Consider the following 72,089-nt stretch of genomic DNA (forward strand, 5'->3'; position numbering starts at 1 on the left):
ATTCAAAAGGAGAAATGCCCTTTTTTATTTTGTTTTATTTCAGTTAATGACCTACAAAACACTTCTTCCCTGACTAACAACCAGTAAGCACTTAAAAATATCCAGCCAGGAAAAGAAATGAGTCAACTCATTTGGATGAAGTAGGAACCCACCTGAATTGTCGGTATTTGTGTGTGGTCCCAGGGACTCCGATTCTGAGCTAATTCTTTGAGCTATCTTGGCAAAAGTCTGAAATTATTTTTTGCCAATATTCTTTATCCTGGAAAAGCTAGAGTAATGTTTTATGGATAGGTATCAAGGAATTTAATTTTAATTTCAGAAATCTGTCTTGCAGATGTGTATAGTACTTTAAAGGTTTTATTGAAAATAATCAGTATCATGTAGCATGAATAACATTAGAAGGATGCCTTCTTTCACAAACCCATACAAATTGCTTTTTGAATGCCCACACTGAGCAGCTGTATTTTTGCTTTCTGTGTATCTACATCTTGGCTGGGTGAAGACAGGTTCTGAAACAGTGATTCTCGCTGTTCTTTCTGGAAATATTCACCCTTGTCAATTGGTTTACAGGTTTAAGCCATGTCCTTATGGTCAGGGCTGATGGAGGAGCAGCAGGCAGAGGAGCAGAGTAAGTTACATTTAGAAGCATGCCCAGGAAATGTCATGCAAGAGGAGATGAACTCAAAGGTAGTCTTTGCATAAACAGAAGAGGTGGGTGATTCCATGTGGGGCAGAATCTGTTATCTGAAAATTCTGATGAGAGAAGAAAAAAGAGGATAATCAAAAAGAATTACAGTTTTCATCTACTGATTTTACAGGAGGAAGAATCAGCTAAAGAAAAGGAAGTCATCTTGGCTAAGTCTCATAAATCCAGGTGCAAATAATGCGGACTAGAGTAATTTCAATAAGGACAGGAAGAAAAGTCACGAATAATAATGCAGAAATCAATGGGGTTTGACTTTAGGACATATTTGGGGACTACTCAATTTGAAATGAGAAGGCACTTGACTTTTTTTTCCTTTACTCTCTTTTTTTTTGGGGGGTGGGGTGGGGGGGTCATCTTTTTAGTTAGACATGCAGTAGAACCCACTTTACATAATAATAAAAGCATGGAATAGACCTTGTTCTAATTCAGTCCCTAATATCTCTCCTTCTCTTTCCTGTTCCCTTCCCTCTATTGATCTTTCTGCTATTTACCTATAGTTATTTTATTTTTCATAGTTAGTTTTTAAATTAATTTCTTGCAAATGTACACAATGGTGAGATTCACTGTGGTATTAAAGAAAAGATTCAACCAACCAATGAGTTGATTCAAAAAAAACTTGAAAAGTTTTCTTCTTCTACTCACACTTAATCTAACCCCCTCTAATTTCTTATTCCATGATGCAATGACATTATTTTACTTATTTATATATTTATTTTGAGACCCAAAGCAAAAGGTGGAGCAGTTTTATTTCTACTTGTTGCAAAGGTGAACTGGGTAACGAGCAGAACTACTGTGGAAGGGAACCTTTAGGTTGTCCTCATGTAGACTGAGCATGATGGTGCATACCTGTTGTCCTCATGTAGACTGAGCATGATGGTGCATACCTGTAATCCTAGGAAGCTGAGGCAGGAGGATCCTGAGTTTAAGGCCAAATTGGGCGACTTAGAGAGTCCTTGCCTCAAGATGAAAAAAAAAAAAAAAAACTTTTAAAAGTGCTGGGGATGCAGTTCCGTGGTAGAGGACTTACCAAGCCATGTGTGAGGCCCTGGCTTCTATTCCCACTACATTAAAAAAAAAAAAAAATGGCCCCATGTGAGTGAATTTTCAGAGCTCCTAGTTCCTCTTTCTCATCCTTTTCCCCATTTCCACTGTTTCATAGTCGATGATGACAATATCTCATTCCTCAATCTTATGAGGTCTTCTCCCATTTATGAAAACTACTTTCAGGGAAATTTTTAAACCGTGTCCCCCAAAGTCTGACTGGATCCCTACCCTAGATCACAGGTTTGAGCTGAAGGAAGGAAGGGAACCTAGGAAATTTCAGACATGCATGAGTCAGAAACTCGTGAAACCATATCAACAGCTCTCACTTTGTTGACCATCTAGCATGTGGCAGGCGCTGCCCTTTTGTTTCTGAAGAGAGATTAGTGAGACAAGTAAGGTTCACCCCTCTGAAAGAGGTGCTGCCTCATCCTATATAAACCATACTATTCTAGAGACTAAGGATTTTTCTAGCAGATTGGAGTATCTAGTAGAAAAATCTCAAGAGTGAGAAGTATAAGGGTGCCAAATATTTTAGAATAAAGGGCAGAAACATTGGGAAAAATGGAACCAAGTCATAAATATAAGTAAGACAAATACTGGCAGTGCAGCCTAGTGTAAAGAACATGGACAGCAGACATGGACTGCGGGGTCAAATCCTGGACCATTGCTGCAGTTGTGCAGTCTTAACTGTGGTTCTTTAAATACCTCGTACCTCAGTTTGATCATGTCTACTTTCTAAGTTTATTAAAAGCATTAAGTGCTCAAAACATGGCTCCAAAATAGTTTGTTAAATGAAAATCTTAAGAAATGATTCACTCCTATCTAAACTTTCACCTCTTAATCACTGGAAATGATCAATCCCCAGAATCTGAGTGGGTCTCCACAAAGACAAAAATTCACATTTCTTTTGCTCAGAACTATGCCTAGATCCATACTCGGTGATAGGTCATGCTCTTTGAATATTGTTGAATGAATAAATAAACCTATTTTGGTAGTTATACGTAAATGTTTTGCATGAGTATAAATTGCAACAAAGTGACCGTCAAGAAACTTTCCACTTTAAGGATCTGTGATTTTTTTTAAGGAACTAATGAATTGGAATGGGATGACACCAAAAACATGCATTTATGATTTGAAAAAAAAATCTCTCTCTCTCTCTCTCAATCTCTGTCTCCCCACCCTCCCTCCCTCTCTCTGTAAAGCAGAATGTGTCTACTAAGTGAATACCTTTTTCTAGTTAAAAGTTAAACAGGAATGTGAAGCACAAGAGTCTCCAGTCACCTCCACAGTGTCAAATCATTATCTTCTTTTACAATTTCCTATCTCCAGGCCTTTCAGTTGGGTCAGGTTGGCATTTCACTGCCCTTTGTGTGTGACAGGTAAAAAAAAAAAAAAAAAAAACTGGGAAAGAAAGAAACACAAGTGAAGAAACCCAGAACCACACAGCAATATGAGGATGGTGGTTAATGGCGCCCACTCTGCTGCCTTGTCAGGATGCTAGCATCCTGCCTCTGGCTCACCTTGCACCCCTGTGTCAGTTCCATACTTCTTTTCCCAGAGCATAGTTTCCCACTCTTCTGCATGCCACCCCACACTTAGCCAGACAAGCAAACAGGACCCGCAAAGCTGATCTGCTTCCCCAGGGGCTCCAGGGAGCATTGATGGCATGCCTTGTACCCCAAGGATAGAAGTCTCAGGCTGGGTTGTGGCTCAGTGGTAGCATGCTTGCCTTGCATGTGTGGGGCACAGGGTTCAATCCTCAGCACCACTTCAATAAATAAAATATAGGTATTATGTCCATCTACAACTAAACAAAAAATTTTTAAAAAAAGGATAGAAGTCTCCCAGAAACAATGTTGAAAAAGTGTGGATCCCCCAAATTCTCCCTCCTAAAACTCAGTTCTCCTAATTCCCTCAAGATACTAGAATGTGACTGCTTACTTCTACAAAGAACTGAAAATAGTCGATTCAGATACTTAGATCTGCTTAAAAAAAATCTCAACCCCCAAAATATTAGATAATTTTTGTTGGAACAATGAAATAACTAGCTTGCTAAAAGTTGGACATCCACAGATGTGGGGAAAATATTTTTAATCAGGTCAAATCACTCTACCTTTGGGATTATAAATTTATTCACATTCTCAAAGAAAAAATATTCAGTTATAGTGGAGAAGATAGAATTAGTCTTTTAGCTCAATAAGCAACCAGAAGTTCTTCCATTAAACCTTGACATTTAATCAATCTCAATTTGGTTTTGGAAAACTGTTTCCTAAGAGGTCCTCTCCACCTGTAGCATCTAGACATCATTTACTGCATTGGCCAGACTTTCACTGGTCAATTTCCACCTGGGTCTTAACTCCCAACAGAAACAGTTAATACTGCCTTCTCTTCATGTCCCCTAATGGTGACAAATATTTGTTAAAATTGAGCATTAAGCATATTTTATTTCATTTGCCCCTACATGGGCTGCTAAATTTTGATCTAATTCAAAAGATTGGTAAAACTCTTCAATATTAATAATATTTTGTTTTTGCATTATCTTAGAATTTATCCATTAAGACAGATATCTTAGTATGGTCCCCAATTTTTGAAAAACAAAGCTAAGATTCAGAAGTGTTAAGAGAGTCTTCTGAGATCACTCAGGTAACAGAGTTGGGTTTTGGTCCAGGTCTGTCTGTCTATATCTCTCAGGGACATACATACCTTTTTTTATAACATGTCATGAATTCATTAACAAGGCCATGTTCAGGGACACAAGTCAGAGGCCAGCAACCTTGTTTTTTTTTCTGAAAAGAACAAGTGGTAGTACCTTAGGCTTTGTGGACTATATGATCTCTGTCACAACTCTTCACCTCTGTCATGTAGCACAAAAGCAGCCGCATGAAAAATAAATGAACCAAAGTGGCTATGTTTAAGACACAAACAACACACACACACACACACACACACACACACACACACAAACAACCTTTATTGCAGAAAGTTGGCAGCAGGGTAGATGCAGCCCATGCACTATAGATTTCTTGACCCCTAAGTAAATCTGACATTTAGAGGCAAAATTTAGATTGTGTCCTGCTGAGTAGGAGTAAGACATTGCCTCAATGGAAGGTCAAGGCTAGAATAGGGAAGTGAAGAGGATGTCTAGAGCTAATGATAAGTGAAAAGCTAAAGTAGAAGATGCCAGTAATAAGAAGCAGAGAGGTACAACAGTTATGACCAGGCTAGGAATGTCTCCATTCCTGGCCTGGGCACCCTAGTTGTGTGGTTTTGGTCTTATTTTCTGTGTGTCTCCATTTTCTTACCTATAAAATAGGGATAATACAGACATTTTTCCTTGTAGAACTGTAAGCATTAATACATGCTAAGCATATACAATAAGGTCTAGCTTATATTAATTTGTCCATCATAAATGCCAACTATACTTGTTTGCTATACATTTTCATTCATTATCAACAAGTATTGATCTACAAATTGGCAACACAAGGATGGAGCATTACTTGATATGGACCAAGTTAAGAAAAGGAGGAAGCAGAAATTAATGTAAAGATTATTCCTGTTACTGTTGATCTGTAACTGCCTCAGAATAGTGACTTACAGGAAAACAATCATTCATTTTGCATTCAGCTCTGCAAATTGGACATAGCTTATCCGGGGAGGTTAGTCCTTGTTCCATGTGGTTTCACCTGGGGAAGCTACATGGAAGGTTGAGTGTTCACTTCCAAAATGTTCAGCTCCAATTTACAGGCCTGCAGGTGGTGCTAGCTGGGGTTGGGAGCTCAGCTGGGATGGAGAATGGGGGGCTTAACTTATTTCCATTTGGTACCAACCATGTGGCCTGGGCTTCCTCACATCAGGATGGCTGTATCACAAAGATGAGCATGCCAAAAGAGCCAGGATAAAAGTGCATTATCTTTTAAAACCTAGACTTGAGAATTAGAGTAGCACCACTTCCAGTCCTAATGTATGTTTTGAAAGTGAGTAACTAAGGTCAATTCACATTCAAAAGAATAGGAATCAAACTCCACTTCTGTGGAATAAGTGTTGACAATATTATGAACATGTTTTAAACTCCACAGTCTAAGTACTTACCCAAATTATTTACATGTCTTCGACATACAAAGTACACTCGTGCGTGCTATGCCTCTCACAAGACTCAGAGGCAGGTACAGATGAAACCCCTCAGATGGGTTTCTTGTGTACCAGTCCTCTCAAACTGAAACCGTAAACTAGGTGATAAGTTATTTGCAACCTACACTTGTAAAAATCAATGGTTACATATACTTAGGATGGGCACTATAGAAACAATTTAAAGCAGAAGAAAATACGAGCACATGAAAGTCATTGATTCATAGTAACTATGAAATCCAGCTAACAAACACTATCTGTTTTGTTTTGCTTTGCTTTGGTCCCAATCCCAATGCTTTGGAAGGATCCCCCACTACTCTTGAGTCTCCTAAAGTTCTTGGTTTTGGGACCTCTTTTCATTTAATTCTATTCCTGTCCTCTTTAGTCTAAGCTGACAAAATACGTGTTAGTGCAATTCTGTTAAAAATTCTTTAGACTTCCTATTATTCTTATTAGCATATATTCCATTAGACAAAAAAACCTACCTACGAATCTCTTTGATTCATTACCTAGGTCCCTGCAAAGTGCTACAGACCACAACCTTAAGATTATTAGAAGCCTTATTCTTTAACTGAAAGAATCTACTGTGTGTCCTTAGATCCCTAGAAGAACTTTTGATTATTTTAAAGCGTTTATGAGACACTACTCCATATCTTTCTAAAGTATTAACAAAGGATCTTTTTCTTTTATATTTGATCTTTGACCTTATTATTGCCTTATCTTAATTTGAGAATTCTACTGTACAAAGGAACTGAAAAAAGAGAAATAGTTTTATAAATGTATTTCACAAATCCCCAATCTTTTATACATATTATTTAAATTTTCTTGAAATGGTGTCTTTGTGAAAGTCATCTTTCTACATACTTATATCATGTGATGAAAGAAACCATTGACATTTTCAACATTCAGTGGGATTTTTTCTCAGCTAAATCTACCAACTTCTGAGGTACATTTGGTATTTCCCACATCATGGCAGATGACAGTTCTGCTAAGATTTCTGCCACAACACAACAAGAATCCCTTTATCCAGTTTTTAGTAACAATCTCCTCACTTTTCTTTAAGCCATTACTGATAGCCTCTCTCCAGGGCTTCTACTAAGAGTCGTTTTTAGCTCCTTTCAATTTCTGCCCATCAACTAGTTTCAGTGTCAATGCCCCATATTTTAGGTTTTCTCACAGTAGCAAATAACTTCCAGTTCTTAGAACCTATTCCGAACATCTTTTTCTGTGTACAAAATATTTCAAAACAGTAGTTTCGAGCATTAGCACTTATTTTGCTCACAAATATGGAGGTTGGCTGAGTTTCAGTTAGGGTAGTTCTCCATTAGAATCTTCATGAAGGTGTCCAGGCTGGAACTAGGAATATCACAAAGCCTTCTTCACTCCCACCTGATATCTAGGCTGGAAGGACTCAAAGACCAAGGGGCTGAATCAGTTGGAGCACTTTGCTCATCATTCTCTCCACTTGGTAACTCCACATGATCTTTCAATGTGGTGGGTACCTGGTAAATGGATTTCTGGAGAGGTGAAAGCTTCCAGAGTAGCTGTTTCAGGAGAAATTAGCAAAAGCTTCATAGACTTTCCCAACATAGAAGAAGTCACCAACATCTCAGTATTCTGTTTTTCAAGTCAGACCTGCCAGGTAAGCAGGTGGGACTTTGACTCTACCTCTTGATTCCTTCTCCTATCAAGACTCTAGGGACAAATTTTAACATCACATCAGAAATACTTGGAGACTGTTCATTTTAGTAAGAATGAAATCCAAATGTCTAATTATGGTCTGGTTTCTGCCAATGATGTCAGAAACATCCCATGGATGAGGCTGTTGATCTCTGTGGATGATCAGGAAAGCGATGGCTACCATTTTTTTTTAGAAGAAGATAATGGCATCAACTACTTGAGGATGTGGGTTGGTAGAGAAAATTAGAATTCCAAAGACGTGAAGACAATCACATTCTTCACATGTATATAGATCCATCGTGTTCAAGAAGTGAGAATATGTTTTTAAGAACAGGGAAAATTGAAAATGATACTCTTCCTTCAGATTTGGGGAAACTCCAGGGTATAACCCTATGTTCCAAGAATCTCAGGCTTATTGAATATGCTGTATTGGAGGCAGGCAGGAAATCCCCTGCTGCAGAGCAATCAGCATCTTCATACCCTGTCCTGTGAATGCAAACAGGAACTTGCTCTAAATTTTTATTGCCTTTCAGAAAGTTACGGGGTTTATGACTTTGTATTCTCTTTATTTCTGCCCTTTATAACAGCCAGCTCAGGATTCAGCTATTGTTATAATTCAATACTTTTTTCTCTTTTATCTGAGAATCTCATTCCCTTTGTATCAAGTTTGGGGTTACAATAAAGATTAGCGAAGTCACACAGAGTCAAAAATACCTGGATTTTGCTTCACTCCTCTTGGGCCACCTTAAGTGCTGTCTCTGAGCCATGTTTTCTTGTATATGTACAGAGGATAGTGGATATTGAATTGTAATGGAATTTGCTCCCATGTACAATTTTCTTGTTTGGGGATAAATAAGGAAGAAAAAACAGTGTTTTGAACTAATATCTCTTTAGATCCTCTCACAGTGTTATGATTGCAGAAACAGGTGGATTCTTTTATTTTCTTCTTTTTTGAGACATTGAGATTTTTGAAGTATCAAAACCATCTTTAGATCTAGATTAATTTCTGAAAAACAATGCTATACAGAACGTTTCACCTTTTAAAGAAGTCTCCATTTTCATGAGTTAAGAGTCTGCTCTATAACTCCTTGCTTGGCACCTAAAGCCTGTCTCTCCAGAACTTGAAGAAATGAATTGATTCCTTTCTCTCTTGTGTACATCAGAGACCTCTGATCCTTCCCTGTTGACTCATTTCTCCATCTTTTGATATTCAAGTAAGATGTTTGGGATTCTTCACTCTTCTTCTGGTCCAAGCTCCTGTAATCTTCCTTGAAATATATCATGACTCATCTCCATTCCCGAGTGTCATAGGTTTAGATTTCCTGAAGTGAACACACAAGTAGAATTTGCGGTACAAGATGTTTGATAGGAATTGACCCTGGTGAAAGGAAGGTGGAGGAAGTGGGATTGGGCTAAAGGAGAAGTCTGACTGTCACACAGTAAAACCCTCAGAAAACCCAGTGCAGAGCTTAGGAGTAAGTATCGCCTACTAGAGTTGACCCAGGACAGACCAAAATTTCTGGCTATTTCTAACTGTGTCCTATTCAATCGCGGGATGCAAGCTGTTCTGGGAAGGGTTTGACTGGGCAAGCTGGATGCCTGTAGCTGGGTGGCATGTTTTCTAAGAGGGATCTGTATGTTGCTTCTTTACATCTACCACACCAAACATGGCCTCTTAGACTACGTGCTTCCAAATGTAATATGCATGCACATGCATGAGGATTCTGGGAATAATGGGATAGAATGTGTGACATAAGGATTGGCCTAAGCCATCTGGCCTAGAGTTTACCCTAGTGGCTCTGAAAAATTCCCGAACAGTGGTCTGTCCTGGTTATAGAATGATCTTTAGGAAAGAGTGATAGCATGAGATTCAGAGGATTGGATTCTCCCTTCATTCTATTAGTCTGCTTTTTTCATTTTTTAAATCCAGACCGGTTCACATTGAGTGGGTCCACTTAAATGAGAAAGGTCCAATTGTGCTAACGTGCTGCCACCAACCCACACACCAAATCAAACCATTCATTGTTGCTCAGACACATCCATTGTCAGCTCTCTGTTCTTGCCCATGCCATGCCCCCTGAATCCAAGGGTTGTCCATTTTTGCTATAGTTTTTTATGTCACCCTTACTAAGAAGGCCTCCCTTTATGTCCATAGCACACAGAGTCAGTCTCTCTCTCTCTCTCTCTCTCTTGTCTCTCTCTCTCTCCCTCAACCTCTCCCATGGCTTTCTCCATTAGACTATGAGCCCAGGGCCTGGCACAGTTTGTGGCACATGGACAATGTTGTCAGTTGCTTCCAAGCTTTCTGCTGTCAGTGGTTGCTTTATACATTTACAGTTTTGTCCTTTCTCTACATTCAGTGTGGACTATTATGCATTACTGTTTGTTTTTTAGTGCTGTTGTCCTGCTCCTCTACCTGTATTGCATGCTCCAAATACCTGGTGTATTTGTGGATGCTCCACGTATACTTGAAAAATGAATAAGTTTGTTTTCTCATCACCTTCTAAAATGTCTACATGCATTAGGCCTCAGTTGGAAGTTGGAGATTATGACATTTCTAAATTCGGATGCACATGGAAGCTCTTATTTCTCCCATCTTGAGAAAGTCATGTGAACATTGGAGATCAGACAGGAATGGACTAGCTAATACTTCCAGACAGTCTGCTATTCAGCTTAGGCTTCTATAATAAAATATCATGGACTGCAGGCTTAAACAACATTTCTCATAGTTCTGGAGACTAGAAGTTCAAGATCAAGGTGCCAGCATTATTAAGCTCTGAAGAGAAGAAGGTCCTCTTGCTAGTATGCTGACAGCCACAGTTTTACTGTGCCCTCACATGGTAGAAAGAGAAAGATCTCTCGTCTTTCTTTTACTATAAGGATAACAATCCCATCAAGAGCTTCTCTATTCTAATGAATTCAACAAAATCTGATTATCTCCAAACTCCAAATGCCATCACATTGGGGGTTATGGCTTCAAAATATCAATTTTGGACACAAACTTTTGGTCCATCCTGTCTGTCCTCCAGAGAGCACGCTGGCTGCCTTTCATCCCACACAGCTGTAACATGAGTGGCCAGGTCATTTGCCAACTTTGATTCATTTCCTATCTCTTGACCTGGTCTTGCAAATCTACTGATATCATCAGGTCATTATATGTTTTAAACTCACTCAGTTCCCAGGAAAACATCTGCGGTCCTAATCAGCTCTCAGTAAGGAGTGGAAGCTGTGGTAAGGACAACAAACAGACTTGGACTGAGACAAGGCCTGTTTAAATGTTGTTCCCGTGAAACCCAAGGGCAGCATTTGCATACATTTCCTTAATGATGATGTGTTAGATTTGGCTTCTCCATGCCATAATCAACTGAAAACAATCCATTGTTGGCAATCTTTTATCTTCTAATCAGTTTAGCTTTGTAGATCTTATTATTTCTCATTATTTTTAAGACTATTAAACTAAACAATAAGTGATCTTTCAGGGAAATGCTGCGAGGGAAGTGGTTTCCGGAGAAGACCTCTTCATGGTCCTTTATGATATCTAATCAGTTCTGTTTCTTCTAAATAGTTTACTGAAAATATTCAATTGCTTAAATGACCTCATTTGAAAGAGGGACTTCCCCCCCGCCATTGCCTTCTTGTCTTTTTTTTTTTTTTTTTTTTTTGGTACCTGGAATTGAACCCAGGGGCACTTAACCATCGTCTTTAATTTCTGTTTTTAATGACCAAAAAGTATAGTGATTACAGAGCTCACCTTCCCTGTGACTGTGATTGCAGTTTTGGACATTCTACATTCAAAATGGTAATCCCCACAAGTTCTTCAAGTCGCCACACACAGCAGTGCTAACTAGAAAGAAAACAGGACCCCTGAACCCCATTCTGCCCTGTGGTGCAGATACATTGTCTAGTAATTTGCTTTAAATTCATATATACCCAGAGTCCCATCTTTCCAATACGTATCACTTGTCTACCTTAAATCCCTTCATAAATCTCAATGCCCATGACTACACAAGAGAGCAGTTACCATCTCATGGGACACCATCTGGGTAAATGAGATAATATTTATGGAGTATGTAATATAGACCCAGGAGCAAAACAGGGTCAATCAATGCTATCCATTATTACCACATCTCAAAGCATATCTGACTGCTGTGGTTCTGCTGGGGGAAAGATTTCAAACCCTTCTTGGCATAGGGGTATCAAATATTTCATTATTTATTTCCAAGTTCATTGGGGGGTCTCTCCCAGAAGTTTGCAAGAACACACCACTTGAACAGGCTTGCTTTGTTGGTGCAGGTTTCTTCACATCTAAAACATTTTTTTTCTTTACCTACTGTAGACACATTTAGGAATTCCTGAGAGTCTTCATGACAACACAACGAAATGAAATGATGCAGGCTTTGCCGCCAGAGACCTAGGAGACGTGGTTAATTCATTAACATCTCTGGGCCTCTACTTTCTCAGCTATGAATGAAGTATAAGACTTGCTCTGAAGGGTGGTGATAAATGTAACAGAAAAAAAAAATTATACACCTCTGAATGCATTAGTTTGGCACCAGATAATCTAGAGAGGAACAATATGGAAAATCATTTTATTGATTCATATTATTTATACATTTTTATTTATTCCTACTACTGTTTACTGAATATTTGTGTTCCCCCCAAATAATTTATGTGGTGAAACCCTAATTTACAACGTGATTGTATTTTCAGGTGGAGCCTTTGAGAAGTAATTAGATTCAGATGAGATCAAAGGGGTAGAGTCTCCATGATTAATGCCTTTATTTAAAGAGAGAAAGAAATATCCCCATCTCCTTCTCTTCTCTCTCTCTCACTCCCTGCTTCCCTACCCATTTCTCTCTCACTTTCCACCTGTGAAGGAAGTGAAGATATAACCAGAAAATGACCCTGACCAAGAATCTGACCATGCTTCATTCTGATCTTAGACTTTCTGCCTCCAAACCCTAAGACATATTTTCCATTTAAGCGACCCAGTCCACAGTATTTTGTCATAGCAGCCTCAACCAAGACACCTGCTAATAAATGTTCCTTTCCTTCTCCCCCATCCTCATGGCATATGTTACTGGTGTCTGGAACACCTCGATGCTAGTTGGTAGTTCTCTCATAGAAGAAGATGATAGAGTGATACTGAATTGGTCTCAGCCATGGGAAAGCTTTGGGCCAGAGGAAAAAAAGAATAAAGTCAGCTAGCAGGAAGCTTTTGCCAGGCTTCGGCAAAGAACTAATTCCCATGGGTAAAAGGAGTAATTGTTACAGGGAAACAGACCACGTGCATTTATATAGTGAGAAGTGTTTTATGGGATTAAGTGGGTGATGAAAAGTTATCATTATAATAATTTTATAACACAGACATAAAAGAGAGAGCTCAAAGAAAGACTAGTTCTCTTGTGAAATGGTTGCCGTTTAATATCTTTTTATCTTCGGGCAAGTCCACTTATTTTCTTATAAATCAGCAGGAGCTAGGCACGTATATTTAAGAGAAGAAATGGACCATGGGGGCACCATCTCCCTGTCATAGAGCAATAGGCAGGACCATCGGGGGCATGTGAACACGTCAAGGTCAGATGCTGCCAATTGTTCTCACTCCCCGTAGAGAGACCTTCTCATGATATACACTGCCTCTCTCTTGAGAATGAGGTAAGGTCTGCTCACTTCTAGAAATAAGGTCAGTTATAAATGCCTGTAGCAGCCACCTTCTATCTTATTATTTAGAAAATGCTCGTCCGGACTTGTTATCAGAAGACACAGCCTGAGAGAGAAGGGATATATTTTTTCACACGTCAGGAAGCCAGGGGCAATGTAACCTCCACATTGTAGAGAAAGGCCAGATAATAAATCTCCATGAAATGCAGGCTGCTCATAAGCTGCTTTTGAAGTCCTGGCTTCTTGTTAAAGAACCAAAGGCAACAGAGAGTAAACTCCTTACCTGTGTGCTTTCTGCAGAGGTGTGTGGAACTGAATGCACATGTGACATGTGATCATGGGGATAATTAAAGAAGGGTACGCTGTTTTCAGCAGAGGAGAGGAGGAAGGAAAACACCGTTTGCTGAGCTGTCTTTGGCCCTAGACATGTTTTTGCAAAAGGGAGAGTCAGGATTTGACCTAGAGCAAACTGAATTCAGAGCCCAGGTTATTTCTTAATAAGCCAAAGAAATTTCCCAACTTCAGCCTGTTCCTGGCATCTCTTACAGACAGGAATTGTGCGCAGTGTTGGGGAAGAGGCCAGTAGCCAACGTGCTCAGCATCAAGGCAGTGACAACATGAGCTATTCCAGGCGAACTGGTCATCACAGGTGATTAATAAGGGAAGATCTATTTCAGACTGCAGGCATCTCATCACACCCTAATGTCGACAGACTAAACTGATTGGGCAGACTAAAAATTAGATCAGACCTTGTTTTGGAAACTTAAGTGTTTATGGAGATAAGGAAGGGGATGAGCTTGCCTGAACACAGACTGTGAACAGTCCAAGATGGAGGTCCTGGCCGAGGGAATTCCCCTCAACATGGCAATCCAGTATTTCAAGATTGAAATTGCGATGAGACATTAAATGGGGACAGTCAAGTCCCCGATCATGAAAGTCATAGAGTATTAGCTCTTTGTGTATTTTTAACAGCAGCACAAGTTTTACACACAAACATTCTTCTGATGGACTCGCTGAATTTGAAACGGTCTTGTCCACTCTCCCTCCTGAGACAGAGCACCTATGCCTCCATTAAACATGTTTATTGGGTGTTCAGATGGGAGAGTGCTTTGTCCTCAGTCTCCAGGGCCACTTAATTGTCTAGGCTCAGACAAGCGAAGCTTTTAAAAAATAAAATACTTGCTGCAACCACCCACAAAGTTTCCTTCGCTTGATGTCTCCTGGTACACGGGCAGGACTCAAGGAGTGAAGCCCTCTTCTTGGCCAGAGATCCTGGAACTCCAGCCCACCCCTCTATCTCCTCTAAGACCTTTCTCCTTGCTAGATGGTCATCAGGTCAGGTTTGCTTACTGACCATTTTGAAGGTGACATTTACTATTAGTATTGAAGGTGGCACCAAATACTCAACTCCCTTGAACTTAGTCTTCTTATCTATGAAACTAGGGATAATAAAATCTATTTCATAAGTTTAATTATCCATATAAAGTGGAAGAACACGTATAAATCACTCAGCACATATGATGACCCTTTGAATGCACATTCATGGAGCAGACAGAGCACTTCTGTGTCCGAATTGCCCCGGCTGGACTTGTGTTCAGCTCATTCTCCCCCCAGGGACCTGGACATCTTAACTCTGAGTCTGAAGGGATTGTCAGTCTCTTCTGACCTGGCTTTAGGCACACTGTATAGGTAGAGGCTAATTGGCATTTTCAGCTGGTTGCACTCCTCTCCCAGTCTCCAGCCTCAGAATCTCTTGCATTAGTTTTTCTCCCAAAATTCCTGCTCTTAACTAATTCAAAATTTCCCAGGTCTTATTTCAGGCTATATTTTATTAGGTATCTCCAATACTTGTCTTAGACTACAACCTTTATCCCCGCACACCTGGGATCCACATGGATTATGATATTTTCCACAGTTTCTAACCCTGAACCACTATATGACTCTAAGGAAGTTTCTAAATAGAGGTGTGTGGAAGGTTGGGAAGTGCGGGTGCTATTCATTCATTCTATCTTTCTTTCGTCCTTTCTTCATAAACTACCTATTGAACTCCTCCTACTAGTTGGCATTTTTAAATTTCAGGGAATACATATATCCATGCAAAGTAATTCCAGCTCTCAAGAAACTTCAAGATAAGCACAAAACTTTTAATACATAATGTTGTAAAGTTTTCAATAAAGCAATGGATCTCAGTATTTGCTGAACCCTGGAATCATCTGGATCCATTAAATGTAGACACCTGGCCCACCCTATACCATCCAAAAGAATAAAAATTTCAGTGAATAGGGCTGGTGCCCTGATGTATATGATCTCTTTCCAGGTGCTTATGTTACATAACCATGTTTGAACATCCCCTGGGTAGGGGAAAATCATGGAATATTTTGGAATCACAAAGCAAAGGCCCTTACCCTGATGAATAAGCTACTCAAGACTACCAAGGAAAGATGGCACCTGAGCTGAATCTTGACCAGTGACTTGCCCATATGAACAGATGAGTTTATAGAAGTGCAAGTAATTCTGGGTAGTTGAAAGTGATAGAGCCTATGGACTTTATTTGGCCAGCAATGAGAGTCATTAAGGGATTGTTAGCAGGAAAATAATATGATCCATCTTGTGTATATCTGAAGTATCAGGACATCAACTAGGGAGCCAATTTTTCTTTCATCACAGTGTCCCCCAGCAAGAACTATTCCCCCCCCCCCCGCCTATAATAAAACCTTCAACACTGCTGGCACCTCCCTTGGTTTCAGACCTCACAAACAGGAAACACTACCCAGGAGCTAACCTTCACCCTATGCTTTTCTAAAACAAAGAACAGCTGTTCTCCGGCTTAGATATGCCTGGAGTCAACGGGGTCCCCCAGGTTTTCTTAGTTGAGAAATGACATACCTCCATACAGATTCGTCATGCAGAAGGTCGCAGAGTCAAGTGTACTGAGACATTGTAGTTTTAAAAAGTATTTTGTCGCTGATCCCATGCTGTCAGAAACCCAAGGATCATAGTTGCTACAGACAAAATGCAATTTATTCCCTGGAAGAGAGAGTAAACTCTAAAGAAATTAAACAGCAATGACACTCTAAATGTTCTTCCTCTAATTTTCAGTATTCAAGTTCATTCATACATCAATCAAGCCTATGGAGCAACTTAGGTTAGTGCTCGCTGGTGGTAGTGTTTATGTTTGTTTGCTTGCTTGCTTTGACTTTAATTCTACGATGTACAATCAATTTACTCACAGCTTTACAGGGGAAAATGAGGAGACAGAGAAAGAGAGAGAAGGAAAGAGAAAAAGATGATCAAATTTAATGTATGTTTTAATTGTGAACCAATCTGGTTATAAAACTGTTCAAATATATGTGTGGGGAGGGGATGAGAAAAGTGTGCCCTATACTAGAAAAAATTCCCAGGAGGGAAGTGAAAGATATTTAAAGGTACCAGGAATGTCATAGTCAATGGCAGCAAAAGCTTTATTTTTAGACTGAGAACTCTGAGGCCCAGGTAGATTGGGAAACTGGCTACAGGTTCTTAAGGGAATTACTTGATAGAGAAGCCAGAATCAGAAATCTCATCTCCGATCCTCAGGTTTGGTTTGCTTTTCATGACACTAAAATATTCCATGCAATGTCTGAGAAGAAAAAAAGCATCTCATCATTTTTACTCATATTCATGTGGGAAAAAAATACACATATCTTACAGCTAAGTCCATTTTAGCCAAAAAAAAAAAAAAAAAAGACCAGGTCTCAACACACATTTGCTAAATTTATTCAATGTTTGTTATCTTGAATAGGTGACACTCACTTATCAAATTATATGCCGGTATGTCGAACTGACAGGTTTTGCTTGCTCTATGGTTCCCAGGCTAATTATTATTTTAACACCTTCTGATATGCTAAGTGAGGCTAATAAGAGTAGGATTTCTCATATGTTTATTAGTCATCACCATCATCTCACATATGGATATATATTTTTACTCCTTTCAAAGTGTCAATAAATGATTGCATTTAAACCTCACAAGCAGGTCTTTTCGTAGTATTTTTTTTCCCCCTAAGAAATACTTAATGGGAAGAATGGTGTAAAAGATGTCGAACTGGAATGTGCAGTTTCAAATTTGTCCTGTCACAGCCAGTTCATGATCTTGAGTATGTCCCCTGATCTTCTTGTGCCTCAGTTGCCTTATCGGTAATGGGGAGCAACAGGATCAGGGGATTCACACATCTATTTTTAGAATGAAAAATAAGGTATAATTCATGCAAGGTTAAGTTTAGCAAGTCACCTGGCATAGTCTAACTATTCTATAGTGTTAGCTCGAATATTTATCCATTCATAAATGATGTATTCATTGCCTGTAACTAAACTTAATGAATGTTTATTACATACCAAGTATTTTTCTAAGCACTTCACAAGTAGTGCCTCATTTAAGTTTTATAATGACCCTTTGAAGTAAGAACAGTGATTATGATCTCTGTCTTACGGGTGAGCAAATTGAGACACAAAAGAAGTAAAGTCACTTGTCCAAAATCTCAAAGCTGGGAAGTTGCAAGACCAGGATTCAGAGTTGAAAAGTCTGGATTTAGGCTTTGCTCTGCTGCCCCCTGGGAGGGGCTCTGTGCTGGACAATGGGGTGACAGCAGTGAGAATCATACAGTCCTGAGCTCAAGGAGCTTACAGAGAATCAGCGCAGTGGGTTGACCCCTAAAAGTCAGTAAGCCCTCTGCAAAAGTGTGATACAGACGAGAGAATTCTGAACTCTCCCTAAGAGCTAAGGGGAAGCATCAGTTATTCCCAGCCCTCTGTGGAAATTCATTATACAAAATGGAGTCCTTCCTGCCACAGCCACTACTATGGTGTCCAGAGACCAAGAGAAAGAAAGGAAAACACTCAGGTTATGGATATCTGCCCCAGGAACTATTTCCTGAAACCAATCTAACAAAACAGCCTGCCCTTTTATTTTATTTATTTTTTTAAGACTAGTTTTTCTTAGCAACTGACCATGGAACTGCCAACCAGAGCCTTAAAACTATCTCTACGTAGTCACTGCCTCATCCACCAATCAGAGCTCACCAGCTCCTGTAAACACCAAAGATGCCAAAGAATTTACATGTGGAGGTTTCTCTGCCCTAATAAAGCCCCCAGTCTTCCCTTTGTTCTCTGGACATGGTAAAAGCTACCCGGCCTCTGTGTGTGCCAGATTGCAACCCTAATCTTTGTTTATTCCCAAATAAAAGTTCCTGTATTAGGGATCCATCCATGTTTCTCTGACTCCTATTGTTTAGCTCTGCTTACTGCATACTTATGCACATGCCTGAGGGTCACCCTCACTCTGGCTGCTTTTCATCACACTTGCTACCTTAAGCTGGACACCAGCACCCAGATTCCAGGTGTCAGACCATCTTTATATATAGGCCTGTCATTTTCATGTAACCCTCTCTCATGTTCTAAATTGCCTTTCTGTGGGTTGCCAGGAAAAAAAAAAAAATTGGCACTCCATGAGAACTCCTTGTTCAAAATGCCACACATTACCAAGCTGATGATTCAACATGCGTTTTCTGAGTGCATCCAACCTATAAGCTCCAGTGCGAGAAACAAGTTCACACTCCTTTTATGTTCTGGCACCATCTTTCCCAAGGGCGGGGCTCTTGTTTCTTCTGTGTCCAACTTCTCATACGTATATTATGATTTCTGCTTTTGCAAAACAGGACGTTGCTTAACCAAGTCCTTCTGGGAGGAAGCACAGCCCAGCAAGCAGAACAATGATTTGAAAGTCCTGGGTTCTATTTTCAGCTCCACTGTTGACTAGCTATGCATTCAGCTCTAGGAAGGTCAAAAGCAGAGGGTCCTTGCACTGACGACTTTGTCTGTGCAGCTCTAGAAGGAAAACATATCAGGCATCTGGCTCTCAGCCTAGGGAGCTACAGTCTTTAGAGAATAGATGTATAGTTGTGCTTTGTTTTCAGTTTTAAAGCAAAAGAACAGGACAAACTTCTGACGTGGGGAGAAAGGGCGGGTAGAGAATGAAAAGAGGAACCTGATAACCTTTTAAACAATCCAGGGGTGAAAGGATTGCTTGAGTCATTCAGATCAAAGAAACCTCTCTGGTTCAAGCTGAAGTCTCCTGTGTTTGAAAAGGAAGAGGCAAAGGGAGCTAAGCTTTGACACACTTCTCTAAACTTTGAGGATAGCAGGGGGTCCAGACTCTGCCTGTAGGGCCCAGGCTGGGAACCCAGGTTGGCAGGGCCTGTGGACAAACCAGAAAACCCAGGCTCCTTCTAAATTGGTCTGCAGCTACTAGTACCAACCTCACATCATAGGGAAAAGCAGGCTACTGTTGCCAGTATTGCTGAGTTTTTAAGGGAAACTCAACACTTAGATTTTTGTCATTAGAATTTCTGATTTTTTTTAAATGACTCTTAAAGAGATATTGGGCGGGCAAAGATAAACAGCCTAAGCTGTGCCCTTCCCATGTCAACTTCATATGTTGATGGGATGGGTTTCATAAAAGTTTAAATCATTGTTCTGCTATGAATGAACAGCAGTTATACTACATGCAAAGGCTGTTAGCAGTGACACTCCACGCCGACTACATCTTAGAATACCTGGGAGTTTTAAAAATACCCATCCTTAGGGACAAATGCAAGAATTCTGATCTAATTAGAGAGGGATGTAGCGTGAGCACTGGGAGTTTTAACTGCTCCTAGTTAGTCAAACAGTCTATGGTGATTGAGACACTGTGTTAGGGCATTGCAAGAAATTTTTAAAATTTCAGGAAGTTGTAAAAAAATGATAAAATGCACAGCCAATTCCTAATGTGGATGGGAGAATTGACACTCAATATGAACCATTTTTTCTTTTTTTATTAACTGGGATGCTTAACTCTCTAGTATCATGGTTGGTAGCCTTCATGTCTTTGGGCTCATTAGGATCTAGCTGACAACAGACACTCACTCGGCAAAACGGGTATTGTCATAAAGGTCAAACACAACAAAAGCCAAAGGACAAGTGCAAGTCTGAGCATAGACAAGTATTTAGAGGGGAAATTGATTTGTTGTCTGATGGTTATGAACTGGGCAGTAGAGCAAAGTAAGTCTTTTACAAGTGAAATTCATTCTCTGTCCACATTCTAATGGCTGTAAAACTCACCATATGAAGCTAATAAATGATGCATAAAACTAATACTTTTAGGTTTTTTTCTTCCTTATTTTGTAGTTTTATGCATTATAAATAACATGATCAAGTCTCAGTGGTTATATCTATGGCTAATTCTTTTCATCTTCAGTTCCTCTTGCTATTTGCTGTGTTTCTCATGAAAGATGCTCATATGGATTGAGTACATTAAATCATAGACAATGGGATATTAAGTGAGGGCACTTCCTTTTGTCTAGGTATAACAAAAGAGGCCCAACACAGTTGGTGCCAAAGAACTCCTTATTCTAAAGCAAAGTGGGAAAGAGCCAAATGAGAAACACTTCAATGGGACAACCTGGAAATCTTGATATGTGTTTTCTGGACTTTAAGTAACATCAATCCTGATGTCTGACTCATACCTGAACAGGAGACTGTGTCTAGAGCTGCCCTTCCTAATGTCTGGGACAGAGCAATGTTGTAAATAAGCAGCACTACTAAAATTTAGGGGGGCATATAAGGACTTTGCTCAAGAAGGGCAGACTGGGTCATCTTGGAAGAAAATTGCCTGGAAGGGTATCGTGACTCCATTAGGAGATGCACTATTAGAAGCCAGGAGAATGAAGTCATAAGTGGCTAGCCTGAGAACGAATAAGTGGAGTCCAGGGAACAGTTACTGAAAGATGCTTGTGATATAGGGGGAAAGAGACATCTTGTAAAAGAAATTTTAAAAAATCAACCAAATGTCCCATGAGATGAAAGTCCAAGAGGGTCCACTATACTCAGAGGGCCCCAATGACAAATTGCAATAGTACTGATCAAGCTAGAACTTCTTACTCCACCTTCCCACCTTCCCCTTGCTCCTCTGGCTTCCTCTTTCTTTGAAGAGGCCAGAAATTTTAGCTAGACAAGGGGAGGAGATGGAGAAGAAATTGGGGAAACCAGCCTGGCTGCTTCTTCTATTCCTGGATTTCCAACCTGAGATATAACAGAGCTGGGAGAGGAGAAGACACAGAGCTGAAATGTACATGTATTAGACTTTGGACTAGATTTTTTACTATCTTGGAAAAAATATTTTTTATTTCATTTGTTTTCTGTTGGTATTTACAAATGCCAACAAAGATCTACCCAGAGCTTTATTGGTTAGTGGAACCTGGGAATTAGGGGTAAATAGTCAAAATACCAGGTTTGAAGGGGCAGAAGCAAAATAAAAATTGCTTTTTACTGTTATCCACTAAGTCCAGCCCACATAGTAAAGCTATTAAAGTTAAATAGAGAAAAAGGTTTTGTAGCATGGATTCAGTTTTGTAAGTCTGCAATGTGATGTCATGGTCATCCATTAAATTCTGATCTTTAGAGTGAGCTTTGCTTCCTGCAAGATATATTGGGGTGAGGCAACATTTCTGCAGGATGCTAGTAAGCAGTCCCTAAAAAACAGCTTCATGGTCAAAGATATTGGTTAAAAACTTAATTACTCAAAAATAAATAAATAAATAGACTTATTTACTATAGGTCTCCCTGAGACCTTTAATAGGTTAATATGGGTTGTGAAATCTGTAAAAAGAGGCCGAATGTTCTCTGTGATCTGCAAATGCTAACACACAATAAGGGGGTAAGGAGGGAAGAATAGAAGTTCATTGGATTAGACAAAGGGGAATGAAGAGAAGGGGGCAATGGGAATAGGAAAGACAGCAAAATCAATCAATCAATCAGACTTTCCTATGTTCATACATGAACACACCACTAGTGTAACTCCACGTCATGTTCAAGAATGGGATTCTAATTAGAATAAGTTATACTCCGTGTATGTATAATATGTCAAAATACCCTCTACTGTCATATATATATATATATATATATATATATATATATATATATAAATAGAAGGGATAACTGAAGCAACGTTTTTACATTCTTTTGTCCAAGGAATATTATTATTCCCCAAACTTCAGGCTTTCATTGAATGAAAATTTAAAGTTCAGGGAATGGAGCTTGAAATCAAAACCATAGGTTCTAGAGATGTGACTTAGTGGTGGAATACCTGCCTGGCATGCATGAGTCCTGGGTTCAATCCCAAGAGCAAGAAAAACAACCACAGGAGGGAAAAAAAAAAAGATCCAAACAATAGCAAGTTGTTTTATAGCCTTGACCCAGTCAACATATTTCTTAAATACATCTCAACTTTCTTCTACCTTTTTTCATCATGCACATCACTATTAATGTCTAAACCATCATCATCTAGAAGCATAATTATAGGTATCAATGGGTGTTCCCACTTTTGCTTCTGTCCATTATAGTTGACTTTCCACATAGAATAAATGTCCTTAAAAATGAGTTATAGTATACAATTCTGGCCAAAATAAAGTAACAGGCTAACTTGAAAAAACTAGAAAAATGAAAAACACACATACACTTTCAAATGTTGGGCAAAAAAACCCCAACATTTAGGGCTGGGGTTGTGGCTCAGTGGTAAAGTGCTTGCCTAACATGTGTGAGGCACTAGGTTTGAGTCTCAGTACTGCATATAAATAAATGAATAAAATAAAGGTTCATCAACATTCAACATTTATATTTTTTAGATACTAGATCCAAGGTAGAACATTACTTTGATCCTTACAATAAGGGAAAGCAACAATGTGACATGGTGTCACCAACTATTCCTGTTGTCCCAGCTTGTCTGAAATGTAGAGAGGTTCCTAGAACTGAGCCTTTCAGGGCTAAGACTAGGAAAGTCCTGGAAAAGCAGAATGAGTTGTTCACATAAAAGTCCCTTGTGACTGGGTGATTGCTTGTGAGGAATTAATAAGGTACCAAATAATATTACCAGTCTTGATGAATCAAGGAGATAGAGGTAGAAGTTTAGACAGGCAGGGAGGCTAGAATTTGAGAGATGACTATCAGAAAGAAGGCTATATGGAGAGAGGACTCTGCAGATATACAGAAGGGTTCCCTCAAGTCATTGGCTGAGTTCTGATTTGTACATCCATAACAAGCAATTCCCTGAGACTGAGAAATGAAACACCAGAAAGGAATAGTTGGGAAACCCTTGTACCTCACACAGGACTGGGATTAGTTTCTGATTCCCCAAGCAAGAAGAAAAATGTCTCACAATTTAGCAAACATTGGGTAGAATTCTTAGAATGGCATTATCTTCATAGTGGGAATAAATAGTTCTAGATTAATGACCATTCTGGACACATCTTAACAAAGTTTATTTGATAGGATGTCTCTGTTTCCAAGAAACCTAACTTAGAAAATGAAATGACAAAAAACAAACAAACAAACAAAAACCTAACATTACTTAAGAAAATCCATAAATCCAGGAACAAGCTAGCAAATAAAAATAAATAAACAGAAATGACAATGATGCAGGAACCAGCAAATAAAGATTTTAAAATGTCTATTCCAATATCCCCCACATGTTCAATATGGTTAAGGAAAAATTAGAATGATAAAGAGAAGCCTGAAGATTAAAAACAATTCTCAAATGGAACTCCTATAGAATAAAAAAAATCTTATATAAAAAATGCTCTAAAAGGATTTATGGAAGATTAGACACTGTAAAAGAAAATATTGGTGAACTTGAACATAGAACAAAAGAAAGTGATTCAAAATAAGCACAGAAAGAGAAAAAAGACACAATATCATTGATACAGTTTACATGATTACATGTAACATGTGGGGCTAAAAGATCCAAGAATTTCAATGAATCTCAAACAGAAGACACCTTTCAAAAATAAAAAAAAAAATTAAAAAAAGGAAACCCCCAAAAATCATGACATTGGGGTGGGAGAGGATGATAGAGGCAAACCCTTAAAGAAACCAGAGAAAAAATATTCTACAGATAGGAACAAAAATGAAAATGAAGCCATCTCCTCAAAAATTATTCAAGTCAAATACTAGTAGAAAAGAATCTTTAAGTTATTGAAAAGTAGAAACCATCAGCCAAGAATGTTTTACATAGTGAAAATGGATTTCAAAAAAAATAGTTAAGACTTAATTTTCCAAAAATAATGAAGATTTTTATATAAGCAAGAGGAGATATTATTCATTACCAGCAAAACATTAAAGAAAGCTTTCTCAGCAAATAAAAAACAGCAGGTAGAAATGTGTGTCTAATAAAAGGAATGAAGAACATCAAAAATGTAAAATTCATGGGTAACCGTAAACAGACTTTGGTGGTAGTTGTTGTTATTTTTACAACCTTTTTAAAATATGGGTGATTCTTTAAACTTTATTTTAAAAAAAAAGCAGTGAATTCTGGGCTTTATGTTACATAGAGAAGTAAATGGCACAACACAAAAGATGGAAGGGAAAACAGATGTGTGTGTGCTGGTGTAACGTTCTTATGTCATTTGTGAAGGAGTATAATTACTTGAAAGCTTGAACGTAAGCATGTGTTTAGAAATGCATACTGTAACTCCCAGAGAAACCACTAAAAAGTAAATGAGAAAGTCAATAGTAAAAATAAAAATGTAATAATAAAAATACTTTCTAATTTCAATAAACAGGGAGAGAAGAACGAAGAAACCAAAAGAAGATAGATGATAGAAAATAAACAGCAACATGGAAGATTTGAAACAACAATATCAATGACTATGATAAATGCTACCGGTCTTGCCACCTGGATTAAATAGCAGGTATTATTGGATTGGATAAAAAAACAATAGCCAACTATGTGCTGCCTGAAAGCCAAAGATATATACCATGGAAACACTAACAAAATAAAACTGACTGAATTAATATATGAAATTTATAGCTATTACATTTATAGTTGGAAATTTGGGCACCTCACTGATAGTAATTCATAGCAAAAGTAGACAGAAAATCAATGAGGATATAGAAGATTTGAACAATACTACCAACCAACTTGACCTAATTGAAATTTATACAACACTTCATCCAACAACAGATTGCACTTTAAAAGTGCACATAGCACATTCAATAATAAAGATAATATTCTAGGTCATAAAACAAATCTCATAAACTTTAAGAGAATTAATATTACACAAAGTGTTTTCTCTGAATAGAAGATAACTAATCTAGAATTCAGCCATAGAAATACAGTCCAGACATTTGGAAATTGACCCATAGGTCAAAAGGGCAATCACAAAGGACATCAGAAAATGTTTTGATCTGAAAGGAAATAAAATCACAACATATCAAAATCTGTTAAATGCAATAAAAGCAGCACTTAGAGAGTTTGTAGCATTAAATACAGGTTTACATTAGAAAAATCAAGTCAATGATCTGTGTTTCCTTAGAAAACCAGAAAAGCAAAGGGTATTAAAGCCAAAGTAAGCAAAAGAAACTCATAATGAAGATAAAAGCTACCTTTATTGAACATTTACTGTGACCCAGGCATTGTCTTAAGCATTTAAGGTCCAGTATATTTTCTAATCTGGCCACAACCTCTTGGGTTAGTCATGATTACTATTCTTTATTTCAGATAAAGACATCAAATCTTGCTGAAATTCAGTAATTTCTCCAAGTTCACGTAATTACCTAAGAGCCAGACTTGTGATTTGAACTCAGATCTCTATGCTATAGTCCTTTAATATCCTATAGATTTTATTGTACACATTTACACTATTAGGCATATCTTATTATCCACATGTTTGATATTTATCTGTTGTGTGTGCCTATATTATATTGAATACAACATACATACAATGCAGGTATGCATATATCTGTACACACACATGAATTCTTTGTTAACCTAAAACTAACAGGCCATTCTTCTAACATGATGGAAAGTAGTTTAGAGACCAATCCTTCTTCCTATAATCATCTCCAAAAATTGTTCTACCAATGAAATGATCTACCATGAAGGACATTTATGAAAACTGTGTGACTAGAGCCCATGAAAAATTTCCACTTGTTCCTGCCAGTCTTTCAAACTACATGTCCTTAGGTCACAGAGACATGGATGAGCAGCTGGGTGTCACACTGTCTTGCAAGGCCACCATCGCTTATTCACATTCTAATGTCACTTCACAAGAAGAAATCCAGCCTCCCTAAGATATTAGTAAATAAAACCTGTATTGTCTTTGTGAGAGGCCAAATGTATCTCTCTCTTTGTACAAAGTAATAAAGGGCACCAGATACTCGATTCCTACTTCTGGGACAAGTCACTTCATTTTCTGTATTCTCAGTATTTTTAGTTGTCAAGTGGAAGCAAGAAAGCCTCCAATATTCTCTCCCTTTTAATATATTCTACCTCTTCTCTCCTATACAGTTTTGATTTTGTTTGCCTTATCAAATGACTCCCACACAATCTTACCGGTATTCATGAAGAGAAGAGTCAGATCATATTAGTTACCAGCTCCAAATCCTCCAATGGCTTCCTATTTCCCTAAAATAAAACCTAAGTCTTTACATTGGCCTCCCAACATAATTCTCCCCATCTCCCATGCCCAGTCCCCTATTATTTCTCTGATTGTATCTACTATTCTTTCCCTCTGTATTAATTTGCTAGGGATACCATGACAAAATATCACAGGCTTAAACAATAGGAATTCGTTTTCTCACAGTTCTGGAAGCTAGAATTCCAAGATCAAAGCCTCTTTAGGTTTAGTTTCTACTGAGTTCTCTCTTCTGTGCTTGCAGGTGACCACATCTTACTGGGTCCTCACATGGTTTTTCCTCTGTGCATACACACCCCTGGTGTCTCCTTTTGTGTTCAAATCTCCTCTCATAATGACATCAGTCTGATTGGATTAGGACCCACCATGACAAACTCACTTTAACTTAATTACCAATTTAAATATCCTTTCTCTAACTACAATGATATTCTGATGCACTGAAGCTTCTGAATTCAAAGTTAATTTGTATCTGATCTGTGCCAGGTGAACCATACAATTCATCCCATAATACCCTCACTTACTCTGCTCCAGCTTTCTGCATATTCTTCAAACACTCTTTTGCCTCAAGGAATTGTACCAGTTGTCCTTTTTCTCTGGAACACTGCAAAATACATTACTGTCTTCTAAAGTCTTTTAACTTTAAGTACATTCTCATAACCTAATGTGCATGTTAACCATTAGCCAGAATACTATGTTTTGAAGATGCATACCAAACTGTTTTGGCCTCCTTCCTGCTTTTTTGACTTATTTCCTTTTCCCTCCATAAGTCTTCACTCAAACAAACGACACCTTTATAGTGTGGCTTGCCTTATTTCATTCAACCCAGTTTCTGACTTTCATCTTCACTTCTAACATGGCTACTGTATTAGATTTTGCCAAGTCATCCATTCAATAAAATGTGTTGAATGATAGTTAATGTACTGTCGCCATTAGAATCTAAGCATACACAGGAAAAAATTAGGTTCTGGATCAATCAACATTAAAATCATAATAGTAGTTACACACAGTCTCAATCAGTCCAGAGAAGAAACATTTAAGTGACTAAGCATCCAGAAAATATCTGGGAAGAGTTGGCAATACACTTGAAGTCTGAAGAATGTTCAAAAACTAGCCAGTAATATAATGGGGGAAAGTATTTTCTAGACTGTGCTGACATCAAGTGTGAAAGTGTAGAAGCATGAAAATGTATGATGTAAACAGAGAAAGGGACATGCAGAGAATGTGAAATAAAGGGGATTGATTGACATAGGGCTAGAGAATAAAAATTATGTGTGCTGAAATACTAATGTATTATGAAAGCTCAAGGGAGCATTACAAAATTCTTAATAAGGGAATAATTTGGCCAATCTCTAATTAAGAAATTTAATCTGCCATCATTGAAGAGAGTGATTTGTAAGAGCTAGCTCCACACAAAGGAGATGAGTCAGGACTTTATAATAATTCTCCTGTGAAGAAATAAGGATCAGAATCAAAGCAAACGCAACACAAAGAGAATAAAATATATGACCGGATAATATATTAAGGAAATTGGATACACAGGACTGGTGTTGAGTTTAGATATGAAAGCTGAACAGGAAGAAAAATCTAATATAACCTAGGTTTCTAGGTTTGGTAATGAAAGAGATGATAGTGTCATTCATCACGAGAAGGAGAAATAAAAATGAAGTAGGAGAAACATTGAGTATCCAAAAGAGACACCCAGTAAGCAGCTGTATACATAACTTCTGCAACCAAAAAGTGAGAGTATACGGTTGAGGATAGGAAGTTTCAGTGGGCTGAGAGTTACTTAGTCATTTTGTTTCCTTGTCAGAGTTCTATAGAGCTGCTTTTACATGAGACCAAGTATTACCAAGAAGATACAGTATACCTCTGCAGCATAACCTAATGAGCAGACATGCCCTGGATCCCAAAAATTGCATGTGGGTGACTTAGTGTGACAGGGGAAAAACACCACACTACGGTGACCACACAGTATTCCTTTGACTCCCTAATGTAAAGCACACTACATTATTAATGCAAATGTATAATGCTTCACAGGTAACCAAATGTTTTCTTTGGACCTCAGAAACTTAGTAGACAAAAGACAAGATTATTTTGCCCACTTTTACTTTACTGATGAGTAAGCTGGTGATCTGAAGTTAAGCAACTTGTTCAAGGTCATACTTAGACTTTGATAAGCAAGACTAAGTTTTCTGTCTCTTAATATTGCTCCTTTCAAGAGATCACACAGGTTCTCCTAGACAGCATGCTTTAGAAGGACATATAATCTGTTCCCTATAATAGTTTTACAGTAACAGCAATTTAATCTTCTAAGTAATCAGCCTAGGCTTTTTCACTTGCCAGTGAAATTTCAGGTGGAAACTATAGAACTTGAAACTCTATCTTTCACATTTCTGTATTGATCTTCTTTGATGGTCAGTGATATTAAAAGAATAAATGCCAATCATCTAATGTTACAAAACCCAGACTTTCAAAGTAGATGAACACGACACAAAAGGTGGCCTTTTACCTTCTTGACTCTGAAGGTCATTAAATGTGGACCTTTTTAATTTTTTCTTCTTCTTGGCTTCTTCGGACAAACTAGCTTTCATGCTAATCATTATCATTATAATTAATATTTTATCAGTTCTATTAAGCGTTCACTAAATTTTAATCTGGCTTGGAATACCTGCTGAGATCATATTTTTATATGTACTAAGTGATAGTGTCGTAAATTACCATCTGCAAAACACTAATATTTCAGAAGCTGTAATTCTCTGTCAAATTCTTTATTGTGTTATCATACTTCGCTGTGCAGATTTTTAAAAAGTTAAATTTTACATATTCCTGCATTAATGACTTTCTTTTGATTCTTGTGGTGTCTCAGAATTGCTATATGGAGGGTTTTCAAAAATGTTTTTCTTTAGTGTGATAAATTAGGACATGAATCTTTTGCAAAAGAGAGAGAGGACAGTATTTAGAATCTCTGCAGAGACTGCAGTGTATTTGGGAAAAGCTTGAAATCTTTTCTCTTTCTCTACTAAAAGATCAAATTCTAGGTTGGACTGGGAATATGGCCCAATGATAGTACATGTGTCTAGCACGTGTGAGATCCTGAGTTTGATCCCTAGCATAGCTAAATAAATATTCTAGGTTTAAAACAGTCAATTGTCTCCTTTCTTTTAATGCCTTACTCCAGTAGCATTATAGTATAATTTTCACAGAAGTATGCATTGATGCTCAGTCACTCCCTTTCCCTTGGAAATTTCAAAGGTAGATAGACAAAAAGAGACATCAAAACGTTATTCAGAAATCAGGCATGGTGGCACATACCTGTAATCCCAGCATCTCTGAAGGCTGAGGCAGGAGGATCACAAGTTCAAAGCCAGCCTCAGCTACTTAGCAAGGCCCTAAGTAACTTAGTAAGACCCTGTCTCTAAATAAAATACAAAAAGGGCTGGGGATGTAACTCAGTGTAAGTGCCCCTGGGTTCAATCCTCAGTACCAAATATATATATATATATATATTCAAAAAACATCTTTGTATTGGTTTTGCTTTTAATAAGTGAAACTATGTTCTCACTTTGAAAATATGTAAAACCTTAAGTTGTTCTTCTTTCTCCACAAGGCCTAGGATGCTCTGCACTACCTGTTCTAGCTCACCTTCTTCCACTTTCTCCAAAGTCCCTGTCCTCTTTTCAATTCACTGAAGAGCCTGAGCTAAAGAACTAAGGGCCTTTACAGATGCCTCTTCCTTCCTACCCACCACTACCTCAAAGGTCTATTTGAGTTGGTTTCTCCCATTTTTTTTTTCCTCTTTGATTTTGCCCAACCTTTCCTTTACAGCACTTGTCAAAATTTACAAGGAAAAATAAGTATTCCTTCTTAACTTTCTTGTCCAACTCCTTTGGGGCTGTTATCATGTCTGCACGGGATGCCATATAACACCAGTGGCTAGTACCAGGCCTGATACATCATCATTGCTCAACATCTATTTGTCCAATGAATGAATGACAAGAATTTCTTCTCAAATTTTCAGTTGTTGCCTTATATTCTTATAATCTAATATTACCCTTATCATGTAAACTCGAACATATTTGTATAAATAGAGGAAATTTGCCCACAGAAACGGCTTACTATGAGGGTAAACAGGAAAAAGATAAATGAACTTTTCTGAAATTCAGAATCCATTCTGGTAATGTTCACTTTCTAATGATTTCCTGAGTCTAGTATATGTTCTCATATTATTGGGAAGCAAAGTACTGGCTATTAATGAATGTTCAAATATGTTGTCAAATTGGAGGATGAGGCCTGAAACTATCAATGGGATGTGAATCAGCAAAAGGAATTATGTAATTTGTAGATTCTTAGAAAGACCCTGTCTTCTTGGTAGAATTAAATAGAGTACCAGGATCACTTCCCTTGATTATGGAAAAAAGTCCCATAAATTACAGTTCAAACTCCAAGAAAGTAATTAACTTAAATAACATCTAATTTAAAACTATTTATGTGTTTGGTTTTCCTTCATAACAGAGGATAGCCCAAACTTTTTCCTGAAAATTAAAAAAAAAAAAAAAGCCATTCCTGAATTTTTTTTAGAAGTCATTCTGAAATTAGTAACTCATTTCTGAGTCATCAGTGGCTTGAGTTTTTTAATATCAACCTTTTGTAAAATTCCTATTTATATACCTGAACATGGTTTGTGAAGGATAAAACATACTTAGATACATTTAATGCAAACTAAAATGTGTCCATGCAGTGACACTGAAAAGCGTCAATATGGTAGTCAGGAGGCCCAAACATCGCCCTTTGGTTTTGCAGATACCTGAAGAGAGAAAAGAAGCAACACTTTTTTTTCTTGTAAACTTTTATAAGCACTGTAAAGGAAATGAATAGGAGGGAGGATCAGAGCAGAAAATGGGAGGAACCAACACAAATAGACCATAGCGTTGGTGGGGGAATAGGGAGGAAGAGGTGTCACCAAAAGGTTCCATGCAAGCTCATCCTTGCCCTCCCCTTCAGTGGAACATGCCTGAATGGCTTCTATTATGTTTTAGATCTTAAATGTCATCCAAAGGCCTTCATGCTCAAGGCTTGGTCACCAGTCTGTGGCACTATTGGGTGGTGGGGAAAATTTTAGGGGTGGGGCCTAATAACAAAGAAGTTCAATCTTGGGGGTGTGCCTTTGAAGGAGATATTGCAACTCCAGCCCCTTCTTCTCTCTTATGCTTCTTTGCCACCATTAGGTGTACAGCCTCCTCCACTACACCCTCCCAGCCATGATGCTGGACCTCATCACAGGCCCAGAGCAATAGAGCCAAGTGAGCATGGGCTGACACCTCTGAAACCAGGAGCCAAAATAAGTTCTTCCTCCTTATAAATGAATTATCTCGGGTATTTTGTCACAGTAATGGAATGCTAACTAATGCAGCTACCTTAGGTGGTTCTATATGAAGGAAAGTTGATGGAAAATGTAGCCATCATATTAGATCAAGGGTTGACAAACATTTCCTATAAAGGGCCTGGTAGTGAATATTTTACATAAAGTGAGCCATCTTGTTTATTACAAACACACAACTCTGCCATTGTGGAGGGAACACAATCACAGGCAGCAAATACACAGATATGCAAAAGTATGTATCTTTCTTCAGGCTGCTATTACAAAGTATCCTAGACTGAGTAGCTCATAAATAATAAAAAATTATTTCTCACAGTTCTGGAGGCTAGAAGACCTAGATCAGAGTGCCAGCATTTTCAGGAATGGAGAGGGTCTTTTCTGAGTTATAGGCTCATATTTTCTTGTATCCTCATATCCCAGAAAGAAGATAAGAAAACTCTGGAATCTCTTTTAGAAGGGCACCAATACCATCTATTGAGAGCTCCACCCTCATGACTAATTACCTCCCATAAGTCCCACTTCCTAATACCATCACTTGAGCAGTTAGGACTTCAATAAATAAATTTGTAGGGGCACATAAACATTCAGTCCATTGAAGTGTGTTACAAGAAAACATTATTTACAAAAACAGGTTATGGGCCAGATGTGGCCTGCAGACTGTAGTTTGCTAACTTATTTGTTAGGTGATCATTACACAGATGGTCCTGTGATGGGGAGTCAGCCACAGAATAAGTTCAGTCAGTGAACATTTATTAATCACTTACTAAATGCCAAGGTTTATAGATAGTTTCATAACTAAGCTTCATACCTAGTATGTATTTAGTTGGTATAAAATTTGGAACTGCCTGCCTATTAAATTATGCAGCAAAACCATGAACCCATTCTCTTCCTTCAGTTTCTGCACTGAAGCACATGCCACAGAGCTAAAAATATAAAAAACCTTGGTTTAAATCTTGCCTTGTTTTTGTTGTTGTTGTTGTTGCTGTTGTTGTTTGTTTTGTTTTGTTTTTACCAACTTCAAGTTTTATAGAAAACTGATAGACTTCTGTGTAGCTCAGGGTCTTCACCTGCCTCATGCAGTAGTTACAAGAATTAAGATACAGACAGCAAATAGTACTTTGAATAGCACTCCTCTCAAAGCAAGTTTTAGCTTAAACACAATTCTCTACACACCTAAGCTTCCAGTCGGTTCTTTCAGAGCTTCCACAAAGGTTTAAGTCAAACAATGTTGTTAAAATGTGTTTTTTAAAACTATTTAGAATACTTTAATAAAAAGAGACACATAGTCATACAATGTCTACCAAATTTAACCCATATTCTCACTCTCCATGTGAAATTGTGTTGTCAGTAATTTCTTTTGTGTTAGACATTGGAGCAAAGCTTTTCCTGTTCTATTTATTTAAAGATTTTACAGGGAATTCAAGAAAAGCTGATAAAAATAATTACTACCACTTGTAACTGCTTATCTGTGTGAATGAGAATTATTGTGACACTGTGCATCCAAAGTTAAAAGAATCTAAAATTGGAGGTCAAATGGATTATAAGGTTCTTACCTCTAATTTTGTGATAATCCAAAAACTTCATTATTATCTTATCTTTGATTGACTTTATAATAAGTAAACATCATACATTCTATTTTAAGCCTTTATATAAGACTCATTTTTTTTGTTTTGTTTTCTATATTGAAGGTTCATATAAGTTTTCATTTGGAGTTAAAAAAAAGACATTTTTTTAGCAAAAACATCTAATTACCACTTAACTAGACCAGAGCTGCTTCTTTAGATAGAGGCTTTTTTTTTTTTTTTTTTTAGATCAGGGTTTGAAATTCTTAGCATGAGAGAGATGGTTATGTATCTTTTCACAAAATCACACCCTAATAACCAGGACAAGGCTAACGTTACCCACATGCAGTTCCTCATTCTCCTCCATTCTCTCACTAGACTTGTTCTGTCCTACATGCATTAGCATATATTTTCTCTTTCTTCATGACAGTCTTCTGAGTTTGCCAGGCTGGTCATATTGGTCTTATAAATGAGGAAGTTGAATGAGACTCAGAGAGTATAAATGACTACCCGAGATCATAATATTAAGCAAGTAGCATGGTCTAGATTCAAAACATAACTACAGGCCTAAAATCTTTCACCAGCAGTTTTGTTTTGTTTTGTTTTGCCTTGGAAAATGTATTTTTCCCACATTTTTTATTAGCGCATTATAGTTGTACGTATTAATTGGATTTGTGTTACATATTTGTTCATGCACATAATATAACAATATAACTTGACCAAGCCTCCCTCCCTCCTTCCTAACTCCTGGTTCCTTTCCTCTACTGATGTCCCTTTTATTTTTAGGAGATCTGCCCCCACTTTGTTTCGCTTTTTTCCTCTCTAGCTTTTACCAGTAGTTTTGATGTCAGAGGGGGCTGGAAACTGGAGAGGACTTTGGGAGTTCAGAGGTCACCCTCTGGCTGTTGCTGAAGCTGATCAAGATGCAAGTCACCAGGCATATCTTACCCCTTGATTGATTTCCTATGTGCTGATCAGGCTCTCTGAGGATGATGGAGCAATCCACACACTTGCCAAGTGTTTTGGTTTATTGTTTTGAACTCTGTCTCACTTTCTCTAAGAGTCATTGCATGTGATGTCATACTCAGAAACCCACACCTAGGTCTCAAACTTGGTACTGGTTATGATCTCCTGGAGTCCATGCATGTGAGGGGAGGGGAAGCATTGAGTCTTTGTATTCATAGCACATGAGGAATCCGTAATATCTGGGAACGCACAAATGATGGAGTCAGGCATTACTCTACCTCCTTATTCTGTACATCTCTCTTTTTTTTTTTTCTTTGTTACCTCTGATTTTGGACCACTATGACAGGAAGTTTGCAAGTAATTTTTGATATTTTGATCCTGCCTTTCTCAGATTTCTTTTGCATACTACCATCAGTCTAATCTTCTCAAAGTATCTGGCAAAGTTCTCCAGGATACAAGGCCAATATTCTCTTCCTAGGATTCAAGTTTCTCCATAATATGGACATGCCTTATTGACGCACCCAATGCATCCTCTCCCCTCCTCACAGTCCTCTCTATAAAGGGAGTGTTCATTGCTACTTTTGGTCTTTGCCATTGCTAGTCTGTTTGCCAGGTTTCCTTCTCTTCATGTTCAAATCAGGCTCATGATTTTGGACCTAATGCAACATCCAACTTCCATGACTCTACTCCAACAATTTTAGCCCTTTAGAATTTTCATAGCACAAATTTTCTACTTGATGACACTTGTATTATATCATGGGTTAGTTCAATCTCTCCAGAGACTGTAGGCAACCATGTAAATTACTTAAATCGTACCCACATTTTCCACTCTTCCCCTACTGTATGCACCCATTTTCTAAAATCATTTATAGAGGTGATTAAATTAAAACTATCCCAAAGCACAGATACAGAAAACATATTTCTGAGACAAGTGTAACCCATGGTTCATGCTCTGTCAAGATAATTTTCCACCACACTTTTAACAAAAGAGACACTTTTATTATAGTTCGTTTCTCGTTTTCCTCCTTAGGCATTCCAATTGTTTTGGTATTTATTAAATCTGTCACTGAAGCATAAATAGACACTCGAGAATGAATTATAAAAAAACATTTAACAACCACCTCTCTTCTAATTGGTTAAACAAAATGAGTGATAGTTAAACAAAATGGTAGCTAGTTAAACTCCTCTCACCTGGGAAAATCTCTATCAATTTCCTTTATTATTAACTGGATGATTTGGAGAAGTTCAATGGCATTCCAAAAGATTTCCATGAATGGGACATAGTTCTACTTTCCATAAACACCAACTAGGAAGACCAACTAAACTTTATAAGAAGATTCTTTTGAGCAAAATTCTGTCATTCTTCAACCTTAAGTGTTTTAACAATAGCAACTAAAGTGTGAAGAAAGACAAATTCCATTTGTACATATGAAATAATAAGAGAGGAGCTGTGGGTTGTTCATAGCAGGGGATGCTTTGCACCTGTTCTGGAAGATGAATATGTATTTTGTCTTGGGGCCAGGTCATAAGTCAAATTCTTTCTAAACAGTCAGAGGCCTGCCAGTTCTGGCTGCAGCCAGTGTTGGAGAAGAAAGGGTGAAGAAGGGGGGCTACCACCAGCATGACATTTTCTGCGCTCTGATATGTAAACGCTCTTTCTCCTCCCGAACATGGTGTCAGGGTGATGGAAAAGCAAGAGCTTGCTTGCCTGAACAGAAGCAATCTGTTGTATTCTGCTCTTTGAACCAAGAGACTATCAAGAACTGCTATTGCAGATCCTGGCTAACCTAACTTTGAGTGGAAAATGAACTAGGAATGTAAGCAAACTGGACAGTTTATGCATGTTAAAAAAAAAAAAAACAGCATGCCTCTAGTAACTGTTCAGACAAAACTGATTTTTTTTTTCTCTTTCTCTTTATTAGTCACTTGGATTTTTTTCTGTATTCCAGACTCCTCTGTTGTTGTGGGATTTAAACTATTGGATGGGAATAAATGAATTAAACTGTGCTCATTTCCAAAAAAGCACAGAAAAGATGTATAAATGACATAAAATTCTACCCTAGGGTAGAAATTGCAAGGTGAATTGGGACCGAACTCTATGAAAATTTTAAAAAATTTTCCTTAAATTCCTAATTGGAAATTGCTACTATTTTTTTTTTTTTTTTTTGTACCAGGGATTGAATTCAGGGGCACTTGACCACTGAGCCATCTCCCCAGCCCTATTTGTATTTTATTTAGAGACAGGGTCTCACTGAGTTGCTTAGTGCCTCGCCATTGCTGAGGCTGGCTTCGAACTCGGGATTCTCCTGTCTCAGCCTCTGGAGTTACTGCGATTACAGGTATGCGCCACAATGCCTGGTAGAAACTGCTATTATTTATGTTGCTTTTCATTAGTCATTTAATCCTTGATCCTGTAGATTCTACTGAGTACCCGACTCTTCCGGGCAGGAAAGAAAATGTTGAAAATGCATGCTTTTTAAGAAGAAGAGCTGGTAGGAGTGGAGAGTCCTTGGCACCCCTTCTAGCACCTCCCTGTGTGACCTTGGATGAGGATCCTCACCTCTCTGGTCTCTCATCTAGGGCAAACAGAAGAGATCAAACTAAAACAGAACTGCAAACTGTGCTCAGTTAGTGCAGGAGGTGGGTAAGAAGTAAGCCAAGCCAACCATGGTCCATGAGCTCTGCTCTCTGCTTCAATGAAAGTTTCATTTTGCTTCCTGCCAGCTTTATGTAGGAGAGTAGTACAGAAATCGGGGGGGCCTGTGGGCTAGGTAAAGGGAGTGGGGAGAACATTTATTAATTCGAAGCAATTGCTGATATCTGAAAATAAAACTTTATCCATAAAGGATTTGCAGCTTCTTTTGGAGAACTGGCCCATCCACCGCACTGATCCCACCTGCTCCATGTTCTCCATGCAGGTCTGCATATGGCCTGTTTCTTCCCATTATTCAATTCTCTGCTAGAATTTACTCCCTTAAATGTCATCCCCGACTGTTCTATTATCTCCTTCCCCAAGGTATCCCTATCCCTTACCCTATTTTGCTTTTCTTCTGGTTATTAATCACAACGTGTAAATATGTACTTTTGTGTTTTGTTTTGTTGGTGGTGTTAACTGCCTCCTTACTCATATTTCCTAGAATACAAACATAACAAGAACAGGCATCTTGTTTGTTTCATTTATGTCCAAAACAGTACCTGATAAAGAGTAGCACTTAATAAATATGTAGTAAATGAGTGAATGAGTGAATTCAAGGCAAAGGCAGTGATGGCCTGGGAGACACTTGGAGGTGTCCCCTGTGGGCACAATCAGTTTGCCACAGTCCCCATTATCCCCCCCATGTGTGTCTGAACTGAGTTCGCTTGTTATTGAGGTTGTTTTTCTTATACCCAGCCCACTTTTCCATTGATGTTCTTGCTGATCGATGTAGGTCTTTTCATTTATACACGATACCACTCATCTAAGATTTCATTTGAAGGAAGAAAAAAAAAAAAAAAAACTTCTGCTGCTAAAAATAATTTAAAACTCCTAGACAAGAGGACCTTTCAAATCCCTTCCAGTCTTAACAACCAGTGAATTCATGCTCTGCAGCCATTCAGACCCGTAAGTATGAAATACAAGACATGTGTGCTCAACTTTCCTTCATCGCCTCCTTGAAATGTCTTCTTTCCCCACTTTCTGAGTCAATCGGACAGAGACCAAGGGAGCCCAGGAAGTGAGCAGTGAGTTCATTCCCACCTGCTACCTCCAGCCTGCCAACAATCTCGGCTTCACCAGTCCATTCCTGATTATGCAGAACCATTCCAAGCCTGAGTGACAGGATTTACAAAGACAGCTGTTGGAATCCACAAACATTGGGAGGAGGGGAAAATGTGAGGTTGGTTTCGACATTTGACTTTCTCCCACTCCTTTTTACTGAAAGAAACAGCTGCAATCCTCACGAGTAAGACAAGTAAACAAAAGCTTCTACTACCCAGGGCCAGTCAGCAATAAGCATTTGAATGGACTTCTCCCCAGGAGCATGGCCACCCCAACAACAAAAAATTCAGTCTCCCTTTCCCTCTCTCTGTACACTAGAGAAGCCAGGTATTTGCATGTCCTGTTCACTGGGCCAAACACTGCCCTAGATGTGCAATTCAACCCGAATAAACAAACGTGATTCAAGTGCCTGCGTCTTTCAGCATTCCATTACTGGTGATCACTCACGGCATTGTCAGGTTCCAGAAACCTCTGTGGGTACCCGGCAAAAGTGCAGTGTTTCTCTGTATTCCTAGGCTCATCAGCAGGAGTATCTCTTCTGGGCTGGCTATCAGAGAATTAGATCCCTAAATGGGAAAGACCAGGTACCTTTAGAGGGACTCTCAGGTTCAAGGACAGCTGGCTCGGTCACTTCATTTCACCTGCCCTTTCATACACTCACATAGAAGAGAGAGTATTTTTCCTGCCTGCCTCCTTATTAGCCTCCATCTGTCCACCTGAAATCGTCTTTGGTTGTACAGTTGTGAATCCAGGTCACAATCAAAATGATGATGGCTCCTTAATGTGGACTCTAAAGGGTAATGTGTCTGTTGAAAGTTCTTCAATTCTTCTTCACTCAACTACAAACCTGCAAGCCGGCCATATGCTGTCATAATCAAAACCCATTAGTCAGGGGCACTATTTCCTAAATAAGCCTGAATTAAACAAGTTCTTTTAGAAAGTCAGTGAGATGACTGATGTTTTGCATAGTTACATTTTCAATCTCTGGTACTTAGTTTAACACTCAAGGTCCTTTCTTTCATGTGCATCATCTAGGATAGCTTGATTGACAGATAAATGCCCTGAAAAATGAAAAAAAAAAAAAAAAGCCAATGCTTTTATGCCTTGGCCTTCATGAATCCAGTGATTGTGTATATTCATACACATTTGATTTTTAATCAAAGATGCTCAAAGTGGGCAAAGAGTAAAGAAGGAACTTGTCTGCAGGGTTCTTTTATTCCACAATGCCTCAGGACACACAATTGTATTAGTAGGGGGTTTTGGGTTTTTTTGTTTTTGTTTCCTTTTTTTTTTTTTTTTTTTTTTGGTAACATCATTGATACGCTAAGTATTGATTTAGTCTAGTTAAACATGTCAAGTGAGAGGAAGTGATCAATGGATTGCTTCCTCAAAACCTTTGTTGTCCCCACGGAATCTGCTGATTTTCAGAAACTTAAAGAGGCAGGTACAAGGGTTGGGAAAAGATGTTAAGATTTGAAATGTTTCCTCTTCTCATTTCCGTGATTCCAAGTTAAGGGAAACTGTTCTCTGCCTCCTTCTCTACCTCCCTACATTATCATCACCTTTTGTTGTTGCAGTGTGTGCCCTGAGGAACATCCTCAAATATCTGGGTTTTAAATTCAGTTTATCTCTAAGTGAGGTGGGCCGGGCCCACCACGTCCTGTGCTGCCTCTTTGGGACAAGAAACTTTATCCGCAAAGGCATTACTGGCCTCAGGGGGGGAAAATAAAGCAGTTCCAGGACTGTGGGCCCATCTCTTCACCCATCTCCTGGATTTTAGTGGCCTTTCCTGAGCCAGAGATCAGGAAAAGTCACTCGTTCTCAGACCATTTTGTGATATTCAGCCATGGAGGAAGATCTTGTAAATGCCACATGGAATGGGGAAAAAATTCATTTGCATTGATCTCTCAAATTCAATAAATAGTATTTTCTAAGATAAATGAAAGTCAGCATATGACAGGTGCAGCCTAGGATCAGCCCAAGAGGAGTTTATGACCAATGTATTTAAAAGTTCTTATTTCAAGGCAGTTCACTTGAGAGGGATCCCTAGGAGGGATTCTATAGCAGAATCACTGAGACCACAGTGCATCCAGTAGGCCAGCACCCTATTATTCCTGACTGCCTTTCAATTAGCAGAATGGCCTCACTTTTGCTGAGGCTGGCTTTGAACTCACAATCCTCCTGTCTCAGCCTCCTGAGCCTATGGGATTATAGGCATGGGCCACTGCACCCAATATGTGTGTGTTTCAATACTCACAAATATGCAAGACAGGAGCTAGGTGCATTTTTCTCAAATTGGGAAACTGAGACATAAGAGTGGAAGACAACTTGCTCTCAGCCACACAATTTAAGAAGAATCAAAATAATACAAATGATATAAAAGGGCTACCTTTTCCAAAGAAGGCAAATAGATGCAAAGTGTCAAATTCCTCCACATTTTAATGTTTTGAAAAGCTAAATTAATTCCTTATTATTTCCTAGGACACTATTTATAAGTGTACTTATGAGGTTAAGCTTCATTTTATGTACTAAGTACTTATTTGAAAGGATCATTGCCTTACTCAATGTGCTAATTTGTAGAGAAAAGTTTATGTATTTGAGGAATTTAACTTATTCCTGCATTTTATCCAGGAAATTAAAGCCAGATGTTTTTGGAAATTTGTTATTTGCTTTATTTTTGGTTAAGATAAGAGAAATATATTGATGGCACATTACATCTTTCTCTGGAGAACATAAAACCTTTTATGTTCTACATCTCCCACCCCTTAAAACTTTAGGACAGATTCTAAGAAAAGGAAAACTTTCTGAATGTCTCCTCACTTATAGAAAGCAGGGATAAGAAGGTGCACTCAATTTACGTGACAGAGTTCTCAATTAATCTAAATTCAAAGCTAAGGGCTCCTGAGAGGCAGGGACCCTAAGCAAATGTTCTTTCTAGGTGCACCCACTGCCAGGTTCTAAGAGAGATCACAGTCCTGCACTCCTGAGGCCAGATCCTTCAGATTTCAATTCTGCTTCAAGCAATGACACTCCAAGAGTAAGAATTGCTCACTGCAGCCCTGCCCACCTGTTTCTTCTGGCTGGACATCCTGTCCAGCATCTCTACATCTCTTCTTCTTCCATATTCCCTTTTGTGACCTTCCAAGCAGAATGAATTAGTTTTCCAAATATGACCCTAATTCATTCAACAGCTAAAGGCAAGAGCGAAATAGATTGAGCTCCTGTGGAGGGCATTAGCAGTGGATCCCCTCTCTCACTCAAAAATGTTGAGACAATTCATCTAAAAAACTCTTTCATTTTGTGAATGAAAAACTCTTAAGTTTTTCATTCACAAAATTGTTGAAGAATTTTATAGAGTTCCCATTTAGCATATCCTTTAGAAGAAATTAATATCCAGTTTCCTAGTTTTCCTTCTTCCTGAATTTGGAGACAGAGAGCCCAAACATGGAGAGAAACCTTGCACCTGGCCACCCACACATTTCCTGGGAGAGTCTAAGGGCCCCACTGCCATGCTCTGTAGTTCCCCAGGAGAACAAAGAGCTGCCATATTTGTGAGGGGGCTGGGTCATATCTTGAAAAGCAAGATGCCTTCTTTACTTGCCTTTGAAAGTGTCTCCACTATGATCTTTGAGTCAAAGAAGTAATCTATTATACATTTAGAGAACCCAACAGATTCTTTGCATTCCTGGAAATTACATGCAAAACTATATATGTATTTTGGGGGGATGGTGGATATATGTCTTCAGATCATCAAAACAATTCTATGAAACCTGTGAACCAATAAATGAAGTCCCTTGCAATTCTACAATTGTGTTTTGTTAAAACAACAACAACAACAACAAAAAAAAAACTAGTCTTACCCTTCATAGAAGTACACCCAAAAGAATTGTGTAGTGATTTAACATCTGGGACAAGGGACAACAAGCAATTAAAGAAAGATTTTGAATCTAGTAAAAAAGAAATGATTGATAGAATTCAAAGACTTTTTAAAAAGAAGAACAGAAGAAGAAAGAGAAGCAAGCTCTGTGGAAAATAATTAAGTAAAAATAAATGGACAAACTGAAGTTAAAGATTCCAGAACTGAGATGCTAAATGTATAATCCAAATATTCTTTTTCATCACAACAGAAAAATGCCAAAATTTAAGGCTGTATGCTGATTGGTAACTTTGAGTCTTGTATAAACAGAGAAAAAGCCACTTGAAATGTAGACCCTGAAAAATGTCATAATTCTAACTAGTTTAGAGATGACTGACTTCAAATCCCTAAGGTTATAACTGAGGAAATCATATCTAAGAAAAATTAAGGAACATATCTCTATTCTGGTGCCTGGTTGCTAATTCTGGTCTCTGTCTATAATTAAAGGGGGAAAAAGTCCAGATTTCTAAAACATTTCTGAAATTAAAATAACACCTAAATTTTTCAGAACAAAAAAATATTTTTAAAATAACAAAAATAGTCTTAATGACATATACTGAGATCCACTTTGGTATGGTACAAGGAAAGATCATAACACTGTCTGTTAAGTTTTAAAGTATAAATTTCATTCTTCGGCTGGTTCTGGGTTGTTTTCACTGTATTTTCAAGCATCAGTCCTCATAGAGTCGATTTGCCATAGGAAATTTACACAGATTCTTCAACTATGAAGTACAGAAAAACACACGGCTCTGTTATTTTGGTTGGTGAATTAGATTCCACAAGTCCTTTGGTTTCCTTTTTGATGTTGTCTTGCCAGTTTCTGAGATCAGAAGGAGATTAACTCTAGGAGAGCTTTCTGCATATACCTTAGTGTCTTCCAAACTACCTCTGCCCCTCTGATGAAAAGATTTTCTGCGTCACAAAGGATCTCACAGATCCCGTTGGGCATCAGATAGTCATATATACGTAGATGTAAATGACACGTATATAAGACTTTCTGATGCAAAACAGGATTTTGGAGATAAACACATACACACACGTGTGTGCGTATGTGTATGTGTGTGTATGTGAACGGTTTTTCACTGCTTCATTTTTTTATCCATCTGACAAGGTCAAGGTGGGGCTAAAACAAGCAAAATTTGGAACTGATCCCATTTGATATTTATTTCCTGAGAAAGAAAGAAAAAAATGCATTTAATAATCTGAATGTTTATGGCTATTTACACAGCCATGTGTGTTTCTGTGTGTGTTTGTGTGTGTGTGTGTGTGTGTGCGCGCACACGTGTTCCTTTTTTTTTTTTCCAGAGACTTAAATTAAATACAATTTTGATTGAGAGTTGCTGAAATGACTGGGTGTCAGCTGCTATAACTTCAAGTTTAAATACTAAACTCAAATGCAGGCTTCATGTTCCAATTCATACTGAAGCTTTGTAATATATGGCCTTGGAGTGGAGGTATACTGATCTCTTGGGAGAGGCAGGATCCAATTAAAATTCAGTTTGCTGTCTTTAGGAAAGACATAAGCAGTTATATGTCCTTTGAGAGGGTCTTAAGAAATACACACCTGAGCTTTAAATGGCTACTCATTTGACTGTGAAGTTGAATTTCAATTCATCTGGGAGTCAGAGCACAAGAAAGAATTCAAATAACAACACTCTGATATTTCCCGGTGTGTTACCAGGGAGAAAAGAGCTCCTGGATAATGAATGCCTTACACATTTGCAGATATCACCAACCACTTATAAAAACAAGGCTATTGTTATGCATAAAACTCACTCCTTCTAGGGGAAGCCTAAGAGTGAATTGAAATGTGGCTGACATTTCTACCGCAAGATAAAATCCTTTTTTTTTTTTAATACTATGTTTAAGTTCTCACAGTTGAAAAAAAAAAGAAAAAGAAAAAAGAGGGGGAAAAAAAGAAAAAGAGAAAGAAAAAGGAAGGGGGAAAATCCATAATCCAGTATTCATAAGCAATTCCAGATACGTCATCCATAAAATAACTCTCTGGAAGACATTATACTTCTGAACACAAAAGCTATTAGCAGCCTTTTCTAATTCTCTTTTAGTTCAGCAGGGGAATTACTGGCTATATTTTGCAATCCCACATATTGTTTCAAAAAGACAAAAATACAGAGCAGATTGAACTGAAAACATACAGACAAATGCCTCTATTTCATCCGCTAGTTGACTGCTAAGTGAAACACTCCAACAATACACAAGAGCCTCCCCACCCCCACTGGGGTTTTTCTGCTGGCTTCTTTTGCACAACAATGGTTTCATGGATTTTTAAAAATATATTTTTTAAAAGCCACTGCATTGCTGCAGAGCGACTCCATCTCACTGCCCCACTTTAGCTTTTTTTTTTTTTTTAATTCTGATTGACTATTATTGTTTTAATGTGAAATTACAGAGAGATGGATAAAATAAGATCAGTGGGTTTATTATACAACTATTTTGGGGTACTCAATGGCACTGTACTCAGGGTGATTTAGTTGCATAGTTCATTTATTCCTTTGACAAATTTGTTAAATAGCAGTATTAGTTAAGGCATTGCAAGATGATGTGGCCTAACACCTTCATTTTCATTTATGGGAACAGTACAACACGAGGGGCTTGCATGATCCAGGGAGCCAGAATCCTCCCTTTCCATGCCTCCATCATCTTTTAGAGCTTTGGAGCCCTCTGTATCTATTCAAGATCAGGGAGAAGTTTAAGATGATACACCTATTTTTTATCCACCTTCTGCTCACGTGCATCAGAATCAACCCATCCCATACCCACACATAAAGGCAAGGTGGTTTAGGAGTATATTTTCTGAGTGGGCAGCTACAGCCTGTGATAACATCATACTCTGGAAGGGGTCCACTGCAATAAGATATGGTGCAGGGCACTGTGGAATTTTCAAAAATAAATCAACCTGGGATCTTCCAGAAGCATGCACTTTAGCAAATTTTTGCAAAAGTCTTATTTCCTTATCAATAATAATACTTAACATATATTCAAAGCTTACTGTGCATCAGGCTCATAATGAATCCAGAGAGAATGTAAATGGTATTTCAAGGCTCACCCTGGTGTGTGGAATATCCAAAGTCATGCTCTTACCTACTGATCTCTACAGCCTTCCAGTCACTCAAGGGAGAGGCTAAAAGCTGGTTCTCTCAAAAGATCCTACCACAGGGCAGAACTCAGATCTGACAATTAAGAACTGTGTATTATTAAACAGAACCACAACACCTACCTACTGTTTGGAAAAGTATTACACTTAATCTTAGCCAAAAGGCTGAGAAGCAATGTGATAATAAAGCTTGATTCCAAGTCAGAAAACAATGTACTCCAAAACATAATTACTTATAAACAAAATTTTTTGAGGTGCCTGTACTATTAATTATTTAAAAGGAAAATCTGAGACAAATGAGATGGAAATGCTAATTCATAAAGATGAGTATATGAACATTAGTGGGGGAAATATTTACTTAAAAAGTGTGAGAGACCAAAATGCCCAAGGTAGGTCAACACAATACTTTAACCAGAAGATTCTATTAAATTCTCACTATATATATATGCTCTAATGTATAGGCCTATCCTGCTTCACATGATCCTTTTACAGTTTGATGGGTTTTCTCTGAAAGAAAAAAATGAAAGTTTCCTCTAATTCTTGTTTCCTCTAATTACTCTAATTCTCCCAGGTTTTAGGGACAGGGCTTTATCAGAAGGAATTCTAGAGAGGCCCTGTCTCGGAGCAGAAAAGAAGTGATTTCCATAAAGGATAGAGTTGGTTTGTGTACTTAGGGAACATGAATATGAGGCAGGATTAGGTATAAATAACCTGTAAGATGCGTAGATGAAATTCTGTCAGAGGAGAGAGATTATATGCAGTTTTCAAAAGAAGTGAACTCTTAACTAGTCTTTAGAAATTAGTAAAATTGATTGAGGTTACCAAATGTAGTCTGTTTGGATAGTCTCATTTGGCGTTCATGCATATGGAGCACTTAGCCAGCTGCCTGGCACAGAAAGAGTGTACAATGAGTGGCAGCTGTGATTTAAATGCCGATTCTACATGGTGTTTATTATTACTTCAGATGAGATGGTGAGATGAGTCATGTGCTATAAACCAAATGTCTGGGTCCCCCCGAAATGTACATGTTGAAATCTAACCACCAAGCTGATGGTATTCGAAGTTGGAGCCTTTGGGATGAATAGGATCAGGGCCTTTACAAAAAAGGCCTGAAGGAGTACAATCACCTTTAGCAATGTGAGGATACAGAAATCAAGGCGCCATCTTTGAAGCAGAGGTCAAGCCTTTACCAGTCCACAGAATCTGCTGGAACCTTGATCTTGGACTTCTCAGACTTCAGAACTGTGAGAATTAAATTTCTGTTGTGATAAGTTACCCAGTCTAAGGTATATCATTATAATAACCCCAAAAAACTAGGAGAGAGAATATATTCAAAAACCCCAAGCTGAAGAAATCAGAAAGTTCAATGGCAATGGGAGTATCCTGGGAGAAGGGTGGCCTGAGCACCAACCACCTTGCTGCCCACCATGAGCCCCAGTTTTAATTCTAATCAACCTCCAGCTACCTATCTTAAGCAGAGCACCTTTTGGGGCGGGTGATACATAGGGACTGGAGGTTACACACAAGGCCTCTGATCTGTAGGAATCTAGCTGGGGAAAGCCAATGAACTGATTTCCATGTACCGGGAGTGATGAATCTGGGGACGTGAATCAGAGCATCAGGCTTCCTGGAGAGTATGTGACTCTGGGAAGCAGAACTGTGAACCCCTAAATTCTACTAGCTTGAGGGGATTGTCTTTGGGGTACCTGCTAGTCTCCTTGGCTTTGGAGGAGTTAAGAAGGAGTGCCACACAGAAGCTCAAGTTCCCTCTGCCCTTGATAGTGACTGATCTAACATGTGGTAAGGAACTTCCTCTTCTTGATCCCTCAGCTAGGGTCAGACAATGTACCAACTGGGACTGAGACTACTGTATCTTCCTCCATTCCTGTGCCTCCAGGGTCCCCAAAGATATCCCAGGCAACTAGAATTAAGGGCAAGCAGTGAACATCACAAATATTGCAGGGGGACTCGGCATTCTGAAGGAGGAATAACAATCCACACACTGAAATGAATGTCCTCTCATGAAATAGAAGTGCCAGCGGAGACAGATAACAACCTTCTCAAAGAATAAAAAATTCTCTTGAAAAAAATATCATTAGACTACATTTCCGGAGCTCAAGAACTTAGGCTTTAAATTTTTAAAATTTAATCCAGTTAAGGAAAGGATAGTTTCAGATGAGAAAGTCTCACTAATAGCATTGAGACAGTTTAAGGCAAATACCAACGAATAGTATTGATACTCTAACTGAGCTAATGATTAGACCCGCCTGCTAACCATCCAACTCACTTGGGATACCTGTTAAAAATATTGCTTTTTCAACTTACCTGACCCTTAGTAAATCAAAAGCTCTGCAAATACAGCCAGTGAAACTGCATTTTTGTTTGAAGTGGCTACCAGTTTTATTTGATGGGCACTGGTTATGAGGAACTATCGAGGCTGGCAGCAAATGTTGGTGGTTATTAGGGTGAGAGATCACTGGGTCTGCAGGGATGGTCAGAAGCACAGAGAGGAGGGAGCTGAAATGGGCTGAGGGGTGGGAGGGGGTTACAGATAATGACAAAAACATGAAAAAAGATGACTGAATGTCTTTTCTCTCTGAACCAAACTTTTTACTGGGGGTAGTCACAAATACTTGTCACAATTATAAATGAAATACTGAGTTTCCAATTTTTCTGTGTGTAGGTCTAACCCGAAATATTATAAAACACATTGAGTATATAAGTTGAAGAACTGCAATTTTGCAGAAGCTTATAAAAAAAAAAAACAACCTGGGTCTAGCTAGTGCATATTTCCTTTATTCTGTGTGGGCACATTTGATAACTGAAATACACAAGTGAAATTTTTTGCAGTCTTATGCTTTTAACTACTGACAATAACTATGGTCTTTTATCTCCCAGGGTTCCATTTCAAGAAAGAAGGATCGATTTTGGCAAGGTGTGGTTGAACAACACTCATAAATGGGGTACTTGCATGACAGATATGTAGAGGTGTGTTTAATTTAAAAGAATCCCCTTGAATACCTTCTCCCACATTTCCTGAACTACTCCCACAAAGGGAGATAACACAGTCCTTGGCTTTAGCCCTTCAAATAGCTGTGTCTGAGTCACCAAGGTAAAATAACAGGAATCAAGGCATTCATGGATCAAGAAAGATGATTTTTTGATAACTTTACAGTAAGTCATTTCTTTGGAGCTGTTTGTTTTTTCCAGGAGTTGTGATAGATTTGAACTAAATGCATTCATAAACTTTCACCTATATCCTTATTTACCCAAACTTTCACCTATATCCTTATTTACCCTAGCTCCATGAGACTGCCTTTTCTTCAGAGACCCACAGCACAGCTACTTCCTCAAGAGAAAGAAGCCCAGTGTTTCCTGTGTCAGACCCATAGCACACTAATTTAATGAAATACTCTATGACAAATGGAAAGCTCTCTGTCAACAAATTTTGAATATGATGTACATGCTATTCTGGGCTATGGGAAACATTAGAATATCTGAATTTATTGGCTCTGAAGTCAAGAAATTACTAACTCCCTTTTTTTTTTTTTTTTTTTTTGGAGGAGGATCCAACCCAGGGCCTCTTGTATGATAGACAAGCACTCTACCACTGAGCCACACCCCCTACCCCCATTCTTTTAACTCTGAATTATTGAACTTCAATATTAGTTTCCTAGGACTGCTTTAACAAATTGCCACCAACTGGGTGGTTTAAACTAAATGAATTGATTGACAGTTTTGGAGACCGTAAGTCCAAAATCAAAGAATTGGCAATGTTGGCTCCTCCTGAGGATGTGAGGAAAAGGTCAGTTCTAGCCCTCCCTCCCTGACCTGTCAAGGGATGGCTGGCTCCGTGTTCACATGAGCTTGCCTTGTACAGCTGTCTCCAAATTTCACCTTTCTTAAAAAGACACTAATATGGAATTAGAAACCCACTCTAATGATCTCATTTTGATTACCTCTATAAACACCCAATCCTCAAGGTAGAAAAGAACATCCATGTTAGGGGATAAGGGGACATTTCAACCCATTAGGCCACTGAGCCCCTTTCTCAATATGCCACCTATTAGCCTACATTTTATACTCTGGGAAATATGACTGCAGCTTCATAAGTACCATGCTCTGCCTAAGTGGTTCACAAATGCTATTTACAATATATACACAGCATCACTGGGTTATACTGCTTAGCCCCCACCCCTAGTCAAATCTGCTCTTAGGCATCAACTTAAGAGCTTGCTACTTTAAAACCTGCCCAGAAGATTCTGATGCATAACCAGGTTGGAGGTTCAGAAGCCAGTTTGTTCTTCTTTCTTATTTTTTAAAGAGTGTGAACATAGAATTATTTCCTCATCTCTGCTTTTATCACTTCTCTCTTTCTCCACAGTAATACAAACTACTTGATGTGCATAGAGACCTGTCTTATTTGTCTCTTTGTTCTCAGTGTACCAGAGTCAGCACATGATAAATATATTCAATAAGTATTTATTGAATAAGTGCCTGCAGAAATGCACATCAACATGTACAGCTATGTTACTATTTAAAAAAAAAAAAAGCTCTTGATGTTAACCAGAACTTTATTTCCTTAACCTTGGGATTTTAAGACATGACCCATGGAGCAGTCCCTCCTCCCTTCTACTCCAGCTCTAATGGCTTACTTTTGGCTTCAGGATACAGCCTGCTCACTCCAACCTCAAGGATTATTATTATTATTTTTTTGGGGGGCAGTACATGCTACTTTGAAATTCTTCTTTCTGCCCTCTTTCCTCTCCCCACCTCCCAATTGCCACTATTATTTCCGAATGAATATTTAGACTGTCCTTTAAATTTGAAGTAATGCCTCTGTTAAACATCTCCATGAAGGACTTTGTTTTCCCAATGGAGACCTTGGCCATACTAGTAATAACGGGTTCAACATCTGCTCTCCCTGCCAGACTGCAAGCTCCATGGGGCAGGCTTCTTGTCCATTGTGTACATTTTTGAAACTGCAGAAACCTGCGCATGGCAGGAAGTCAAATATTGACTGAGTGGTTATCTACTTTTACCGTGGTAGTGTGTGTTTTTCCTCCGCCATTAAACTGGGAGCATCTCTGGAGCATGAAGTAGGTTTAATTCACTTGTCTATTTTTGCTACCTGGCACACTGCCTGGAAGACAGAATGTGTTTAATAAATTTTCTTAAAATGTGTAAGGCTTTTGTTTATTTGTGTGTTTGTTTAGTTGTGCCTAGATGAAAGCGTGGGATAGAAATTTAGAACAAGGGTCTATGTTAGTAAGTGACATAAAAATAGATTTGTTCTTTCCTGTCACTAGAGTCCAAACTTTAAATATCTAGAAAATAAAAATAAGCCAGAACAACAAGGAATATTTAATAGAATCAAGGCATCCCCAGACAACTGAAATGCTTTTGAAAAAAAAGCAAAATTAAAAATGATAATAAATGAGACAACGGCTTAGTTTTCAAATTGACAAAAGTTAATTTTCCAATTGCCAGATGATGGAAAATGCATGATTTCAAATGCAGCTCTTGGCATATATTTTTAACGAGAACCTGGAACATTTGTCAAATGGCAATTACACCCATTTATCATTTTCAAAGGCAGTGACAAGCCCAGCTGCAGGCCAGCTGGGATGTGTAGCAATGACCTGACTTCAAGTTACATAAGACATCAGGGTCTTAGTGACCTGAACCTCTTCTTCCTAAGATGCCCCTCCACTTTTCAACTTTCCGCCATTTTGCTCTTTGAGGGTCAACCTGTGGCAGTGTGTTGTTTCTTCCCATAACACTCAACTCTGGCTTTGTGACTTTTTGTTATCCCTACTTGTAGACAACCATGCAAGATAGGGGGAATAGGCACCCATTTCTCTGGGGTAGGTAGGAATGTGTCCTTTGACTTTTCCCAGTACCACTGCTGTACAGAAAGAAAAATTTTTGCAGTGGACCAAATTGTCTCCTTAGCAATTTGGAAAGAGTTATATCTTATCTATTCTCCTTTAAGATTAAATGGACTTTTAAAACCTTTAATAGATGGAAATGATACCTGCTGAGGTATCCTGGCAGTACAAGAAATCAAAACAGGGACCCCTTTTTGGCAAAAGGCATGGACTAGTGGTGATGTTGAATATCAGGGTCTACTTCATAGTAGCCAAGACTGGAAGAGTCTTCTGATATACGTATGGCAACCTGAGGAAATGGCTTGATGTTTTGAGAGAATGGGATCCTCCCCACCTGAACAACCCCCAAAGCCCTGACCCAGCAATGCCATCATCATGATTGTAAATAGACATGCACCAACCTCACAGAAGGCCTTCCACTGAGACAGCATGCAAATCATAATCCATAAATGACCAGTGATTCTCCAACTATCTTGTCACCTGAGGTTTTCCAGCAAGACACCCATGCCCCTTTGTTGTAGAATGGTTCCTGAGGTTCTGGGCCAACACAAGGAGATAAACTCAAAAAGAAGGAAAAGTAGAAGTTCCAGCAACCAGTTCAAATGTGCTTAAAAACAATGTGAGCTCTAAAAAAAAATCCTCCAGGTTAGTGAATGAACCATGAATTATCAGCAGAGTTAATAGTTTCCTAATGCTCTTGTAACATATCACCATAAACATGGTGCTTAAAACAGCACAGTGTATTATCCTGGTGTTCTGGAGTTCAGAAGTCCACAGTGGGTCCTACCTACACTAAAATTAAGGTGTTGCTGGGTTTGCATTACTACCGGAGGCTGTTGGGGAGAATTATTTCCTTGCCTTTTAGCTTCTAGAAGCTGTCTACATTGATCACTTAGTGGCCTCTTACTCCAACTTCCAAGCCAACTCCTTAACATTTTTAAAATCTCTTTCTCTCCCTCTTCTCCTTAACTTTTCCTTCTTCCTCTATTTCCAGTCATATTTTCTTCTGTATTTAACCTTATCTTCCTGACTCCCTGTTATCGGGTCCCTTGTGAAAACATTGGGACCAAGAAGAATACCAGCCTAGTTTCCCCATAAGATTAAGGTTTTAGCCTTAATCTGCAAAATCCCTTTTGCTATGTTAGTAACATACTCACAGGTTTCAGAAATCAGGATGTGGACATACTGTGAGGAATCGTGTTCATTATCCTGTCTACCACACTCACACATCATCATCTTAATGATGAGTGAATTATCAACACCCATTATCACTTAAGCAGACAGCAGAAACTTTTTAAAAAGACAGTGGCCATGATGGCAAAGGAAAATGATCACTTAAGCATGAGGTATCATGAATGCAATTGGAAAGATTTGCTGATTTTGAATTCTTGTTTGCATAGACAGTAAAGACCATTAACTGAGATCAGAAATGCATAAGAAGTCTTCAGGAAAAATAAATAAACATGATGTTAAATATTTTCAATTTGAGGTAGGATATAGCATCAATTACTTAAGCAGCAGAAGTAAATGCAATCATTCTCATGTATATAAAATATAAAATTATGACTTTTAATATATATTTTCTAAGGATTTGACATATCTTATTATCATTATGAGAAAATATAGTTCAGAAAATAATTCTTGAATTTGTAGAGGTATCTGTAGCATATACTTTATTGCACCAGACATAGTGTATCACATAGATAAATATGTATAAAAAAGCAAAAAAGTGACATTTAATCTAAAGTAAGGGTTTCCTATTTTAACATAGATAAGTTGTGAATACTTTCATTTACTACACATAATGCCCCTTGTTTTATGTCACTCCAATCTAAGTAGGCATAAATATTTAAAATTTTTTAGAGATCTGCAAGACATAGGGAGATAAAGTTATTTAATTTCTCATAACATGTTTCTATAGATATTGTTTTGTAAAGAATATACAAGCAATAACCATGTTTTGGGGACAAAAAGTAGAGTACTATAATCTTCTTTTTTTCCTGAAATCCATGCTTTTCAGGGTTTTGACCACCACTGGCCTCCATTGATTGACATGCTCAAAAGTTATTCTATGGAGAGACTCATGTAGCAAAGAACTGAGGGAGGATCCAGGTTAATGGCAGTAAGGAACTAATGTTCTCAAGGACAACAATCTATTTAGGAACTAAATCCTACTACCAACTACATGAGTAGTTTGGAGGCAGCTCTTCTCCCAAGTGGGGTAGAAATACCTGTAACCCTGACTTTATGAACTAAATTATGCCACCTCCCCTACCAGATTTATATGTTGAAGCCATAACTCTCAACATCTCAAAATGTGACTGTGTTTAGAGACAGGATCATTCAAGAGGCAATTAAATTTAAATGAGGTCATTAGTATGGGCCCTACTTTGATATGACTGATATTTTTACACACAGAGGAAATATGGACACAGACATATACAGAGGGAGGAATTCACAGAGGAAATGTCCATCTACAAACCAAAAAGAGAGGCTTTACAAGAAACCAACCCTGCAGGCACCTTGATTTCAGACTTCTAGCCTCCAGAGTTGGGAGAAAATAAATTTACATTATTTAAGCCACCCAGTCTGTGGTACTTAGATATGAGGCCTTAGAAAACTAATATACACCTTAATTATAGCCTTTGAGGACTCCTGAACTGGAGGACACAGCTAAGGAATGTCCAGATTCCTGACACACAAGCCTGGAGATGACAATTCTGTCCTGTTTGGGGTGCTAAGTGTTGGGATAATACGTTATTCAATAAAAGATAACAAATACATCTTCTGATATTGTCTTATATATGTATATATATGTCTATCATGACATTTAAGATCTTGCATTATAGGTAACATATGTATTAATCACTTCTCAACTCTGTCTTAATGCCCAAATGTAGAAGTAATTTTTTCACTAATTTCCCTTTGAAGCACGATCATAATGGGTCTAATGTGATTTGCAGTTTTTCGTAAAGATCTGTGGAAGTACAGGAAGCAGTCACAGTACCTTGGATAAAGCCTTGCAAAGCCTTCTTCCTTTCTGCAAAATCATCTCTATTATGTACACTTATAGTTCAGGCTCTGGAAATTCATCCCAGACCAGCTCCCGGTTAATTGTAGAACTCACTGGGACTGTACAAGTTGCAGGCCCCACTTTGACATTCCCTGTGAGTTCTACGTACAATACACTGGGAGCTGCAGTTTGTGCTAGAGTCAGAAAACTAGGTGGAAATATAAAACATTTTTGAGAGAATGCCTCAAGAGATCTCAGAAATAAGGGGCCTTCATCTCCAAAAGCTCTAGCAATTTTCTTGTGCTTTCTATTCCATTCTGGATATTCTCTTTTGTTATTTTGAATTGATTTGGGCCAATGGCTCTGGTAGCTTGTGGAATGGTAAACATTGACTTTAATAGCAGAGTCGTCTTCTGTTTGATATCTGTGTTTTCTCAAAAAGGTTCATTCAAATTTTGTGTTGGGCTTTAATAAACCCATCTATTCCACTTACCTAGATCTATCAAAGCACTTACCAAACAAAGATGATACTACCTGATGAGTATTTTCCATACCAGACTCCTAGATAATAACATTTTTATATAAAATTCATTTTCCTGCACCTGCACCATATTGACCCAAGTCAACGCCTATGTCAATTCACTTTTTTTTTTTACTTGGTGCTTATAAAGTTACCAGGTGTTCAGTCAACATTTTATTTAAAAAAAAAAAAAAAAGCTATATTAGATAAAGGAGTAGATTAATTAATTTTCACATGTGATTTGATCTAATGGATAAATAAGGGACTGAGCAATCCTGGGAACTTGTATTAGCCTTAATATTCCTCAGGGGGAATAGTGTTCTAGGATCACAGCCCATCTTGAAAAATCAAGGGTTCTCAGCAGATCCACATTCTTTTCCCCTCCATGCTTCGAGACACCTGTGGACAAGTCTCTAGGTTTTGTCCTGCAGCTTCTCTGCCTGTGACTTGATGACCGAGTTTAAGATGGAAACCTGATCTGACCACAGGCCAAGCCTGAATTTCTAGTCCAGTTCTATCTACAAATATCAATATTTATCAATAGTCAATACTCCCATCGGCTTCCTTGTATCTGTGTATCCATTTTCCACAACTTAGAATGAGGAAGGGCATCGTCCTCAAACCAAAGTGATTCCTTCCTAGAGAACAGGAAGCAGTGTTCTGATATTTGCTTTGCCAGGCCAGAAAATTCATGTTCTGAGATTTTTTAGAGAAACTTTGGTCCCAATTCAAACTGATTTTAGGGAAACAAAACCAAACAAACAAAACCCCCAAGGTTAAGATGTGAATTCTAGACTAATAACAGAATTAAGAGGAAGGTAGGGACAAAGGGCCTCTGAGATTCAGGGTGAAGGAAAGGAAGGATGGCCAAGCAGACCAGAAGAGGACAAAGCATCAGGAATGCCAGAGAAATCAGGGGGAAGACAGGAGAGAAGAGCAGAGAGCCTGCAGGTCCCAGAGAAAGAATGAAAGGAAGAAGATACAAGAGTCTAGAGAGCTGAAGGTCCAGCTCCTGAGGAAGAAGAGGGAGGGAAAGGAGCCAGTCAAGTGAAAGAGAAGGACTAGAAAACTAGAGAAAGATTTGGGGGTCGTACACTGCTGGGGTGAGAGCACAAGTTCATCTGTACAAGTTTTTATGTATGTTTTCTGGGACTCTTCTAGTTCTTTTACAATTGTAATTCAGAATTTCTTTAAATAACTCTTAAGAATCATTAACTGGGAGTTAGTATACATCACAAACAAAACAAAACCATTGCCAATGAGTAGGAGTTCTCATAACCCTCATCAGAAAGACCTGTCGTGTTCCCAAATCCTGTCCCTAGCAACCATGAAAAGTTTTAATGATAGTGTTTCCATAAAAGCCAGACTGAATACAATCACCACCCAGACCAAAGTGTGGGTGAAATCACAAAACTGCTTTCAAGTCCCAATCTTTTCTTTGAAACTTAAAATTATACTCTTATAGCAAGGGAACAATCTAAAAGAAGCAACACGGGATGATTTTAAAAAGTGAGGGGGGGTGGGGGGAGTGTGTACGTTGTCGGAATCAAGATGGAGTCACTTTAGTCAAAGCCTCACAACAACAACGAATAATAAAGGCAGGAAACTGTGAAGCACTGGATCTCAGGAACAAATTCTTGATAACAAGAACCATCATAAAAAAAAAAAAAAATCTCTGCCAGGACCACAGCTTTGCACGAAGGCTGCCACAACCTTACACAGAAAATACCTCAAAGACAATTGCCTGTCCAACCTTGGACAGATGCCCCTCTCGTTATTGATACTGGATGCCAGAGTTGTTATTTTAAAATAGCTTATATCATCCTCTTCATTTTTGCCTTTAAAAGCTTCCCCTCACCTCAGCCTTTTTTGAATATGCCCATAGTTTCCATGGCACATTTGTGCTTCCCTACAATGTTTTCTGCTTATTCCCAAGAGTCTGTCTCTCTGGGTCTTTGTTATTTAGATTGACAGTGTGAAAAAAAGACAAGGCAGAGTTTGATTACATCTCATAAAACACTTCTATAAAGTACATGAAATCTGGCTCCAGGGATTTGGGTCTAGAGATGCATGTGAAGCCTCAGAAAACACCATAACCAAATGTTCAGGGGAATTGTATACCCCCAGTTTACCCATATACTAGAAGTCTTCAAACCCTGCACTCAGGGGTCACTAAAATGGTCTGAATTGCAGAAAACCCTCGTCATTGATCTGGGCCAATGGCTCTGGTAGTAGCTTGTGGAATGGTAAACACTGACTTTAAGAGCAGAGTCTTCTTCTGTTTGATTTCCGTGTGGAATTCTATGGCTAGGAGATGTTTATGTTCATATGAAAATAACTGTAAGCAATCCATCTTTTGGATTCCATCTCTCCAGAAAATGCAAATTCCATCTTTTAAAATAGGAAAACACCACAGCCAAATAATGCCTTTGGCCTATTATGTTGTAAAATTATCTGGAGTCTCTTTTTCAGTGCCCTAAGAAATCATTTCACTTTGATTGCATCATGGCGTATCACTCTTATAAGGGTGCATTGGGCAGTTGTGTCTTTTAACAAGGCTGTTTAGGTAAGAGGAACAGATACTCAGAAGGCGTCTCAACAAATGAAGAACAACTGTATTTATTTAATTTAATCTAACAAATGGTTTTATTTATACCTGCCTTCTTCCAGAAAGGATTTAAGGATTTAGCTACTGTGAAGATCTGAAGGTATGAATACTCATGAAAGCCCCAGATTAATATCTGGAACATAGAACACGTCCAGATAGTTTTCAATTATCAATCGCATTAATCTAAACTTAGAAAGGGCTTTTAAACTGCAGTGAAATATCAACTAGCCTCAAACCTGCGTTTTTAGAAAGCTATTTTGTCATTCAAAGACCAGCACAATGAACCTACTGTTCCTAAAAAAAGAAAAGAAAAGCAACCTGCTGGTGTTGCTTTGTTCATCTTATCACCTTATCATTCTGCAGCTTATTTAGGATCATGTGTGGGAAAGTGAGTGAAAATGCTTGAGCCCTATGCTTAGCCCAAGGGTTTCTTGGAAAAACATCCATCTTAATTGGGTAGCCACATAAGAAAAGGGAGAGAAATATTACTATTACAATGAAGGTGGGGTTTTTCAGTATGTTTCAAATCTAATGTTTAAAATTAAGAAAATATAGAGCAGATCATCTGTGTTGATGTCTCACTCCACTTTGGGGACAACAGTTAAACTGAGATTATTAGTGGATTCTTGAAATAAGAGGGATAGAATACCATCTTTAAGATGGTAGGCCTCAAATGTCCCTTTGTTTTTAAGATTAGATGAAGAGTTGCAAAGAGCTATATTTTCTACTGAATCACTCCAACATTCTGTGAACATTATGGGATGAATATTCACACAGTTCTCCCACTATATCAGTATGAATTGAGGGCCTAAATCCAAACCCCAAAATTAATCTCTGTTGAGTTCTAATCTTAACACCGAAATAGATCTTTTTGGAAATCCTGCTAAGTAGACTTTACCCAGATGCCATCTGAAAGATGCATAGAGGGCTGGACATCTTACAACTAAAGAATATTCATTCTTTATCTCTCAAGAGAAATGAGGGTTCAGGCCAGTTGCAGATGTGACAAATAATTGATCATATTCTCTTGGACATTTAGAAGCTTCCCTAGGTTTTTTGAGTAAATTTGTTGACAGCTGATTAATTGGAAAGCTCATCTACTACTGCCACTCATTCTGCCTTTGTATAGTGTTCTAGCCATCACTTCATTGAAAAGATGAATGAATATATGTGAAAAACTATTCCAAACACAGTACTTTCCACAGGGTTTGGTCTATCCTCTACCATTTCGGTTCCATTTTAGCATAATTTGGAGTGATGATGTAAATGGCATGATGTTTTTATACTCCAAGCAATCAAAACCCAGTTTCGGAGACAAGAAGAATTCAGGAAATGTTTCCTTGGAAAAGATGTATTTACTTTCTTAACTTTTTGCTGGAAGGATTATTTCAGGAAGTGAAGGCTTCTTCAGTTTCCAAGTGATGTGACTGTTTGGTCTTTCTGGTAAGGATTCTTGGAAAAGTGTTTCGTTTCATTGTCTGGGATATTTGCACATACATCGGGATGGGGCAGACCATTTCTCCACTTTTACATGGCAGTTGAGATACTTCAGATTGTACCCAACATCTGATGTGATAAAAAGATGGAATCAAACTAGACAATTGAGGATAAAGAAATACATGTAAAATGGGTAATTATATTAAATCCAGCTCCCTCAGCCCCCAGAGATTCTTCCCTATTTTTCATTTCAAAATAGCAAATGAGACAAGTGTAAGTGATGTGGAAACTGAATTTCCAGGGTTCACAGATTACCTCCTGCTCTCAGTCACCTGAAAGGCTTTGGATTACCTGTAATGTTATATCAGGTTCATCCCACTATATCACTTACAGCATGTATTTTAGTTTTTGCCTCCCTCTGCCAATGGAGTACAAGTTCTTTGAGCACAGCAATTATGATTTACACGCATTTGCACACCAGGGCCTCAGAGTACCTGCTAACAGGTGGGATAGATGATCTCATCCTTATCAACATCATCATCATCATTATTCTGCTTAAATATAAGTTGCTTCCCATTCCTTTTCTTTAACAATTATTTATCCTGAACCATGCATTTTATACACTTTACCAATATTATCTCATTCATCTTTGTGACAACCCTATGAGGTGACTGCTGTTGTTAGCTGCATTTATAAATAAAATAGAAGCAAAAAAAAAGGTGACGTAGTTTACCCAAGATCATATAGCTCAGGATGGTAGCACCAGGGTATAACTGGACTTTCGACGACTCTGCTTTGCCATTTCTCTGTTTGCTGCCTTCCATGACATTTGCTTTAGAGCTTGCTTAGAGAGACTATGTATTACAATGACAGGTTGACACATATCCCTCAAAATTTTGATCTCCTTGAAATCAGAAGCTGTGTTATTTGTAAAATTATGGATTTAAGAATCAGACACAGCTGGATCCAAATTCTGGTTCATCTTCTTCTTCGTCATGGGGTAGTAGCCTGATTTTCTTTGTAAAACCATCGGTCCCCTTGATTAGCCATGAAGTTTGAATGGTATTAGTGCTATTCTCAGCTGCAACTATGAGTCTTGATTAGTTTAAATGAATCATCAAGGCCCAATTTCCTGGCCTCTGCTTGGTTCAAGTGTGGCCACATGGCTTTATTTGGACCAACGGGCTCAGGAGACATTTCACTACTGTTTCTAGAATAGAACATCTTTGATGTTTTGAGAAAACTACCAGACAAGACACAAAGGTAAGCAGAAGGATCATTATGTTAGGAACTATTGGCTACATACTGCAAACATGAGGTAAGGTAGCCTGAGAAAGAGGAGGCCATCTTGGAAGGAAGTGCAGACATGGAAAGAAATTGGGTTTGCAGCAACATCAATGAACCACTTCAGTGGACCAACTCAAGCCTGATCAACTTGTCATTTCAACTGTGCTGGCCATTACAGCCCCTTTTACAGTTTTAGCCTATGTGAGTTGTTTTGTTCTGTGGCCTGTTAATGAGAGGTTTCCAACACATACAGCCTTGAAAAAATTATACAAAATCTTTGAGTGTTAGTTTCCTCATCTTTAAATAGAGATACTGCTATTGTATAGCAATTTTAAAGATTAGATTAAGCAATGTACATAAAGTACCAATGCATTCATTAAGAAAAAGTATGTCACATTAAAAAAATGACTTAAAAACCAAGCAAACTCAGCAAGTTGGCAACCCAGGAGCTCTTCTGAGAGCTCAGTCAAATGAGAATGACGAGGACAGACTCAACCATTTTGCATCATCCAGGTAAATGAAAATTATCTGAATATGATCTCATAATTTTTGTAATAGGTCTAAGTATTTTCATTGGGTTAATTTCTTTTTTTAATTATTATTATTTTTAAAATATCTTTATTTATTTATTTTAATTTTTATTTATTTTTTTAGTCATACATGACAGTAGAATACATTTTGATATATAATACATACATGGAATGTACATACATCAATCATATTGTCTATCTGAATAGGATCTCATAATTTTTGTTATAGGTCTAAGTATTTTCATTAGGTTAATTTCTTAATATGCTTCTTATGTAAGTCAAACTCTGAGCAGGTTCATGCAAGTCAAATGTATATAATTCAGTGATTACTGAATGTTCATTTAAAAAGGCAAAATAAAAAGATACCAAACCATCATTAATTATTTTCATTGCTGGGAGTCAGTGAAAACTGACTTGGGATGAGAACAAATTCCCAAACCAATAGCTGAGAATGACCGATGGAGTTTTTTATGTACGCAGGAGATGTGGATTTGCATCTTCTAGTCCAGTCCAATCCATAGTCTTGAATCTGCCACTTTACTAGTTGTGGCTTCTTTTTTTAATTGTGAACTTTCTGAATCCTCAAGTTTCTTCTTTTGTAAAAATGGAGATAATAATTCCAGCCTCCTATCAGTTTTGTTGTGGTAGAATGTATCTGAAATGAGTTCAATAGGTAAAATCACTTTAAAACTATCAAGATGTATAGAAATATTATAAGTATGCCTTTATTATCAACAAATTATGAATGTAGCAATGAGTGATTCACACGAACACATCCACATTCTCTAGTTCAGGTTCTCATAACAAACAGAAAAATATCTGCCTTGTATTCATCACTATTCTGAGAATTTCTCTCCCCATTCAAATAACCAACCAACCAATAATAATGGGCCCCAGAAAATAGTTTTATTGCTCAGTCCACATCCATTTACCTGAGCTGATGGAATCAAGGGTAGACAACTGGCTCATTAAATTCATAGAATCGTGGAACAGAGACAACAGGGTTATAGGAAACTGATTGGTGAGGCTGAAGATGCTGTTCTAGAGCTTTGGTGGCTATATTCCAAATGGTGAGCAGAAGGGCTGTCTATAGAGGCAGAGCAGAGCACATAAATGGAAAGGATGAAACGAAGAGTGAAATAAGACAGAACACAGACGTAGAAACAGACGAGGAGACAACCAGAGATGAGAGAGAATTTGATAAAGCTGAATAGAGTTCCTGATGGATTTCCAGTTCCTTCTAGTTGCTTCTGATGCTTTACTGTACTGTCTCACACTGCACCCTTACAGACCTATAGTCATGAAATACATTTTTTCTTTAAGTATGATAATTTGGATTTTTCTTATTTGTAACCAATAGAACTACAAAAGCATCCCATTTAAGTCAATACATAATATGAATGCTTATAATCAGAATGGTATTCTGTTCTTGGTAACAGAGACCCAGTTCTATGGCTTAAACACAAAAGGGTTTATTCTCTCACATTAAAGAAGTATAGATGTAGCAGTTCAGGGGTGAATTGGGTCTTCAAAATCATCTGGAGCCAGGCTTCTTCTCTCTTTCTTCGGTATCACAGGCGACTGTCTGCAAAGGTCACTTTATAGCACAGATTCCATCTATATCTGCATTCCAAGCAGCAGGAAGGAAAGCAAGTGGAAGAAGAGCTTGCCCTCCTTCTTTTTACTGTATCACTTTTTCTCACATCTCACTAACCAGATATAGACACAAGGCCCCAGCTACCTGGAAAGGAGTCTCAGGAATGTAGGTTTTCAGCTTGATCATTGCTTGGGGTTCTAATAAGGAAGAAGTGGACAGTGGTTTTGGAATATTGACAAGGAGCAGATCCCATCCTTTTACTACCTAAATGTATGTGTGTACTCATCCCCAGGCATAAGTTTTTACCCCCATTAGACCAAATATGAAGTGGCAGTGAAGGTAATAGGGAAATTTAAGAAGAAGAAGAAGAAAAAAATTCTATTTGGGGGGTTGGAAAGGAAGTAGTACAGCAGTTTCAATCCACCAGCAATGATCAAATTCTGTAGGGCCGAAACAGCACCCTCGACAGTGTTGTGTCAATAGGGAGGGTTATTGCTGACCCAGCTGGCAGCTCAGGGTAAAATTATAGATTTAAGAACCAGACACATCTGGATCCAAATTCTGGTTCATCTTCCTCTTCGTCATGAGGTAGTGGTCTGATTTTCTTTTTAAAACCAATGGTCCCTTTGATTGGCCATGAAATTTGAATGGTATTAGTGCTATTCTCAGCTGCAACTGAGAATATGACAGCTTGGAATATGACAAGGAGCAGATCCCATCCTCTTACTACCTAAATGTATGTGTGTACTCATCCCTAGGCATAAGTTTCATTTGTCATTTCCCCCCACCCCATGGCCCTAGACGTTTGTTGTCTTTCATAAGCACATTTTGTAGGCTTTAGTATTTTTTTCTTTGGCGTTACCCAGCTTTAGTAATCCGCTTCTGGGTGGTTGGGGACTAGGGGCCTGGAAATTTACTTAAGAAATTTTATAGTCATAAGCCATTCCAAGAAAGTATTGGGGTTTCTTGGAATTGACTGAAGAGTTCTCCTAAAATCTTAGTAAACTTCTGATCTATCTATGTACTGTTAGTAAAATTCTGTGTAGATAACCACAGTCCAATACTTTATTTTAAATTTATTTTAAATTTGAAGGCCTCATTTCTCCTTCTAGTTTGTATTCTGTCTATTTGTACATTCTGGAAATAAAGGTAATTACTCAGAATCCAAATAATGGCTTCAATTGAGAAGACAGAAATTTAAATACCACCTTGCTGTTATGGTTTGGATGTGAGGTATCCCCCAAAAGCTCATGTGTGAGACAAGGCAAGAAAGTTTAGAGTTGAAATGATTGTGTTAGGAGAATTTATTAATCCTCTGATAGGGATTACTGGGGCGGTAACTTTAGGCAGGCAGGGTATAGCTGGAGGTGGTAGTCATTGGGGGCATGCTCTTGGGGCATATATTTTGTACTTGGTGAATGGAGGTCTCTCTCTGCTTCCTGGTGGCAATGTCCTGAGCCACTTTCCTCTACCACACTCTTCCGCTATGATGTCCTGCCTCAACTCAGCCCCTGAGGAATGAAGCCAACGGTCTGTGAACAAAGACCTCTGAAACCATGAGCCCCAAATAAACTTCTCCTCCTCTAAAATTATTCTTGCTAAGTCTTTTGGTCACAGCAGCGAAAAAGCTGACTAAAACACTTGCCATTAGCCCACCAACTTAGTAGGCCATCTTCTCCTAAGGATTAATCTAAACTTCTCCTAAGGATTAATCTAAACTTCTATAGTCTAGAGAGCTTCAGCAACTGGGTTCTAACCAACAGAACACAGAATCATCTTATTTGAAGACATGAATTGTAGACTTCAAGCAGAGTACATCTACCTAAGTACAGAAGCATTTCTTTTTATCTCTTCTACAGATTGGCTAACTCTAGCTTGATGTCAAATCTTTCTTATAGAGCATTATAATTCAGGAACACATTGGATCAGCCCCTACCACTGATATTCGGCAGCTAGAAATAAGAAATTCTTTGAGGGCAATCACAGAAATGCTATGGCTTATTGGCCAGGACATAGAGAATTTAAAGCTTCACACCTAGCTTTTGTAAAGCTCTTTAGTATAGTTAGAGAGGCCAGTGCTTTTTTCACTTCCTCAGAACATTTCCAATGCTGTGCTTCTCACGGTTATAAGACCTTATAACCACCGCTTGGCCCACCAGACCTTAGCTCTTAAGAAGCAAAACAAAAGGAAACCAAAAATTATCCACCACCCATCCACCCCACCCCTGCCAAAAAAATACTGAGCTCTGTTCTGCAGAAATAGCTGTTGGCTTTGTGTCCTGGTAATAAGACAATAAGAGCTTTTACAAGGGACACCAATAATGGGTCTAAATGAGTTAAGGCTTAGAGAGAAGTTATTTAAGGAAATGTTTGCTTTTTAGATGAAAAGTTTCAAGATATTGTCATTCAATTTAAAATGTGTAATGGGTGTGGGAATTAGGGAATCCTCTAAGCAACTCTGTGAAAGTTGCACAAGCTCTTAGCTCAGTTTCTTGTAAAATGAAGGAGCTAGACTAGATGACCATCTATGCTCCCTTTAGCTCTGTCTTTGAACAATGATTTTTAAGTTACATTATTTCAGGTGTGTGCGAAATCATCTCTGACAAATTTTCTAAACCAGTCTAAAATCATGAGGAACTGCCTACTTAATGCCCACCAGCACACACCAGGTTTCTATTTTTGGTCATACCATAGCCATTCTCTAGCCCTTGTCACTCAGATACTCTGCTTTATGACAATAGCAAGGTATCAAAATGATAGTGAAAGACAAATTCTTCATAATTTTGGAATATGACAAATATCTCTTCTATTATCAATAGGTTCTAGAGTAACATTCCTGAGAATAATGCCATTCCCACCCTGCTCCATGATTTCAGCAGCTTCTACTATCTGACATGATATCTTTTGCTTGCTTCCTCTTTTTTTTTCATCATGAAAATCTATGTATTGTCAAATGTAATTTTGAATATTGCATTTACATTATTATCTGAGGACCTGGGAATATAGTGGTCTCATAGTTCTTTATTCAAAAGGGTATAGGTGGTTGCTATTGTTTTAATCAATATGAAGAAATAGCCACTATAATATTAGCCATCATCAAATTCTTCATCTCAATCTAATTACATCTTATTTCTTGCAAGATATCAAATCATTTTGGATATCTGTTTCCTGGAGTAATAAGTGGATACTTTTAGGAGGAAATGGAGGAAAAAACTACTCCCTTCTATTTATGTCCCATTCAATCAACAGGGATAAGAACAAGTTTATTTGAAGAACTTGCATATATTTTTATAGAATAAATAGGACAGAAAAAATATAAACCACACCCAATGCTCATATTTTTCTTCATTCCTCATTAGGAAAAAAGTCCTTATTTCAAATAGGATATTAAACTGGACTAAACTGCCACAGCCCCGCTGGCTGGGCAAAGTAGCGGGTGGGGGGGGTGACGAACAACTTGTGTACGTTGATACAACAGGAGTAGGAGCCGTTTATTGTAAGACAACAGAGGTATTTATACATTCCACACAGCTTATCTTAATTAGCATAAACTAGATACAGCAGTCAACCAATAAGAAATCTCCACACTTAATGGCTCACTGGCTCCACCTCACAAACCACTCTCTCTGGCATTTTGCCAGGCGCCATCCAGACTTGTTTACAGACTCTAAAACTAAACCACTTTAACTCTTAGGTAAAGAGTTAATTAATACTATCAGAAACATAGAGCCAAGAAAAGGTCAAGTTTACATTTTGGTTGTCATCAGAAAAAATTACTATTGTCGAACAGAAGACCTGAAGTCAATGGTACTGGAATTTTAGCTGACATCCCAGTCTCCTGGGGAGCAGGTCAATACAACATAGGCTGAGCCTTAACCCCAAAGTCTCTGATTCAGCAAATCTGGCATGGAGCCCAAGAATTTGCATTTCTGAAAATTTTATAGGTGATGCTGACAGTGTCCATCTAAAGAATCTCATTTTGAAAACTGTTTCCATAAGGTGTCACTGGAAAGCAGAACATGAGTGCTTTGCTGAACCAGTTCAATGTCTGCCGCTGAAATGCCTTTAGGATTGGGGGGGGGGGGGCGGAATTGCAATTAAACTCTATATAAGACCCTTAACCTGTCTCTTTTCTCACCTGCTTTGGGTTGGGGACTGACAAGGCTGAGATACTTTTTCAAGCCATTATAAATAAGTGTAAGGTATTCATTACCTTTTGGAGGAAATGGGCTTGAAGTCAGATTTTCCTTGGCAATCTTAATTGAAAAAGGGCAGGGAAACTACATGATGTTATTCTAACTCCCTCACTGACAGACATCTTAGTTTTGCTTCTCTTCCAATAGTGATAATCAAAAATCACCAGCAGAAACCCCTCAGGGATTCAGGCAGTGGCATTAATTAGACTGAATCATAATGCTAAGGTAAAGCCAAGCAGGAGACTTTCTGGGTTACAAAAAAATATGACAGAGTTTCAGTTGGAATTCCCAAGTGCTTACTATGTCACTAGCACAAGCTAGTTTAAGAATATATCTCACACAGGGCCTTGCATATAGCAGATCCTTCATAAACATGAATAAATGAATGAAAATTAGTGCCACACTATCTTCTAGGAGGTATCACACAAACCCAATAACATAACTGAGTTAAGGTCTACACTTGAGCACTATTTATCTCAACTTCTGTGCTTTACATCAACATGTGTACTTGGTGAGGAAAGTACAAATTGTGGTGCTACTCAACCCACAGAAATTTATCCTGAATCTACCTCCAGTTCATGCAGTGAATTTTAGGCTTCTTCGTCTCAGGGACAGGACCAATCAGAATATTCTATTTTTCTTGCCACAGTGATAGTTGCAAGAGATGATCAGGTGACATAGGCAGGGCCAGTAGGAATCTTGCCTGGACTATTTTAAACTGAAATTCCAAAAGAGTTATGACTTTTATTTGTTTGTCATATTGTTTTTAGGCTATTACCTGGGCAGATGTCCACTAGGCATATAGACAGGTGACTTGGAAATCAAAAAGAGAGAAAAGAATTAAGAGGCAAGAGGTTTAAGGGTAAAATTAAAGTGCAATTAAAGACATATCCCTAAACCTATTTTCTTCTTTTCCTGGGTTCACATCTAGACTAAAGTTTCCTGCCCCCATTGAGATTTAGTCTGATTCCATGACTAAATTCTAGAAGCATCCTATGAGTAAAAAATTGTGTGCAATTCCAGCTCTGGCCCATAAAAACCCTTATACCTGATCCTCGTTTCCATCATCTTTTTCTTTCTGGCTGGTTATAAACATATGACAACCTTGAAAGCTATGAATTGAAAACAGCAGAAGCAAAAAATGGAAGAAACCTACATCTGCATTTCAAGGAAAGCTAGTTCGAACTTCATGTTAGCTAAAAATAAGTGTCTATCATTTTTAGTCAACAGTGCATCACTATAACCACAACACCTGACAAGAACAACTTAGTGGAAGAAACATTTATTTTGTCTTATGGTTTCAGAGGTTCTCTTCGTTGTCAGCAAACTCCATAGCTCTTGGCCCAAAGTAAGGCTGAACAACAGGGTAGAAGGATGTGGCAGAGCCAAATACTTAAGGATGTGGCAACCAGGAAACAGAGAGCTCTGCTCACCAGGGACAAAATATAAAACCCAAAAAGCATACCCTAGCTGCCACAGTTACTGCTCAGTTAATCCATACCAGTGGATTAATCCACTGATTAGATTATATGATTTCATAATCTGATCATGTCACCTCTGAAAATTCTTTCATTGTCTCACATATGAGCTTTTGGGGCACATTTCATATCTTAATCACTAAATTTTTTAAAAAAGCATACTTAATCACTAAATTTTTAAAAATTATGTGCGTTATAACAGCCAGCATCATCTTAACTAGCAGAAATTATTCAGTTTATGAATATCCCATTTAAAGCACAATGTTATACAACATATCCTAGGGGGTGGGGTTAGCTGGAGAGTTGAGGTGGTTTGAGCCCTGAGAAGTTCCAATATTTAAAAATCAGGAAAGAGAAGGGAATTAGCAAAGGAGTCTGAGAAGGAATATCTAAGCAGGTAGAGGAGAAATCAAGGGAGCTTTGATGTTCTAGAAACAATGTGAGCAAAGCTCCCTTGATTTCTCCCTGCTTAGATATTCCTTCTCAGACTCCTTTGCAAAGTTTCTTATAGTTTCTAGAGGTCAAAAACCTGAATGTGGCTTAGCTGATCATTTGGGCTCAAAATCTTTGATGAGGTTTCACTCAAGTTATGGTCTGGGGCTGAAGTCTCATCTGAAGGATTAACTGAAGTGAGATCTATTTTAATCTGACTCATGTGGTACTGGCAGGTATAGGTCTCTGACTTGGTGAGCCTCTGTGCAGGCTGCCTCACACCATAGCGATGGCTTTCCCCAGGATGAAAAAGCTGAGAGCGTATGAGGGAATAGAAGCCCTGGAGTTTTTATAACCTAATTTCAGATTATAAAAACCACAACCTATTATTGGAAGTACATCAATTAATTTATCCACACTCAGGAGAAGGAGAAGATTATCAAAGGCCTGAATACTGGTAGGCAGAGGTCACTGGAGGCCATGTTAAGGGCTCACAGACAGAGACTCTTTGTTGGCAGGAATCTAACTCCAATTACTTTAAGAAAACAGGAAACTTATTGGAAGAACATCTAACAGAATAAAGAGGTGCAGAAATAGAGGGATCTCCAGAACGACATGGAGTCCATCAATCATCCCTTCTTCTAAGCTGTGTGCAAGAGAGTTAAAAAGGAATAAAATGACCCCTGGAATTGAGGGGACACATAGGCCAAGAGTGGAAATAGACTGAGGCATAAAACTACATATACCTAGGAGTCCAGGGGAGAAATGGATCCATTTATCTTGTGAGAGAAATGGTAGTTCTGCAGAGGAGAGAACTTCTCATCTTTATCTCCAAGGATGAGTGGAGCTGTTTAGGTAGGCAAAGAAGAAAGAACTTTCTCAGAAATAGGAATACTTGTGTGAGCACAGACCTTTGGTGGAGCTTTCACTGTCCAGAGACAGGGAAGTTAGTCTCTCATACTGAATCCATAGAGAAGAAGGGGAGAGGAGAGAGAGAAAGCCTCAGAGGTAGGTGAAGACTTTCAAATGTGTAACTTCGAAAGGGTCCTTTAAGACTTGGTGCCAAGAACTCTGATCATGTTCAAGAATAAAGTTACTGAGACCCTAGTACTCCATTTGTTCTTTATTGCATGAGCTTATTTTATGTTTCATTTAAAATCCATTTTATAGATCAAAACCCCTGAAACTCCTACAAGCAAAATAATTGTCTAAAGACTGGTGTCAAACTATGGAATACAGTCTGTATTATCTCTTTAAGCATAAGGTGTGTTTGGAGACATTATAAGTAGCATTTTATGGCTGGCAAAGGGCTTCATATACAGTAGTAGTGAAGGAAATTGCTGAAGGTAGGTTGATTCCAAAAGTAGGTTGAAATCAGATTAAGAGAGTACACTTTGAATATGAGGAGCTGTCCTAAATCTTGAGATAATAACAAAAAAGATTTTTGAGCAAAGGGGTGACATATTGAAGGATTGTTCTGGAAGATAGATTTGGTATCTGGTTACAATGTGGATTACAGGGGAAGAGACTGAAGTAAGAGTGCTTGTCAAGTTGATGGTTTAAGCAAATGGAGGCAGGATCTGAACAGAGTGATGGAAGAAAAAAGAGAATTGAGAGAAATCCCTCCAAGGAAGAATCAACAGGACTTGGTGACTAATTTGATATAGACTGGGGAAGGGAGTCATAAAAGAAATGGTATCTAGATGGTAAAAAGAATGGCTATACCATAACAGAAATAGCCATGTTAGGAGAATACCCAAAAGTGGGTAGAAGGAAAGAAAAGGAGAGTATCAACCACACACAGGTAATAACATTGAAAGTCAATGTCTAGCTAAAGATCCAGAGGAATCTTGGCCAAAAATAATGATTTGGATTTCATATGCATGGAGGCAATTAAAATCCACAGAGTCCATGAGTTTCTAAGGAAAGTCAAAGAAGATGAGTGTCAATGCAAACAGCTGGTTTTCAATGTCCATTTCCCACTTTGACCTTCCTAACTGAATTCCCATTTGGTTCAACTGCACCCCACCTTTAGTGTGTATTTCCCTTAAGTCCTTCCCAGAACCAGAAGGTGGACCCTGAACAGGTATAATCCAACATTGGCCGTCTGCATCTTTGCTAGGAATGTGCATGGACTACAACACAAGGCCATGGGGTGGGGAGTCAGCGGGGAAGCTAGTCCCAAGGAGGCAGGACAGGAAATGGGCTCCATTCCCTTCTGGAAGTTGCTCTGTCTAACTTGACATGAAACCTGGAACTGCTCTGCCATCTTGGACCTCTGGGGAATCAGGCTTCACTGGGAGAAAGTATCCTGCTATACAGCAGGAACTTAACCTTAAGAAATCATTGAAATTTAGAGATGAGAAACAAAGCCAATGAAATACTGAGAAGGCTTTGTCAGAAACTAGGAAGACAAAGAAAATCACAATAGGCCCTTACACCAAGGAGTCAAGGAACTGAAAAGAAACTGGAGATTTGACTGAGCTCATGATGGGCCAGGGTAGGGCCCTGGTAGGGAAGTGAGGTGGGCCCAGAAGGCAGCAGTTGGAGATAATAATCCTTCCTCAGCAGCATATTCAAAGAGATGCTCTTGACAAGCTTCCTGAAGTGATTCTAGGGTCAGCAAAAGTTTTGCTCTGAACTCTTCAACACATTTTCTTTTTAAAAAGCAACACTCATGTCAACCGGGCAAGTCACTCCAACCGGCTCCACTACAGCTGTTATTCAGATTCACCCTGTCAGTGTGAAAATGTGGGTTGAAATGGACTTTGCTAGTTGAAATTAAGTGTGATCACACTCGGGAGCCTAGGGAAACACTCCAAATTCAAGCCTCAATTATGAGCAGCTTTGAGCCAGGGGGAGCTGGGAGTGGCATTCAGAAAAAGAGAAGGGATTCTTTCTCTGGGATTTTCCTTGTTTTCAGTCTGAATCCCTCATGAATGTTCTTTCCCCTCCGTGATTCCTTTTTCCTGCTTTCAGTAACCTCTTCTCACTTCCCTCTCATAGTTTTCTCTCTCTTGGAGAAAGTATTCGGACCCATGGGTGACAGTCGCATGTGACTTCATGAGCTATTGGAATTAACTAAAACTTACTCTTTCCCAATAAATCTCCCCAGAGCCTACACACAGCAGCTGTGAATTCCCAGCATGGGTCTGGCCAAGGTACTAAGAAAAGCTGGCTGTGTTCCTGAATCTTATTCACTGTGGGTCCCAAGAATTGTCAGACACTGACACCAAGACATTTTGAAGCACAGCTCTTTACTTAACCTGCCTTTGATTTCCCAGAAGTTTGGGCTGGGTTTGCTTTGGAAAAAAAAAAAAAAAAAGTGAAGCACACAAGAGACAGAGTTCAGAAAATGATGATTAAATATAAACATGGCTATTAAGCAAGATTCAAGACTTTGGAAAATGCAAATAAAATCGCAGAGGGTTGTTTAGACAGTGGCTAATCAGAAGGAAAGGTGATACTTGGTGTAAAGTGTAGCACAGGCACCTTTCCTGATTGAATGTATTTATGGGAGTTCACTTCTTTTCCTGGCTTTTATTTGACTGGGGGCAGTGCTGGGGGGAGGGGAGGGGAAGGGAGAGTGACAGCCAGCACACAAAGTATTTACTGGCTAAAGATGCCTACACTTCTGCCAAAATTGTGTTTATTTGTTAAAAATATACTTCATTGTGCTGTTGCAAAACTAAATCCTTCCCCAGCCCCCACGG

This window comes from Callospermophilus lateralis, chromosome 4 (genome assembly GCF_048772815.1).
Source record: "Callospermophilus lateralis isolate mCalLat2 chromosome 4, mCalLat2.hap1, whole genome shotgun sequence".
NCBI classification, from domain to species: domain Eukaryota; kingdom Metazoa; phylum Chordata; class Mammalia; order Rodentia; family Sciuridae; genus Callospermophilus; species Callospermophilus lateralis.